This window comes from Mytilus californianus, unplaced genomic scaffold, assembly GCF_021869535.1.
Source record: "Mytilus californianus isolate M0D057914Y unplaced genomic scaffold, xbMytCali1.0.p SCAF_1, whole genome shotgun sequence".
Lineage (NCBI taxonomy): Eukaryota > Metazoa > Mollusca > Bivalvia > Mytilida > Mytilidae > Mytilus > Mytilus californianus.
Window position 1 is genome coordinate 53,941,002 of NW_026262581.1, and position 63,310 is coordinate 54,004,311.

At 32.3% G+C, this 63,310-nt stretch overlaps 1 protein-coding gene across 1 annotated transcript; it reads left to right on the top strand.

The window, feature by feature from the left end:
- Positions 1-20,974: 20,974 nt before the first annotated feature.
- LOC127721486 (major facilitator superfamily domain-containing protein 4A-like) lies at positions 20,975-60,352 on the top strand. The gene is made up of 11 exons (XM_052228243.1): positions 20,975-21,855; positions 41,937-42,135; positions 45,273-45,458; positions 48,837-48,960; positions 51,907-51,992; positions 53,012-53,104; positions 53,818-53,898; positions 55,316-55,463; positions 56,621-56,691; positions 57,233-57,350; positions 57,948-60,352. The coding sequence occupies exons 1-11, from the start codon at positions 21,524-21,526 to the stop codon at positions 58,103-58,105; spliced, it is 1,596 nt and encodes a 531-aa protein (XP_052084203.1). The 5' UTR covers positions 20,975-21,523; the 3' UTR covers positions 58,106-60,352.
- Positions 60,353-63,310: the final 2,958 nt, after the last annotated feature.

The following is a 63,310-nucleotide window of genomic DNA, read 5'->3' on the forward strand; positions in this document are numbered from 1 at the left end:
ACACAGGAGGTGATAATCGTGTAAAAGTAGTAAATACACAGGAGGTAATAATCGTGTAAAAGTAATAAATACACAGGAGGTAATAATCGTGTAAAAGTAGTAAATACACAGGAGGTAATAATCGTGTAAAAGTAATAAATACACAGGAGGTAATAATCGTGTAAAAGTAATAAATACACACGAGGTAATAAAAAAGTCAATAAAGGAAAACAATTAAAGCTAAATAAAACAGTCAACAGATAACTATAAGAAAATCAACAAGACTACAAACAAAAAACTATAAGATATTCAAAAACACTACAAACAGATTATTATAAGATATCTAAAACACAGGAGGTAATAGGAAAGTCAGTGAAGGACAAAAATAAAGCTAAAAAACAAGTCAACAGATAACTATAAGAAAATCAACAAGACTACAAACAAAAAACTAAAAGATAATCAACAACACTACAAACAGATTACTATAAGACAGTCAACAAAACTATAAATTGAAAACTATAAAATTGAACAACATGAACTTTAACAGAATCTGGGGTGAACTCCGCTGACCTAAAAGGGTAACTCTCGCACTTCATCAAACATCATCCGTCGTGTTGTTTTTAGAACCTCTTGTTACTACACAAAAGTATCAAGTTGATGTTAACGATGTTCCCTGCTCTTGTTTTTGACTTTTTGTCAGATATTTGGAATCCTCTGGTTGTTGAGTCTGCCGCATTTATGTCGCGAAAGTCGGACACCCTATAGGTTCGACACCCAAAAGTTCGACATTCCATTAGTATGACATCGAAACATTTAAGCAAAAAAAAATATATTTAATTTTTATATTAGAAAACCAAATAAAAGATTCGTTCAATATTAAGAAAAGGACGCTGGTCCGTCGTGGGAACAGGTGCTGCAAGCTAGTTCAATGTATTAGTACTAAAGTAGCAGAATTTTATCACCACTAACTAAAAGCACAAAATACTTTGTTAAGTCTTAAGACGGTCACGGTTTTTTTGGTATAAATCTAGCGATAAAAAGTAATAAAAGTGCTGAATTCAACTAAAACTTCTAATTTGATTAATTTTTTTAAAAGGGGAGCTAAAATGTAACAGTATAATGCTTTTTTTTGTTTTTTTGTTTTTTTGTTTAAAGTTTTCGATTTTTAAATTCAAGTTCGGTGTAAATGGAAATCAACATGCTTCGATAAAATAAGTTTTTGTTTGTTATAATGAAATCTTTTTAGTTTTGAGAGTCTCGGAGAGTATATTGCTGTCTGGACATTTCGTTTACGACAAGAGACTGTTCTTCAAATTCCGAATTCTCTTCACCTCAAGGGTGACTGGATATAGAAATATGTTAACTTTTGCTTTTTTTTCTAGATAAAGTAAACCCCTTGCACAAGTGGAGCGTCCTTTGGTTATGCTGGATGTTTAAATACGTAGCCACGTTCGGTCTGAATAAGGACATTAAAACTAATGGCCCGTGTAGATAGTGGCACGCTCTCTGCACTTTAAGAAACCTTGCAACAACTCTTTGATATGTAGATGGTACTCACACTTGTTTACCTATATTTGTTCCTCCTAACAGAAGTTCCTTGGGAAACTTTGTTATAAACAATGCTATAATATTTTATTCCCTTCGGAACAAATATTATATATACCCTTCATTCCGTGAGGAAAACAAAATCCGTAATATTTTTTCCAGTGAAAATAATATTCCATATTTAGAACACATATTATAAAGGAACTTCTATTCCATGACAGTCTTTTGCCAGGCAAAATGTCTATGCCTATCCAATATACCCTCAATTTCCCGTGGTAGTCCAAATTTTCCGCCCTCCATCCAGGTCGAGTCTTTATTACAGGACAGACATTTTGCGTTAATTATTAATTTGTTTTCGCCATAAACATGCATGAACTATTTGGCACTGGACGTAAAGAAAACAGCAATCAATCAGTCAAATTCACTTTTTATCGTAGTGTTTTTTTTATGAAAGAGCTAGGTCACATTTTGTATTTGTAAAGCAAAATATTGCAAGGTTGTCGATTGCCTTATATTTATAGAATAATGGTATTTCTAAGTTACATACATGTACCAGTTGAGAAGTGCTGTCTTTTCCATTTCTTTGTATGAAGTAGATTTTCAATTACAGCTTATGTCGGACTATTGGGATGTCGGATCAATGGGTTGTCAGATTATTGGGGTGTCGGACTAATAGGGTGTAGGACCAATGGGTGTCGGAATAGAGGGGCGACCCCGTTTAAAGTCATTTTTGAAAATCTTTGTTATTTTATCATAGTTTTTGAAATTTATTTTTTAGAAAGTGTTGTCCCTTTGATTTTCAATTAAATGATTTATGATATATTTAGTTTTTTCATATACCAGAAAAGCACTATTTCAGTACGCCTGACAACTGTTTCTAGAATAACTGTCACCACGCAGGTACACTTGAGACAGAAAGATAGAAAGCCAAATAAGGGAAATATTTAAGAGCATTTCAAAATAAAAAAGGATCTGAACAGAGAGCCAAACTAGTCTAATATCAGTTTCACCTTAGGTAGTACAATGGTCATATTTTAACTGAAATTTTACCATCTACCTATTGAAGCATTAGAAGAAATGTCTTCAGAGTTGATGGTACAGTCCATGTGCAGCAACACTACTTTAGTGGTAATAATATAATTCATCTTCCAACTTTGAGCACTTAGTATTCTACTTCTTAAATTATTGATGGAGTGCACTATTTACGGGCAGCTCAAATAACATTAACGGTACTAAATGTATTGCACTAGATGCGCATTTCGACAATTAATGTGTCTTCAGTGATGCTCGAGTGCTCAAGGCCAAAATATTTAAAAGTCAAAACCCTAATACAAACGCTGAAGAGCTGATAAAACCAAAAAGGACTAAAAGTGAAGCCAACCCAAGACTAGGAATAAGAGATATGCACGAGGTAGATACATTCCTTAGTATAGAATTATGACTTTTATTGAGATAGCTTAAATGTAAATGCTTTAGCTATGATTATATTAAAAAGTAAATATTTTTTAAGACAATTTCAATTTCCAAGGCCACAATGCCAAGGAAGAATATTTTTTTTACAAAATCCTACCGAAAAAAAATTAAGCTAATGGTTTCTTTGGCCTTTGTTGGACGTATTTGTTCATTGCATTTTAAATTAAAGCATATGATTTCCTGCAGATTTGTAAATAATACGGAATTCGTCTTATTCATTAATATCACAGTTTGCATGATTAAGGGGTGTATATTGATGGCCTAAGACTGACAAGTTGAAATAAAGTAACTGCACTTCATTTGCAGATCGAACTCCTGTACCACTACTTCATATTTCTATGAAGATTAAAATTAAATACTATATAAAAAGAAGATGTGGTATGATTGCCAATGAGACAACTCTCCACAATAGACCAAATGACACAGAAATTTACAACTATAGGTCACCGTACGGCCTTCAACAATGAGCATAGCCCATTCCGCATAGTCAGCTATAAAAGGCCCCGAAATGACAAATGTAAAACAATTCAAACGAGAAAACTAACGGCCTAATTTATGTACAAAATAATGAACGAAAAACAAATGAAACACAGCAACAAACGACAATCACTGAATTACAGGTTCCCGACTTGGGACAGGCACATACAGAATGTGGCGGAGTTAAACTAGTTTTGTTGGCGCCAAACCCTCCCCCTAACCTGGGACAGTGGTGTAACGGTACAACATCAGAACAAACTATGCAAAACAGTAAACGAAAAACATATATGAGAAACAGTAGAAAAAGACCACTAAATTACAGGCTCCTGACTTGGGACAGGCACATATAGAATGTGGCGGGGTTAAACTAGTTTGAAGGCGCCAAACCTCCCCTAACCTGGGACAGTGGTGGAACAGTACAACATAAGAACAAACTATAAAAATCAGTTGAAAAGGCTTAACTCATCAGATGGATAGAAATAGAAATATATCCAACAAAAACACAAAGTGGACGTGGACGGGTACTTGTACATCCCAACAACAAAAAGACACTTAGCACAGATCTGAGAGTACTCGCAGTTACTGACAGCTAGTTCAAAGCCAATAACAACTAATAAAAAAATCATGCATCTAAGACTAAATTATCAATCAGTACACATCCAACATCCCATGGATTTAGACGTCATAAACAGTCAGAGAAAAACATGACCTTGTGCAATGCCAAATACAGGTATCGACAGATTGTAGAGCCATGAATGTGCATATGTATATAACAATGATATTTAGTTGGATTTTAATTTACTGATTACAAAATCAATATTAATACCAATAAATCAATATTCAAAGATCTAATTACAGTGTTGAATTGGTAACCTTTTCGAATAAGTTTATTTAAAGGATCGATAAGTTTACCGCAATCGTTTCTAAATTTCCGGGCTCGGAAAACAACATCTCCGTAAAAATGAGGATGTGCTATCCCGTTTGAAATAAGTTTTCTACGGTTACAACCAAACTTCAAAACCAAATCTTTATATCTATGGAAGAATTTAGTAAAGGTTTTAAGTAATTTGTGGTAATGAAATCCCTGACTTAATAATTTACCAGTAATACATAGATTAGGTTCATTAAAATCCAAAACGTCACAACAGACACGGGAATAGCCAACGAGTTGTGATATATAAACACCATAAGATGGCGCCAAAGGAATATCACCATCCAAAAAAGGAAAATTAACAATAGGGAACGAAAAATCGTCTCTTTTGTCGTAAATTTTAGTGTAGAGTTTCCCGTGAAAAACTGAAATATCTAAATCTAGGAAAGGACAGTTATTACCGTTTATATTTGGTTTATTTAAAGTAAGTTCCTTTGGGTAAATTTCGGCAGTATAATTAGAAAATTCTTGATTATTTAACGAAAAAATATCATCAAGATAACGGTAAGTGTTGAATTTATCAATTAAGTGCAATTTAGACGGGTCTTTACTGAGTTTGGTCATAAACTGTGATTCATAACAGTACAAGAAGTCTGCTATTAAAGGGTCGCAATTGGTGCCCATAGGAATACATACAACCTGTCGATAAACTTTATTGCCGAAACGTACATAAATATTATCAAGGAGAAAATTAACAGCTTCAAGCATCTCATCACACCTCCAGTAAGTATATCTAGTATATTTACCTTTCTCATTAGAGAAGAAGGCTTTAAATGAGTTGCAGCAAATATATTTGCATTCAGATTTACCAAACGACCATTTAATTAAATAGGAACACTTTTGTTTGATAAGATTGTGTGGAAGTGTAGTGTAAAGAGTTGAAAAGTCAAAACTATCAACAGAATCAAAAGGACCACGAAAAGCACGTAATTTATCTAAAACATCCAAAGAATTTTTTACACTCCAACTAGTTAAAAGTACTGAAAGATTAGTTGTAGAACACTTATTAGAGGCCGAGATGAAACGATATTTCACTGGATTTTTGTGTAGTTTAGGTAACCAATACATAGTAGGGATCTTCAAATGTTTAGAAGAGGCCTTAAGTTGTGATGTGGTTATGCTATGTTTGTTAACTATATGACTCTCTGTGGAGCGCACGGACTTGAATGTAGATGAATTTAAAATTTCATTCTTAAAAACGTCTGTGTAGTATTTACGGCATACCACTACCACAGTGTTGGCTGCTTTGTCGACCGGTACAAGCACAAACCACTTTGAAAGTACTTGAAGTTTGTTTCTTATTCTAGAAATAGGCGTATTATGTACTCTTTTATTTATTTCTGAATTATTTTCAAAATGTGATATTCGAATATCCACAACATTCATGTATTTATTTAAATAAGAATCAAGAGATTTTTTATCAGATTTTTTTCCCTTTTACACCAATTTTTACAATACGATGAAAGAGCATCTTTTGTGACCTGACGACACTGTTTCTAATCTATGTTAGATGGAGGACGATATTTTGGTCCTTTTTCAAAAAGTTTTTAACCTCTCGGTCTTGAACGATATTGAGGTCACCCGTAATAACATGGCCATAGGGATCATATCTAAAATTCGACGATTCACAGTTTCAAGTTAGAGGAGTATTATTTTCTACATTGACGTCTGATGTTACTGACGTATAATTAAAAATTAAACTTTTGCTTGGTTTTTTGTATGTATACGAAATAATAGGTGGTTCTTTGTTATCAAAATAGAGAGGTATAAAGTTTTGAATAGTAGAGTCATTAAATATACTCGATAAGTTGATGAAATCAATACCTCTGTTAATATATTTAATTTTTAGAAAGTGCCGTTTATGATCTTCATGTTTATCGATACGCGGGAACAGCCTATGGTGGCAAAAAGCTGTAATTATACGCGAATATTCATAGATTGGGCTAAAGAACGAGATTGTGTCACACTCCTTGAAAATATCATGTAATTTACTAATTGGTATTTGACCCAGTTTACATAATAATTGATGCCTACCATTGTTTTTAAATATAGATAGGAGATCATCAAGTGTATAATTTATATTCGTTGATTACGATTAATGGTAATTTTCAAACTTTATTTTTGCTTTTGTTTTAAAAATTTTATTTGTTTTTTTTCGCTGAATACTTGTTTTGTTTAAAAAAAACCTAGTCATGTAAATAGCTATAACCTTTGTTAAATAACTAAAAAAAATATTTTTCCTTCAATGAATGTGTCATTCGTACTATATACTTCTGTCTAAAGCATGTCAGATGAAATGGAGTAAAACAGTAATTTCTGTCAGTGAAACTGATGCTTCATATGTTTGCAAAACATCAGTGAACAGGCTGTTATGGCCTCGTGCTAAAGTTCTGAATAAGTGAACAGATGTTACTGTTGTTTAAATATAGATAATTAATTCATTAATGACAAGTTCAGTTTAACATTTCATGGTTTGTAATACAATAGTATCATAGGGTACGTTAATTGTCTGTATTTTTTTTTTTAAATAAATTTTTTAGATGGTGAAATAACACTTTCGTGTTTCCGAAACTTTTTAAACAAGGGATGTATAAGTACGTAAACACGTTAGGTGCTATATAAACAAAAGGGGTCATAAAGGAACAGCCGAATTCTCCTAAAGTCAATTTTGTCTGAGGGAGTTGGAGCATTAGTTTATGTTTATAGGTTAGTGTGTACAGTACTACAGAATGCATACATGAGATTATTAAGAAAGCTTATCTTAAAAAGTACCTAAAGTAAAGCTAAATATGTACAAGTGATCCGACCTTTGCACGAGGGAGATATATTCTTTAAATAATAAATTTCAAAATAGCTGAGATATAAAGGGAATATTGGGACTTTCTGCTTACTCTATAAAGAGATACATATTTAAAAGAAGAATGTGTCTGAGGACACGAATGCCCCCGCTCAAGCTTTGCAATTTTACAAGTTAAAAGGGGGCATAACTCTAGAACCGTAAATGATTCACTGCCCAAATTCGAAATATGTCTGTGTGTTGTGGTTCTTAGCATTGTGTATGAATTTTAAAAGAATTGGGAAGAGGAAAACATAAGTTTGAGTGCAGAAACAAAAGAATTTGCAATTTTCCAAGTTATAAAGGGGTATAACTAGAACGGTAAGTGACTCACTGCCTAAATTCGAAATCGAAGCGAGTTTTGATTCTTAACATTGTGTATGAGTTTCATAAATACTGGATAAGGAAAACTAAAGTTAGAGCGCGGAAACGAAACAAATTTCAATTTTCCATGTTATAAAGGGGCTTGACTCTAGAACGGTACATTGTTGTAAGTGACCCACTGCCCAAATTCAAACTCTGTCTGCGAGATTTGGTTCTTAGCATTGTGTATGAATTTCATAAAATTTGAATGAGTAAAACTTATATTAGAGTGCGAAAATGAAAATGGAGCGGGCGGATGGATTGACGGAAGGACGGACGGTCAAGGATAACACTTAATGTCCCTATTGCCTACGGCGGGGGCATACAAATAAAGAGATATGGAATGATTGCCAATGAGATAAGAATCAATAAAAGTCCAATATAAAGTAGATTTAAGCAACTATAGGTCACTATACGACCTTCAACAATTAGCAAAATCCATACCGTAAAGTTTACAATAACAGGCCTTAACATGTCAACAATGTGAAACAATTCAAACGAAAAATCCAACGGCCTGATTGATGTACAAAACAATAAACGAAAACCAATTTTGAAAGACAGCAACCAACGACAACCATGGAATTACTGAAAGCAAAAGAACAAACTGTAAAAAGCAACTGATATAATTTTTATTATTCATTGTTGGGGAACCTTATCGTATTTGGCACAACTTTTTGTAAGTTTTCCTTCAATTTACTTCAATTTTGTAATATTTTATTTGGCTTTGTAACTCGTTATATTTGATTCGGCTTTGAAACTCGTAATATTTGATTTGGCTTTGTAACTCGTAATATTTGATTCGGCTTTGTAACTCGTAATATTTGATTTGACTTTGTAACTCGTAATATTTGATTCGGCTTTGTAACTCGTAATATTTGATTTGACTTTGTAACTCGTAATATTTGATTCGGCTTTGCAACAACTGTTTTGATTCGAATACCACTCATGAGTCCTATATAGACGAAATGCAAATCTAGCGTATAAAATTATAAGCCTAGGGATAGTTTCAATAAGCTGTCTTTGGATGGTCTTACGACATATCTTAGTCCCAAGTGGGTTTCACAAAGTGGTTCTAACTTTTAGTCATAAATTAGGACTACACGAGAGGTGTCTTATGATGGTCTTAGGATCCAAAAGAATCTGAAGCTCTGATTTTGTGAAATTGGGACTCCTTGTCCTGCTGATAACTAAATCTTTGTAGGTTGACGGATTATTAAAATAATTTATCAACAATGAACATTCGATGTATTTCTAGCAAGAATGCACGATTTTATCCTTTATCCTTATTATAACCGATACAGTGACTAATTGAATTCAACTCACTTGTACAAAAAAAAATTGTCTTCGTTTTATTCTTTTTTTTTTTCTACACTTTGTATTTGAATTTTCATACGTTTATTGGTGTATTATAATTAATAGGTTATTTAAATTACACTTATTTTTTTTATATAAATTTTGCAAATTATCTTATTATGGAATATTAATAAATACGTTTAGTAATTTATGAGAAACACATAATACATTTACATGAATTTTTCCATAAATCCATGTTAATATTTAAAAATTTAAAGAACTTGCGACAAGTTTATGATATCTTTGCTCATATCATCCTAAGACAGCTTCGAGGCGAGGTCTGAGATATGTCCTAAGATAGTCATAAGACATGTCCTAAGATATATCTTAAGACATGGCTTAGGATTGCTTCATGAAACCGGCCCTACTACCTTAACAAAGATATATACGTGGCGATCGTATTTGTTTACAAATTAACCATCGTAGGATATATCCTAAAGTTCGGACCATCCTAAGGCCATCTTAAGACACCTAAATAGGTATCCTAAAATTAGGACGATTCTTAAGACTTTTCCTAAGTTACAACATGTTTGATAAACCCACTTAGGACAACGTGATCTTAGGACATGTCCTCGTCCTAAGAGCGCTTCGATAAACAGGCCCCAGAACAAAATGTAACTTTGAGATTTGAGTGTACTTAATACTTTCAATAAAAATCTTTAAAAATTGGTATCAATATCAATATCATGAATAGAAAGTTAGGTACACCTTTTATATTAAAGCGTGTTTGGGTCCGTTGCTTTGTCCGTGAAAGGTATAATACAGAAACAAAGAATATATCTCGCTTCAAGTTTCATTATTTTTATATTTCAAAGCTAAATGTTTATATATTAACATTTAAAAATTCATATTACTAGAAAAACAAAACATACAGGTCAAGTGAAATAACTTTGTAATGAGTCTTCTACATAAGAAAATGCCTGTACCAAGTCAGGAATATGACAGTTGTTGTCCATTCGTTTGATGTGTTTGAGCTTTTGAGTTTGCCATTTGATAACGGACTTTCCTTTTTGAATTTTCCTCGGAATTCGGTATTTTTGTTATTTTACTTTTTTCATAACAGTGTAGGCTTGTTTGAATACAAAACATTGTGCAAAATTGATAAACGTCTTACTCATAAACGAATTTGATGTTAATCATCTTATTCATGAAAATCCCTCCTTCCCTTTAAGTTCTGCCGAAAACACTTGACGATCTTTAAATGCATAAGTTTAAAAAAAAAATTGTAATGTTTTCAGTTACTTTTAGTCTTCAAATTCTTTGAAGTTTGTAATCTGGATTAACTTTTATTTACTATGTGAAGAAGAAAAAATATTTGAAACATATTTGTGGCTGCAGGTAAAGCAACGCTCGTTTGGAACACTTGTTTGGGTGTAAGCTAAGCACACAGAGGAAAAAAAAGGGGGGATAATTTCTTTCTGCCCTATCGCGAAATATTGTCAGAATTTTTAAGTATTTCACTGAACTTTCCAAAACTCGCCCCGACAACCAATAAGACTAGATCATTATAAGTATTATAAAGACACAACATATACCAAATGATGGTAACTAATTAGAAAAAAAACATTTGTCTTTCCCAATTCAACTTTCATCGGTTCATCTTGATTTCAACAGCTCCATCCCCTTCCCATTACACACACATCAGTTACGTCAAATACGTCTTGGGAATATTCCATTTTTACTCCACGTTCTATGAATACCATCTGATTTGTTGAGTTATACAGCAAACTTTGCGGATATATCGGATAGGTCGGAGGAACATTCCATTTATTATGCTGTTAGTTCATTGGCTGCTCTATACATATAGAAGCACCACAGGAATACTTTCATTTTATTTGTCGTGCTAATCAAGCGGACCTTGCTCAGCGTCAGTGTATTCGTCTGGAATATTTTATTTTAAGTCTCCATGGATTACTATCATGCATTCCTCCTTGCTTGAAGTTCACGTAATAAATATGTGAAATTTGTATGATATAAAATATAAATTAAGCGTCGCAATGTGAAAAAAACAGTATCTTAAACATGATTTAATTTGACATAGATGAACTCAAACACGCGTTAAGTTAAAAGTTAAGAAAGTTGAGCAAATCTTTTACATAAGCCGTGTTCTAGTTTACACTTCCATATATATATATATATATATATATATATATATATATATATATATATATATATATATATATATATATATATATATAAACGAGGAAATGTGGTATGATTGCCAATGAGACAACTATCCACCAAAGTAAAAATGAAGTGAATGTAAGCAATTACAGGCAAGTGTACGGCCTTCAGCAATGAGAAAAACCCATACCGTATAGTCGGATGTAAAAGGCCCCGAAATGAAAAATTTGAAACAATTCAATTGAGAAAACTAACGGCCTAATTTATAACAAAACAATTATGACAGACATGAACCAACGAAAAACACTGAACTACAGGCTCCTGACTTGGGACAGGCACATAAAGAATGTTGCGGGGTTAAACATGTTTGTGAGCGCTCAACCCTCCCCTAACCTGTATGTGTATATATCATGTCACCGAAAATTTGACTGTTAGTAATTTTATGAATACGTCGGAGGAACATCAGAAATTTAATTATATGTCAAATACTGGGAATATTCCATTTTTACTCCATGTCCTATGCACAACACCTGAACAGGCGGATACCTAGTTGAAATTAAACAAAAAAATGGAACTCTTTATTAGAGAAGGTTAAAAAGGCCAAGTTGGTATTTTTGAATTGTTTACATTGTTTTTTAGGCTTTAAAAGTTTAATAATTACATTACATGTATATTTCATTATAATACGTTATTTTGATTGGCTAACAGCAATCTCGCGTCATTCTGTAATTATCCTTCATTTCAAAATGAAATGTAACATTCATGATAACACGAGCTACCACAATAAAGTGCACAGGTAAATAAAAGAAAAACATGATAGAAATCGATTTTTCATGATCCTGGCAAAAAAAATGTAATTAAAAGTATTGAATGCTTCTCTTAGTAATTTTATAGGGTTGTAAAAGCGTTGACCGTGCGCACATTTTTAGAATGAAGCGCCGAAATACAAAATGTACTTCGGTCAACGCTTTTACAACCCGATAAATTTACAAAAGGAAGCATTCAATTCTTAAATGAAGGTGCAAAATATAGGATTTTATGCATCTTATAAACGTGCTTTTACTTAAATTACATACAAATTATCACAAAACAGTCAATTGTGGTAGGTGCAAATACATGTGGATCTTTTTTGTGGATAAGCATAATAAATTTCCCCGAAAAAAAATCCACAGAAAGATAAAAGATTTATCTTTTTAAAGCACTGATTTGCACCTCTGCCCCCGGCGACAGTTTTTTGGGAACTAATCCTAGAAATGGGGAATCATTTCATCGAAAAGACGAAGTCGAGAACACCTTTTTATAATCAGGCGTGTTTGTGTTGACTATTTTGTCTATTTTTATTTATTTAGGCTACAGGTTGATATTATAACATTAAAATTTTACAGTACTAAAAATGAAATACATGGGTCAAGTGTAGAGTGTGTTTGAATAACATTTTTTTTTACTAAAAGTGCTTGACGACAGACTTTACCAGTGGATCTTAAAAATGCATAAATTTTTATGATGTTATTTCATTGGCTGATTTAAACGTGTAGAAGATTCTGAGGAATGTTCCATTTCTTTTGTCGTGCTCATCAAGCGGGCCTTAACTTAAAAGTTAAGAAAGTCGAGCACACCTTTTACATAAAGCGTGTTTGAGTTAATGAAAATATGGAACAAGAAAAGAAATGTCAATTCATGAGCTGTTTTTACATATTTAAACGGTATATTTAGGATTATTCTTAGAAAAACGAAATATGTGAGTATATAGAATACCATAACTTGGGTGTTTCACGTTTAAACTCTCCCTCTTTTTCACTTTTAACCTAATAAACGCATTTAGTTCAATTACGGATAATGTACCCTTTTGTAGTTTCAATGCTGAACATATGGAAATTTTATATAAAAAACCCACAGCTTTTCCCCTTGCACTCATATATTTGAAACTTCGGTGTTTAATAGATAGAGGATTATTGCAAGCAGTGTTAGCAATGATTTCCCTAAAACAAGTATATAAATAAAGATATTGGTTAAAACAAGATTAAAAATGGACTTATTAAAGCACACCTTCCAGGGTGCGCTCGACTTTAGAGACTCATCACTAGGTTTTTTGGAGTGTAAAGTTTTTTAAGGACTTTTTGTAGAGAATAAACACTAGCACATAATTGACATACAAAAAGGTAATCTGTGTTTACAATTTTATAACGAAAATCTCTGTTTTAAACTCTGTTGGTTTCTTGCAAAAATCTTGGCTTTATCTGCCACCAAATCTCCATTTTCTATTAAATGCAATGAAATATTTAATAGCATTCTTTGAACAACGTTTCCCTTTAGTATATGTACAAAATGGCATGTCACTTTAATTCTGTATTTCTACTGTTTTGATATTGTAGCACTTTGAAAATTTCAAAATACACAAGCCTACAGAAGGGGACATAAAACATTAAAATAATCTTTCTTCATCAGTTTCTGCTATATTATTCTAAACCATTTCTCGTTCGCGAATATTTGTACAAAGTTCTTTAATCTTTTAAGATATAAACTGTGGATAATAGTATACATAATTCAAATTTCCTTTCTCAAATAAAAAATAAACGCCACGATATAAGCCAATAGTGCTAAAAAAGTCGTAAAACATCAAAAATCAATTAATCAATGTTTAATCATTTGTACGTTATATGCACGAATAGAATAGAATAGAATAGAAAATTTTATTTTAAGTCGGGGTTTCATGAACATTACAAACATAAGCTCTGTAGAGCTTTTTGCTGACATTAATAACAATAACAACACATACAATATTAAGACATATAGGACATATAAAACAAACACATTAGACATACAAAGTAAGACAGCTATATTGTATAGCAAAAATGTTCATATGCTACATATAAAAGCAAAGCACAAACAAGTAAAACACTAAACTAGATTATAAGCACGTGCAAAGCAGACGAAACAAATAAAGCAAAAGCAGTTCTAAAAGTTGCATGGAAAACATAAAAAATCAAAAGCTTTATGATGTACAGGAGCCACATCTGCATGAGTTGCCATTCCAGTTGTTGATCATACTTTTAAACTGGTTCAGGTTCGACTGCGCACGGATCGCGTCAGGCAGCTCATTCCAGAGTGTAAATCCAGCATACCTTAATGAATGAAGTCCAAATTGTGTTGTCCTCACCTGTGGTACTTCAACAGTATGTTGCTTTCTAAGAGTAAGGTATATTTTTAAAAATTAATAATATCATGGAGATAAACTGGTGACTCTTTGTATAATATTTTTAAAATTTCTATTGCCATCATTCGTAGACGTCTTATTTTTAAAGAAGGTAAACCAGATTTTAACAAAAGAGTTTCATAGTCACTACTAACATCTTCATAGATGAACCTCAAGGCACGTTCTTGTAATTTTTTAATTTTTTTAGTGTTACCCTCCCCACAAAAATGCCAAACAACAGGACAATAGTTGAAATTAGACAAAATATATGAGTGATAAATAGTTTACATTTCCAAGTTAGATAGATGTTTTCCAATTCTTTTTAGTACATTTAACTGCCTTGATGCTTTTTTATAAATTTCAGAAATATGTGTTTTAAACTTAAGTTGATATTCTATTGTCACTTCCAGGAACTTTACCTCAGTGTCACATAAAATTTCATTCCCATTCAAATTGAATTTAATATCCCCACTTTTAGATTTATTGCCAATGGCAATGGTCTGAAATTTATCCGGATTAGCTTTCATTTTGTTAGTAGCAAACCAATCAATTAAAACTGCACTTTCCTTTTCCAAAGATTTAACTAATCCGTTTAGATCTGGTCCTGAGTGTGACAATGTATTATCATCTGCATAGTTGTACAATCCATTTTCTTTTACAAAATTGAAACTGTCGTTAAGAAAAATATTGAAAAGCACAGGACCCAAGATTGAGCCCTGCGGTACACCTTTGTAAATATCTTGCCAGGTACTAAGGTATGGACCAACTTTTACACATTGTTTTCTGTTCGACAGATAGTTGTCAATAAGATTTACGAAGATACTTAATGTAAAAAAGATAAGTATTTAAAAAAAATCAGATTAAAAGTCTAACCACAACAGCCATTCATTTGTTCTTAGTAGTACCATTCACTCAAATAAAAATGAAATACTCGTGAACAAGACAATTTCCATTCATATTTAAGTATAATGTTGCTTATAATTGTAAATAGAACATCTGAAATGCTGCTGCCACGGTCAACTCATTTACCTTGTTCAGACATTTTTAACATAGACATGACGAACGACTTAATTACTTAATTGTCATAGTTCGTATACAACATTGATATTAAATTTACACTGCAAAGATAAGCAATGTAATTAAAAATCCCGATTATGATAATCCATTTTAGAAGATTTATATAATTCAAACGGACCATACAGGAATTTTTTAAACTGCGCTTTTATTGTAAAAAAGTACAACGAAAAATACGTAACTACTTAAAAACTACACCTTTTGAGTGACGCGTCTTATTTTTACAGTACTTTATCCCCCATGTAAGGACGACAAGGGAAGGCAAAATCGTGTATATTAGGAATACATGTAATACTCATTTCATACTTCATATACGTTCCGGCATAAACGGATACGTGCTCGATGCACGAGTTCTGCAACAGCTCTATTTAAACGAATCGCCAATAGAAATATATTTTTTTCTTTTAAGAGCTAATGAAGTTCAACAGTTACCTTGGACGGATATAGATTGTATGATTATTTTTCAGATGTGAAATAAGTTTAAAAGCTTGATATTAACTTCATAAAAAATGTTTTAGTTTGTGTAATATATATCATTGTGTTTAACGGTTTTTTTAACGACTGTTTGTGCACGTGCAAATAATAAATAATTTCTATTTGCGTCATTTACATATAAAATTTTGGTGAATTCGATTGCTCATTTATAGATACCACCTTGAAGTGTACACAATTACGTTATTGTACTTGTTTTAGCATAAAAACATTATTTCTAGCCAAATGCGTGCATTAATATTCGTGAATATATATTACAACTCTAAAGTGCGATGGTCACGCTAAAGTGCAATGGTCTACGCTAAAGTGCGATGGTGCAAAACTCTCAAGTGCGATGGTTGTTTGTTTTTTTAAGTGAGATCATATGACACGCTAAAGTGCAATGGTGTAGCGGGAATGGGGTTCAGGCAATGGTTTTTGTTTGTTCCTGTGTTCCTTTTAGTTTTTCGTTTTGTTTATAAATCAAGCCGTTATCTTTCTCTTTTCAGTTGTTTTACACTGGTTATAGTGTGGCCCTATATAGCTTGCTATACGGCGTGTGACAAAAATCCATGTTAAAGGTCGTGTGGTTATTTATACGTACATCAACGACATTTCGTCTTGGGTGGATAGTTGTCTCATTGACAATAATACCACATCTTCTTATTTTTATTTAAAGTACGATAGTTGTCAAAATAGTGTAAGGAGTACATTGCAGTAGCTAGTATGTACTTTATGTACCTGTCTCAAGCGAGGAATTTGTAATTCAGTGGTAGTCGTTTGTTGGTGTATTTCATATTTCGTTTTTCGTTTATTGTTTTTTTTTTGCATATAAATATGCGACTCATTTCACAGAAAAACTTACGAGAAACATTCTCGTAAGTCATGAACAATTCAGTATAACTTACGATCAATTTTTATCGTAAGATTTTTTGTGAAAAGAGCCCCAGGCCGTTATTCTTGTTTGTATTGTTTTACAATGGTCGTTTTTAGGCCCTGTGGTAAACACTAATTAACCAAAATCAATTTAACCTCTTCCGGCACCGACCAAAAATGTTTGGGATTGTCATCATTTGTTTCTCTCTTCATTTTTTCTTGTTTAATAGAAACCCTTCTATATTCATCTGGTTAACGTTGCTAACGTCCATTCTTTCGCGAACAAACGATCTTTAGCGTATTGTGGCATCGGACTTTAGCGTGTTCCATTAAATAGCACAGACCATCGCACTTTAGCGTGACCATCGCGTTGTAGCATCCCAATGAAGTATGTTAATAATAAAATATTTTGGAAATGGTAATAAGTGACGTCCAACCAATATTTCCCACAGAACGCAACGAAAAGTTAGCGTGGGGTGCAAATACAACTTCAAATAATCGACGTCATCAGTGACATAAGGTCTTTTTAATCGATTTTTAAGCTTTGCTATACAATAAAAGGGTTCTTGCCTGAATATTGGTGAATATTATCCCTGGTATAATATATATTGCACTTGCAAGCTCATGCAATTTTAAAATCTAGCCGGGACGTTCCCGATGACGTTGCATCAGAAGGAAGAAAAACCCCTAGATCCTTGCATTTTTTTTTATTAACATTAGAATTCGATGTAATAATGAGAATAACTTATCCAAGAATTTAAATACATGTGTCTTGACCGAACAGCAGTGATAATTCACTCATGCAATGCGTGTATTCTTGATTTAAAGTCATATGATACTTCAAATTAAAAAAAAATAAGTTAAATATGTGTTTATACTCGAAGGGCTAAGTTTTATTCTAAAACAAGTGGACTTTATTGTAAAATAATAATCCTTTATCTTATCAAAATCTTAAGAAATGTACTGCTTTTGAATTATTGTCATCCCGTACTCTAATTCGCCGATAGCTTTTCCGAATGCAGTGAACTTAATCACGTGACCTCTCGTTAAACCTTTGGCTACCGCACAGCGCAAGTGCGAGGGGAAACCGTGATGAAAGAAAGGGTAAACAAACGTCACTGGAAGGTAGATAATGTTGATTGCTTCTGAAAGAAAAAAATTAATACACAAAATCATTTTACAACTGCTACGATAAAGTTTAATTAACAAATAAAAATAGCAAATATATCTATATATATAGAAATAAATATAAAATCGCTCTATCAACTCACTTATTTTCACGTGCTCCATGATTCTTACTTGATTGTTTATTAAGTTCATAATCGGTAAACTTCGGAAACAAAACCCAAAAATTAATTAGTAGCTAATTTGTAAACTTTTTTTGCAAAAACCACTGAATGAAAGATTTTTTGTCGATTATAATACGTTATGGATTTGTAATAAAGGTAATAAAAACGTGCATAAAGGACATCGTTTTAGTATACATGTATATGCATGCATTAGTTCATAATTTCCTTATCACTATAATAAAAAGAAACTCGTTTCATATGACTTTTATGTGTTGTTCGGTCACTCTTTGGATATTTTTATATATTGAATTCTAACCGCCTCAGAGGTCTCGTGGTAGCGTGTTCGTCTCGAGTGTGGGAGCAGTGGCGGATCCAGAGGGGGGCGTAGAGGGCGTACGCCCCCCTTTGCTTGCACTTTTTTTTTGTTTGTAAAATGATTAATCAGACTAGACTTCGCGAACTTTTCCATTTCCCGTGTATTTTTATGCGACAATTCTTTACTTATAAAGATATTTTTCGCTCGTATTTACTGTAATATATTATTGATTATGTCAAAGTCATGTGATTCGCTACGGTGGAGTTGACCAGTACGTCGAAAAAACGTCACTCAGTCATTTTGAAATTCAAATTACAGTAACACATTGCTTAGGCTGATGATGACATGCATGACGCCTTCAAAGCGACAAAGTATTGAGCAATTCCACCCAACTGAAAGTAATACTCTATTACACTCTCATGAAAATTAGTTCCACAGCAATATCATTTACCTACGAAAACATGTTTAACCCCACACGCCCCAGCCCATTAATAACATTTTTTCTGAATAGTGATCCCCAGTCAGTAAGCTCTAGATATAGATTTAAAGTCTAAGGTACGGACCATTTGATTTGAGGGGGCAGTCTGAGATATTTTAGAGAAAACATTCTGACCCTGAATTTTGCCTTAAACAAAAATTCTGGCCGTATCTGGATTGAAAACAATAATCTTGTCCACTTTTTTGCTATTAGAAAAAAATATTTTCAACAAAATTATTTAGCATTAAATGAACATGATGAATAAAAAATGGGCGTAATTATTTTTTGGGGGGTTGCATGTGAATCCCATATCTGACCGGAATGTCTGTTTTGCCGAACTGATATACTGAATACTTTTTTCAAGGCCCGACTGCAACCTGCCTGCTGGGTGTCACTGTGGCCTATATGTCTCCATGTGTCGACCGTCATTCACAACTTCATTGTCATTTCCGACTCATTCGTAGCCTTTGGTTGATTTGGAACCCCTCACTTCCCTTGTTGGTTGAAACATTTCAACCAAACATTTGGATAAAAATTGCTTGTTTGTCTTTCTTCGTGTCGGTCGTATTGTAAATTTCATTGAATAGCCGTATATCTTGTTTACAGCAAGAAATCTGTGAGGTTATGCTAACTAACCATACAACAAACGAGAATTTTCCATGTCCATTCTTTACTGACAAATCCCACATCAAATATATTAATTAGTACATAGCTTTGGATCCATCCAATCATTTTATAATATACAATTAATGAAGAGAATACGGCACCAAAAATGTCCAACCCCTACACTTTAACTATAAAATGCATTTTACACTTATTTTATGTTTTTTAGCCAATAAAAGGTCCAAAAAAAATTTCGACTCGCTCCGCTCGGCGACCCTAAATACTACGCCCCCTTTCCAAAATCCTGGATCCGCCCCTGGGGAGGTCGTGGGTTCGAACCCCGGCCGGGTCAAACCAGACTTTAAAGTTGGTATTTGCTGCTTCTCCGCTAAGCACGCGGAATTAAGGAGTTAGAGCAAAGACTGGTCGGCTCGGAGTCAGAATAATATGTCCGAGTAAGGTGACGTCTTCCTGTGGACTGTAACCATGTGAACTAGCACGTTAAAAATTCGGCTCAGCATGTCGGTCTACTACAAAGCAGGGTTAATATTCATATTACATTAACATGTTCTCGTCCTGAAAATGCATATTAGTTTGCCGCTGGACATTAAGCAGCCATCTATCATCATTATATTGAATTCTATAAATTGGTTATCCCATTAGTATATAGTCCATTAATTATTTTATTATAATTTAATAAATGATTTTTCTACAACGTCCAACAGCACAGCAACAATAATGCTTCCTTTTATTAAGGAAGTTGTGAAGATTCCAAGTAGAATTTTTTCACCGTTCTCTGCAGTGTCAAAAAGGTTCCTTTCAGTCGAAGAGAGGGTCCATTTAGACTGTGTTCGATTTAAACACTTGACCAAATACTGTTCAATGGCAGATCATTTGAAGGGAATGCAACTTTATTTGTATCAGAGACTTATAATACAATTGTATTATATGTCTCTGTTTGTATTTACTGTCGAATGAAAAAATGAAGCTGTTTTCTTTAAACTGAATATTTCAAGGAGTCGTCTTTTCTGCCAACCAGAGTTGATTCATTTCAGCATATTTTTTTCTGTTATCACGTATAAGGAAAAGGACCAGACACAGTTATCGCAACTTGAATAGTCCCCACCTAAATATAAATTTGTTATAATGTGTAAGTAAATAAAGCCATGCAACAGCATCATTTAACATTTTTTTTATAAAAGTTTTTACGATTTAAGCATATTGTGATTGACACAGTAGACATTGCCGACAGTGTATGTTTGTTTGTTATATTTTCCCAGAAAAGTTTATAAAATGTTTGATGAGGTAATCATGATAAACAAAAATTTAGAGAAAAATGGCTTTAGTAAATAGCTTGTAGTTTTATAATAGACTGGACTTTTTCAACCGTAATATTTAAAAAGCAACTTTTATTTAACTACTTATCATAACAAATATATGACAGTTCATTGCATTGTATATTCTAAATATTTTAAATAAAGATCACTTTTAAAATCAAATATCCAAATGTGTATTCATCCTAGTGGTTACGATACTCATAGATTTAAAATTCTAGTTTACGCTCTATTTCAAACAAACAGTTACATGTAGTGAAATAAATACTATACATTTGTTTATGTACATAGATTTTACACAAGAACACGGATTTTAAATGAATAAAATACGAATCAATTCGTACGGAAACGGATATTCATGAGGATTTATAATTAATTCTTACAGTTGTCGTTTTGTTTTCAGCTTGTATTATTCCGTCTATGCCTTCTTACCTGCCTGATTTATATTGGTAAAGCTAACGTTTCAATTCGTTCCATCGATCGACAGTGGGTTTGTGTTATAAACAGCTATCTGTCTAATCCGTTGTCACATTGAGCGTAACACATGTTTCAGTGGAGAAGATCGTTGAGCGGAAAGAAGTGGATAATTTTTATGTACAAAAGTTTTTAAAACAAGGGTACATCCTACTGTGTGATGGTAGGGGTTGAGAAAACTCATTTTAGCATGGAAATCCTCAATACAGTCAAGAATGTAGGAAAGCATTACTGACACGTTGGATAAAAATTGTTCAAAATATTAAACTGTGCCTGTCAAGAACCGTTTGCCTAAAACATTTCAAATAAATTATCGCATGCTATATTAATCAAAATGGAAGAAACAAATGAAAACAAAGACCCCATATCTGAAAAGACAGAAGAGGAAAGTGAAAATAAACAACTGGAGTATCCAGTTCACCCATCAGATGTGTTACCAGAGGAAAGAGTCAATTTTTGGAAACTTTTTAAGGAGAACTGGTTGTCAATTCTTACAGACTGCCTGACTTTTGGAAGCTTTGGTATGGGTGTTGCTTTCCTAGGACCAACATTGTTTGATTTAGGATGTCAAACAAGCTCCGACCTAAAAGATATGAACTGGGTAATATTTGCTCAACTCATAATGACCTTGGTAGGATCAATTTCGGCAGGATGTTTGGCAAAGAGGTAGGAACATATATTTAATTTGCATGTTTTAGACAATATCAGTGGTACTTTATGCCACGTTGCAACAGGTTTAAAACCTGAAAAAAAAATCCACTTAAAGCCACATTCGTTTTACCACTTAAAGTATATGTCTGCGTCTTCGACAGCATTACCAAACTTAAAGTTAGCAAAATTATGCTGATATGATTTATGGATGCATTATAATAATAATATCAATAAGTCAGAATTTTGTAGTTGTATTGCAGTTATAATTAAACTATGAACGGAGCTACTTTAAATTTATACTGCTGCATCCTCTGTTATTAGAGGATATATGAACAAAAGAATATGTACAGTGAACGTAAATAAAACAGTACTTTACGACAATTAAATATATCGAATTTTGACAGAGCAAAGACGCTACGTAAAATGATGTCTTTTATAACATCACTATAATATAAAAATAAAGATGTTCCGTGCATGATTTTGGGATACAAGCATTACACAAATATCATTTTGTCGGGAAATAGATTTCTCTGGATTTTGGATTTATTCAAATTTATAGAATGTATGATTAAAAATGAATGTTAAACTGTATGACAATTCAAAATCTTTTACCAAAAAATAACTTGTTGAGAAATATTTTGGTTACTGGTCCCAATTATATCTTAATCCATAGTCTAGAATAAGGCAAAAGGGTTACATCCTCCTGTCTTTTCCCCTTCTGAATTCGTATTTACCATTTAGCTTGCAAATACGAGGTTTGAATTTCTACATTTGTTATACAATGGTATAAACCTAGAAATGATTGCATGTAAAGTTAATTTGTGCTTTTCATCGTATCTCTCATTACAGTGAACTCTTATAGATATAGTACTATTGATTGTTGTGAACCATAGCATCCATTGTACAGTAGTGCCTCGTGTAAATATATGAATTAAGAGTCAAATTAAAAATGCATGACATGACTTATGTAAAGTGCTAGAGGATAATAAGATGAAACAATTTATTCTATGATTTGGAAAATGTACAATGTATTGAAAAGTGCTACAAGTCATTATGAGACGTAGCTTAGTCTATGATTTACTAATGTACTATGTATGAAAAGTGCTACAGGTATAATGGAAACGTCTTATTCAATGACTAAGATTTTGGCGAATATCTTCAGACAATGTGTATGTACCCTGTGATAAAAAGATAGTTTTGAAATACAATTGTCTTATCTTTATTGAAAATACTGATACTTCCTTTAAATTGGTATAACAAAATTTATAATTGCAGTTACAATTACATGTATTAAGCAATTTGCCGCACCGATCAAATCATTTAGTATAATAAATGAATTAACACTTTTTACAGAGGATGACCTTGAGGTCACTCCGATGTATTGCTATCGCCTAAATTTCCATTATGCAAATTAGTTTTGGGATTTCAACCGATCTATAAAAATTATAGATCCGCGGTCATTACAAGGGAAAAAGGTGCATTTTTATACCTGCGATTCCGTTCTCCGTTCGTACGATGTTTCATCAAAAAATGGAATCATTTCAGTTGTTGATTTAGTACTGAAAATTTAACTGAATTATCTCCTTATTAAATACGGTTTTATATGTTTAATAGGTGTTTAAGAAAGAGGTCAGGTGCTCATGTTCATTCATAAAATTATCGTTCATTCATGAATTTATCGTAAAATCAAAATCACTACACAGGTCACACAGGTTGTATACGTAGTGTCAAAAGATTACCTGTATAGTATCTAAAAATAGACAAACTTAACTGACTCCCCTTACTGTAGTGTGTGATAACATTTTGTGAGGGAATTCGATGTTTGCTATACCACTGTTCATTTCAACGCACTTTATGACGATACCACTTTATCAATATGAATGAAATTTTTTGCAGTGTTTTAAGAAATAATTTTACTTTAAAATCGCGTATCATTTGTGAACCACTAAATGTTTTACAAGGACGAATTTTCTGCATAAAGTCAATAATTGTGTGAACTTTTGAAGCCCAAACTTTTTATAGCCTTAAATACGCTAATGAAAGATCCGAAAACTATACCCATACAGAACGACATGTTTTTGAAATTGTAGCAAAACTTTTGGTTGACAAATTTTAATTCGTTATTGCATAAATATTAACTTGAAATATCTGTCATTTTCTCCCTACCCAGTTTACCTCTATTACTCATTATGATGTGGACTTGACATTGTTATTGAATCTTATGCAATTTGATTGGATTAAGTTATTATTAGATTACCTTCAAACTGTTCATGCTTTTTCGTACGAGTATATTGATTAAATCAGAGCGTGCATGAATGTGTACAGAAAATTAAATGACCTGCAAACTGGACACTGGACCAGTCCATATTACGTTTTATCAATGAATAGATTTTTTTTTTTATTTCCCAAATTACAGGGCCCATAAAGGGCATAAAATCAGATACAATTGATTTACATAATTGGTAACAACAACAATAATAGCGGCATATAAATAGATATTTAGTATATAAGCATTGGTCAGAATCAGATGAACGAAACTTAAGGTATGAAAGGTAACAATTGCCACTTTTTATCTTTTCACATAATTTTCCACATACACATTAGATAAATTATTTTTGATAGCCTATTGCGGAGAAAAAAGAGAAAGTTTACTGTATTAACGTTCTATTCCATTAAATACGCCATTTTTCGAAGATAAATGCAGAAAAACATTTATGAACGGCTACGCCAGGTAAAATTGTTGTTTATCCTAAAAAAAATACAATTTTCAGTTTCATTAGAATATTATAATAATAATAAATCCCAAATTTATGTAGTCATTAGATAAAGTCCTTATATGTCCGATCTGCCTATTTTTGGACATCAAAAGACAATACGATCGTTTTAAGGTCAATTTCGTCTACCTCACGCAATCTTGTTAGGCACTATAATGAAATGGACCTGAAATTTATTTCACATGTTTCCTGAAAATTGATAAATATCAAAGCAACATAGAGCTGTTTGTTCTAGTTCGTATAATGACAATTTAATGTCATGTTTGTTTGTGATGACCCCCCCCCCCCCCCCCCCCCCCTTTTCGGGATTGCATGAGAATTATAGTTATCTCGTATCGCATGAGGATGACACATGTCAACTGAGCAATTATGTTTGGGACTTAGTTTTAAGGAATGATGTCAAAGTAACATTATGAAAATATTTTTAGTAAGCTGAAATATATATTTATTTTTTACATGTTTATGTCTTGTAAGATATTTTATTTCTGTCCCGTTTTTCAACATTTGCGTCTGGAAAGTTGAAATGTTTTAACTGAATGGTTAATTTAAATTAATTATGAAAATGGTTAAAATTAAATCAATAAAGGAAATTATTGCCCAGTTACAAACACTACCAGGGGATAATCCATAATGATGTTTTTTTCAGTTATATGTTTCAGCACATGTATAATTAACCCCAACTTTAGCCTGGTAAACTTGTTGTCTCCTTGTAAAATATAAAACATATTTAAAATGATTTCCTGCTAAAGTCTTATATTGATATAAAGTTAAAACCGTCTTGCTTCTCACTAGTCAACACTCCTGTCCTGTCAGGTTTAATTCTTATATATATGGATGAAAAATAAAAGTCCACAAAACATTAACATGGCAGCAATTGCTTTTACAGCCTTTAAGACTTTGATTTTTTTTTACAGAAGAGTGTCCACCATGCACTTGCATTACACTATAATAATAGTAGAATAGTATGATATACATATAGATGAAAATTATATATACATGCAACCGTAATATTAATATAATATATAACAACAAACCAGTGTATTCTCTGGAACTATTATTATATTAGTATAATAGTCTAAGGTATACTGATTTGTATCACTACAATATAATAGTTATTACGGTGAGGTTGAATTTCCTGTCATTTATTCATCATCCAAGCACGAACTTGTATAAGAAAAAAAAAATCTCTGTAAATTAACCTCAGTTTCAGGTATAGAGATGTGATCTGTTTCTGTGACATGTGCTTTTGACCATCCACAAGAACCTGCGGTCATCCGATGTTCAGTACTTCAGTACTTTGATTTTTCATATTATAGACGAATCGACGTGAATAACAATACCTATACGTGTAGGTTAATTGTAGCTTTGTTTTATAATTGCGAGACACTACATATAATCCTGAGTTACTTTACATTTGAAACGGATATGCATTTGTTTGGGTTGTAGTACCTGGATGCAGACAAATATTATGTAATTATATGTAATGTATAATATAATGTATTATATACTCGAAATAAACAGATATCCTATAAACAGTGTATCAGTCGAATAATTTTTTAATTGTTGCATAGAAATAACAGAGATACGTACTTCTAGAATTTATTTCATTCAAATCTTTGAGTATATTTTATGTTTAAAGTTGACATGAAGAAATTCTTTCCAAACCAAGTGACGATGTATACTCACTAGTTAACTTACAAAGCTTGTACATGTATGTTCATATATAATTTTTTTACCTTTACCTTGAAAGATCATTAAGGCAAATTTTTTCTTGATTTAAAAGAACGATAGCGAGCATATTTTTGTCACATATGCATTATATACAAGACAATAGCAGGTACATATTCAGTAGTTTCTATCCAGATTCTGTCCACAAAGAAAGACATTTCTATGACAGAGTGACATCCATAATTTTCATTATAAAACAGAAAATTAGAACACACTGTCAATGTTGAAGACTGTATGTTGCCCTTTAGATGTCTTTTATTGTTTGTGTCGTTGGGTTGCTTTCTCATTGCCTAGACCAAACCCCTTCTCCTTTCAATGTCCCATGTTGCACATGCATAACACGTTGAATATACCAATGTCTAAATAAGAAATTAAACACGAGTACGTTATATACTTGCTTTAAAATTGTTGTTGTAAGAAATATTTGTCACTGGACATTTAGCAAATAACAATTATACTTGAATAAACAGTTTATCGAGCATTTTTTATTTATACAGAGGTTTTTGAGAACCTGTTGTCTTCTTGTATTACTTTATCTTAGGCAAAAAATCCCTTTATTTATTAACAATTCTTGTACAGCTTTATTTACCAGTTAAGCCTAACCAAAAAAATAAGGAAAAGAAAGTAAAGCATAGCACTTCGCTGCATTCCAACTCACTTCTGGATAAGCCTTCATCTGGAACACTTAGAGCCAAAGGAATTTTTGGCAAATCCCTAAAGGGACGTAAAATGATACCCAAAAAAATGCAAGATCAGTTGTTTTGCAAGAGGGAATTATAACCCAATTTTTCTGTTATTTATAAAATTCATCAGCCAATTTTTTTTTTTTAAATCGTGGCCAAAATCAAAACGTTGACTGTTATGGCGTACGATATATTATCTAAAGTAGCTTATAACCACTAACCGACGAGGTTGTTCGCAATACTTGCCGTCAATATTATTTTGTGATACATGCCAATAAGTGTCATGGTCAATATTTTTAAATATAGTTTAAAAATGTAAGAGTTGGTAATCATCCAAACTTTTAAACAGTAATTTTTTAAATTCAAAACAAAAAACAGACATGAGGTGAGGAACAGCAATAAAAGCGCTGTTCCTTTGCTTTTTGTGTGTAATTTTGCGTAATGGAGGGATAACCAATATCCTTTGTTTTCTATTATTTTGGTATATAAATTAAGACATAAGTATACCTCTATTACATAAAAAAAGATTAAGAAAGAAAAACAAGTTTAGTTCTTGTAATAGAGATTGTCAGACAACTTGCATTCAGTTGAAATTTCACAAACAAAAAAGTGTTTCGACGAACGTATTTCAGCTGTGTCCAACATACATTATAAACTAAATCAGCTGCATTGTCGTATGCCTGTCTCACAATGTCATCACATCACATGTATTCATTTTAATTGACGTACTCGTTATGAGCAGACTAGAATGGCTAAATCAGGGCAAATGTGAACAATAATGTCTCAATAAACAGAAAAATTGTAAGTAATTTGCCATCAATATTAAATTACTGTACGATAATGGAATAAATTGTAATTAAATTTCCAAATGCTGGACATCCGTTATTAACTATTATTTTCATCCTACATGTATAGAGTAATAATAAGCTAATGTTCATACTACATTTCAATATATAGTTACAATAAAGACAAATTCCCTAGATCCATGTTCATGTTATGCTTAATTCATTACGTAAATTAAAAGTAAAACATACCTCATTGGTAAGGATTAGAAATATTTACATTAATTCTCTAGTTTATTTGTCAACATTTTCATCTACTGTATCACAAGCCCGTCAAAACTGAGGTTGTGAGTTCGAATCTCGCACGTGGTAGGTTGCGTTCAATTCCAATCTTTGATTGACAAGAATTGCCAGCTTTCCTACCGAAAGTTGGTGGCTTGGTGGCTCTCTTCGGGCAATTCGGCTTCCTCTACCAATAAAAATTTGCCGACACGAAATAGCCTGATGAAAGTGACGTTAAACACCAATCAATCAATCAATCTGTCAAAAGTAAGGCAAAGTCATAATGGACTGAGGAATAAAAACTCTTCAAGCGTTAGCATTAAAGATAAATATGTCTGAGGACACGAATGCCCCCGCACAAGATTGCTAATAATAAGTGAAAATACTTTTGGGACGAACGGAGACGGAAGGACGGTCAAAGTAACATTTACTAGTAATACCCCCTTCGCCTAGCGGCGCGGGCATGAAATTAAACAAATACAATATTCCCTATAAATTGATTCTCATGTTCAATTAATTTAAAAACGATCGGCAAAGCTGTGAGAGGAAATTATGTTGGAAAGGCTACATTGTAAATGTAAATTGCAGTTGTGAAAAGCAGTTTAATTAACCATTGAAGATGGATGTCGAAACCGGAGGACAAGTCATTATCAATTTGAATTAACCTCATTCACCAGTAAATCGTCTTATAAATTATCAGCAGAAGATTAATTTTTGTTAAAATTATATCGGATGAAATTTATAGGATAAACGCAACAAAGCTACTTCTAGTTTAATTAAATAAACCCTCTACTGGGTATTGTAAGACTTGGTTGTCTCTTTTGAGCAATCTTTCTGTCGATATTCATTTCAAAAATTGTAAACAAACTATAATTAGAACGAAACAGGAAATAATGGCAATTTCTACATTTTAAAAACAATGTTTTTCACACTGTTGATATGAGATGGAATAATTACAAAGGATTATAAAATTGTCAATATTTTTCTTTTCCGGTTATCTAATGAAACATGGTGAAATGACTTGAATTATTTATTGGCGCCATCACTCATTTTTCAAGAGGAATAATTCCCAATTCGTCAGCCATCTTTATTTATAAATATTTAACAACTTTGCAAAGATGATCTGATCTTAATTGAATGAATTGAATGAATGAATGAATGGTCTGAATTCTCATAAACCATATACATAGTTATAGAGAAGATAATATTACAATGATAACAAATATTGAATTAATATGATACCCGACAAATCATTATCCACCAGACTTATTTACAGGCGCAGTGTTTGTTGTATCTATGACATAAAAAGTTAAAATTAAAAAGCATGGCGATATGTCTGTATTTCTTTAAATTCCTATCATGTGAAATACGATTGGTTCCCAGTACTAATATTTATTTCACTATTTTAGGAAAGGAAAAACATGTTGAAGCTAATAATTTATAATTCATGACATGAAATGATGTATTGACGTAACTGTTTTGTCGTTTTGCAAGTTAATACTTAGTGTAAGTAGAATGCATTTAGTGACGTTGGTAAATAATTCACTTTATGTTGCGTGAAATAATTTTAGCATGGTAATGTTTCCGATAAGCGATAAAAGTTAATGAGGACAATAACAATCGCTTCATTGATTTAAAACTATAGGCAATGATCAAACGACCCAATGAAATATTCATATGTATAGGGAACGAGGGGTGTTTCAATTATCTTTAAAAAAAGAAACTTTTAACGGGTAAGGTTGAACTAGATAGGAGGGCAGTGTGTAGGGTTTTATGTATAGTGATGGCGTGACCATATTAATGCAATCTGGATATGAACTTTTCTATCTTCTAAACATGCACGCCGACGCGGATTTTAAAGTGCTTGCAAACAAGTTAATGGTCCACCAGCCATAACACATTCACTCTGTCTTCGATCCGACCGGTTTTTGATCTAACATCTAACTGCCGCGTGTTTAACGGAGAAGCAGAGAATTCCATTTTTGTTTGACCTTATCCTCCACTACCCGCACACAAGGCGGGCATGAGACTGATGTAGTTTTACGGATTGGTTATTACTCATGGTAATCACAAACAAAAATCTACAGAACAATGGTCTTTCCAATAATAACTCATGGCACTTACTGGAAACAATATAGGCGTCATGTCGACACAAGGACAAGAAGTATTCTTTTGCACTGAGTCAATGACTGTATATATATAAATCTTAATAAGTGCATCTCTTATGTGTAAATGCATGAATTCGGACAAAACGATGACATTTATCCGTGTACACGACCGGAATATTCAAGTTATCGGAAAGATAAGTTCCCATAATTTCATGTTACTTCTGCTAATGTTTCGCTATCATTTGGTAAAAGCTGTCGTTTTTGCAAATATCGTACAGAGGTATTATAAACAACTATACGTATTGTCTATAAGTTCAATTTAACTATGCTACTATATACTTAATATTTCAAATAATGAAAATACACCTCATTGATACAAATTAAACATACGATTTGACTCTGGCCGATGGAGAAGCTTACAATGTTGATGTAACGTGTATCACTCTGTTGACAGTTTGGTGACAGTTCGTGCTATTCTGCTTGTTTTCGCTACTAACTTTTCGTTTAATATCTGGATTTATAACATTTCAGTATGACTTCGTATTCTATACCTTCATATATGTATGTTTTGCATTTAACTTCATCTAAATATATTAACGTTGTTACCAGTTCCTACTCATTATTTGTTTAGGTAATACTTGAATAGCCTCTAAGTTAATAATGATGATGATGCTGGATAGCTGCTTAACGTCCAGCGGCAAATTGATATGCATATTCAGGACGAGAACATATTAATGAAATATGAATGTTAACTCTGATTTGTACTAGAACGACACGCTGTGCCGGATTTTTAACGTGCTAGTTCACAAGGTAATAGATCACAGGAAGACATGTCACCTTACCAGGACACATTATTCTGACTCCGAGTCGACCAGTCTTTGCTCTCACTACTTAACGCCGCGTGGTTAGCGGAGAAGCTGCAAATATCAATTGTAAAGTCTTTTTGTGGTTCAGTGGCGGATTCAAGGGGGAGAAGGTGCGAAGAGGGCGTACACCCTCCTTTGATTGGAAAATATATAATGTTTTAAGCATAAATCGTCAAAATATTTTTATTTCACTTTTATAAAATTACGCCCCCCTTTCAAAAATCATGAATCTCTCCCGGTGGTGGAAAGTCAAACTATGGGAGACGAGGAACAAGAAAAACGTTTATTACTATGTAATAACGTTTATTACTAGTAAACTATGGAAGACGAGGAACAAGGAAAACGTTTATTACTATGTAATTCAAACAATCTGAATTTCGACCCGTTTGAAATTGTCTGATTCAAGGGAAAATATACAGGATCAACCATGTTAAGTTTGGACCGATGTTAAGTTTTATTAAAAATTTCTTAAATGCACGAATATATGTTCCAGTGTCTTATATCGACCTACAACTAACCTAAAGCTTAACAAACTAAATAATTAATACCTTCTTTGAACTAGTAAGAATATCCGACGGAAACGTACTTATGCACATATTGTGCAAATACTATTAAATGGGGATTGAAAACACGCTTACTGTTATATACAATCGAACATAAAACCATACTTATAATCATTGAAAAAAATATATAAACAGATATACATCCCCAGTTATATAGAATAAATGGATTTTCCTATTCTACATCAATTCAAATTTTAGTTTATACGAATATGACTGTGACCTTACGCAGGCCATCTTTTCTAAAAAAAAAGTTGAAATTAGCTTCTCAAAGCCTTATTCTACGGTACACAACTCTTTATAGTATGAACCGCCTACGGTAGTAGAAACCATAAAGTTTTTCGGTCTGTGCATCTGTCCGTCCTGTTGTCAACGTATATTTGTTCCGCCTAACAGATGTTCCCCTAACCTTTGGTATAAACAATACAATACTATAGTTTGCAGTTGGAACAACTATTCTATACCCTTTATTCCGTTAGGAACACACACTGTTATATTTGTTTCAGTGGAAATAATATTACAGAATATTTCTTCCACTTGGGACTTATATTATGAAGGAACTTCTATTTCATGACAATAGAAATATGATGGTGGGATCATCGGGGCATGGTGTACAGTAGACACAGTCATATTCTTGTTATCGATATAACATTTTGTCCACTATCCCCTTTATTTGAACAAACTTATTGTCGTCGTCCTAAATATTTAAGACACTTTCTGTTGTGATTTAATAATTAACTGGATTGATTGAGTGTTGCTTGCTTAAAGTCCAACGACAAATATCGCGAGCATAATCAGAACAAAAACCAAAAACCAAACAAACAAAGAGACCATGCAAGTAATGAATAGGTAAGGCCATTAAATTTCGCCTTGCAATGTGTCACATACCAGACTGATATCCAGGTGAAATTAAACAAAATGGAACTCTTAATTAGAGAAGGTAAAAATGGCCAAATTGGTATAATTGAATTGTTTACATCTGTTTCTATGGGCTTTTTAAGTTTTATGTATGTGCTTAATTTAGGGTTTTTCATCTTGATATATATGTTTATACTTAATTTATTGTATGGAGCTTCGAGATAATTTTAAACTTTTAAATTAAAGACAAATTTTCACTAAACAGACGATTATGTTAGGTGCAAACATATGTGGATTTTTTTGTGAATAAGCGTAAATTCCACCTAAACCGATGATGAGGTTACTTGCCATCTCATTGTAATATTTGTAGCTGGTTCTGAATGACCGCTCCTTGATGACCTCTGCATTGTGGTGATGTAAAGTTCCTCACTGCTGTGCACTGGTCATAAGAAGAACTACTACAAAATTAGAAGTAATTTAAATTAAAATTTGACCCTAGCTTAGTGATGTCATGGATATGCATGGAATTGTTGTCGCTGTACTCCAAGCAAACAACTATCAATTAAACTTGATGTCTTTGTTTCCATTAAAGAAAGACCTATTATTCAAAAGTTTTCTAAATTTCTACATTCTCTAACAAATAATACTAACATTATTAGTCTAAGGCGACAGTAGTTGTTTACTGATGTTCAAATCTCGTAAATCGATTAGGAAGAGACAAATCATGGTAACAAACAGAAGCTGAGGAAATTGCTGCAAAAGTTGTGAAACCAGGTGCGTCGAAAGGATAAGCTCATCCTGCAATGCATGCATCAGCTGCATTTCACGCTCAATAAAGTGTCAAAATCGGGGACAAGACACAATTGGTAAAATTACAGATCAGACAACTGGTGTATAAAGAATCAAGACCGCGAAAACATGTTGCTGGTGAGTTGAGACATCGACACATCGTATCGGTCAACCAATTCGTGGTCACCGTTAAACTTAAGTAGTGTCGATTTCAGTCGTTCTTCCTCGTAAATCTGTTGGAGCAGTTTTTACCTGCGTCGCCAAGGGTTAAAGCAGATATAGTAAATCCTCAACTCCGTCCGTCCGAAAGACCTTTGGTAGAAAACTTTCTTCAAACTTTTCTGGTCTTCTATGAAGGGAAATGATTTCATATTTGGTCTGCACCTTCATAATATTGAGATTTGGCGGGTAAGCAATTTTTACATATGCCGTACAGCTACTTCCTGTTTGTCGATAGTTTGAAACTTTACAACACTCATTGAACAAGGAAAATGTTCATTAAAGTTTTCTTGGCTTCAGTTTTCGTGTTACCGTAATCAATTGCATGCAGCAAAGCAGGCCCCGACCCGATATTGATCTCGTTGTGTAAGGAGCACACCCATGTTAATGACGTCCGTATAGTGTGAACATGCACGAGCGTAACGTATTAAATTATTAACCGAGATATAATCACGCCATACGATGGAACAGATGGTAACTATGTTACTTTTGAGAAATGTAAAGTTGAAATCTTCATATTTGTCATAGATTTTAGTTTTAAGTTGTCCATCTGTGTCAATATCGAGGTGAAGATCAAGATATGAAGCAGACCTTCCACTATTGGTATAGTATCCGTAATTTAAAGTTCATCTGGGATATATGAGATGTAAGCACTCATTAAAATCTGGGTTATTGAGTGAAAGGAAATCATCAATATATCTGAAAATAAAACTAAAGAACTTTATATTGCATTTTCCTTTTGACTTTAAGAATGTTCTGTTGTATGAATTCTGCTTCGGTGCACGATAAGCCCTTTGAAAACTTGTAATATTTATGTGGAATATAAGTTGAACAACTGCACATAAATATGACATTTCAGTTGACATGCGCTTCCGTAAATGCATGGAAAGTCTAACATGGAAAAGGAATTTTTAAGTATACATGTGGGTACTTGCGAACTGATAACCAAAAACAGTAGCTTCAAAAAGACAAACCAACAGTGGGCTGAGAATTGATATATGTAAGATTTCTGCTCCATGTGATATTATAAAACAATAAGTCTTCCACTATGTTGTTAAAAATGATTGTTGAACTATAATTAAAGATTTCCAATACAACAGGTGTCAACATCGGCTTAAAATGAAATATAAATTGAAGTCTAATGGAGTTAATGTAATCATATATTTTTTTTTACTTTTTTACAGATGGTTCATCAATTATTTATATTAATATTATTGCTACATCAGTTTTTTAATGTAAAAACAAAACTGTAGAATAATAAAAAACTAATTTAAAAGGATTATGAAATAATGAAAGCATGTGTTTTACAAGTAAAACCGCATGTAATCTATAATTGAAATGATGCGACATCAGGTACACATACATGTAAAATAACAATCCAGTGCTTTATTTACATGCTATCGAATATTTTTCAAGGTAATGATAACTTACGTGTAATAGGTTTACCTGGGGGATACCTTCCCTTCCAGAGCACCCAAGTTCGTCCACAGTTTTACGTGGGGTTCGTATTTCTCAAACATTAGTTTTCTGTGTATTGTTTTGTGGCCTGTAATTTGTCTTTTCAGCAAGTGTCCTGCAAGTCTGGTTTTATTCGACTATCAGAATTTCTATCTTCTCATTGGTGTTTTCTTCCTCTTCTAACAGTTCTCATTTTCTACACAAGGAAATGCCTGTACCATGTCAGGAATATGACAGTTGTTTTCCATTCGTTTAATATGTTTGAACTTTTGATTTTGCCATTTGAAGGGGATTCCGTTTTGAGTTTTCCTTGAAGTTCGGTATTTTTGTTAATTTACTTTTTCTCAAACGTAAGACATTATAACTTAAGTATCCGGCAAATGCATTACTGAAGAGTACAATTGAGTATAGAGTAACTGTGTGGGTTGATGAAAATAGTAAACCAATTATATTTGACATTAGTGGCCGATTATGCACAGCATACATGTATCTCATCAAATATAAAACGATTATTGTTCGGATACCTTTTTCCCCTGAAAACAAAAATGAATCGATAGCAAAGTACGATGTATAAGCTCATTAAGTGTGAATTTTTGGTATATTATTAAATATAGTCATTTGCAATAACAATGAATCAATTTGGGGTGGAACATTGGATAAAAAATCCATGAAACATTCTTGCAAAAAATACTTCAAAACCGTTTTATTCAATTAGATATAAAATAAAATCTTTACAATAAAACTTTCAAATGCATCAAGAAAGTTTATTTATTAAGTCCTTTGTATTGTATGATGTCACAATACACTTGTACAATGTAGTTTCAGTATCTCGATAAAACAAAATGGAGTCGTAAACAATTAGACAGCAGACATACTAATTTCTCTGATATCAATAATTGAAATCAAGAACCAATATAGCATTTAATGTGTTTTTACTGCAAGCTTCGTTCATTTTGTAACATTATTATATAATTCTAGAAATTTGATTTGATGAAGATTTATTTCTCCAATAATACGTCAACAAGCTTTAAGAACTCTCTCTACTAATCATGACTTCCGATCGTCACAGTGTTTTAGCTAATCAAGTTTCCTTTATACGATGGTTTCAAATCAAATTTCTTGTTGCTTTCTCTTATTGCTGAAATGAACATCAATAACAGAAACGATTTAATAGAATTAGTACTAAGAATTGTTTTTTCCTGAATCGTATATCAGTATATAAATCATTCCATGGCGATCTGATTCTACGGTTTGTGTTTCGTAAACAACTATTGGTGATATCAGCATAAAGATTGGATATTTAAGTAAAAGAATAGTCTATGCAACAAAATTTATTTCAACAAAAATCTGATATAAATAACTAAAAGTATTTTTAAAGGAAATAGGAATTCTTTTAAAATTTAATGTTTTTTCGGAAACTTTTATATCTTAGGTTGTGATTTGTGTTCAACACATCTGACTTACTTGATTTATAGATATAAATGAACATACATTTTGTAAGTGTCATAATGGCGATCACATTGTAGCAGAGAAAGCAGAAACACTATCTTTGTTACATACAGTTGTAGATTGATCCCATTTTTTTTCTTTTCGTTTCGCTAAATAGAAAAGTGAGAATCGAAATTTCTTGAGAACCAATTATTTCACATGTTGTTATGCCGGGTACTTTTATAGGTTACTATATATATACAGTATGGGTTTTTCCCATTGTTGAAGGTAGCACGGTGATCTATAGTTGTTTCAATCCTCATCATTTGCTGTCGGTGAATAGTTATCTCATTGGCAAACATTTCAAATCTCATTATTTTCAATGACATAGCAGAAGCAGAAAATATCTACGACTTCTCACACTTGGAAATCACACGGAATGCATTCTTTGAGTTCAACGTATAATATATTGGAACAGAACAAATAAACAGTGTCAATATAAATAAAGAACGCCAATCTGGATTGTTTTTAATTACCTTTTTCTTCACACCAATGTTGTAAATAGTGGAGAAGAAACTCTTAACTCTTTCGGAGCACCTTAGGTAACTGTTTTCTGTGGTGTTCCTGTTGCTCAATCTTAAGTGTTTTGTTTAGTGTTTATTGACTTTTTATGTTTTCGTCTTGCCTTTTGGTCATGGTGCAGTTTATGTATTTCCACTTTTGGTGTTCAATGGCAATCTTTGTATCTTCTTACATTTTTGTGTTTTGAGTGCGAGACGCACAAACGGTAAACTAAGTGATTTCCATATCGTGATACTGTCGTATTGCAAAAGACAGCAAAGCGTAGAATCGACCTAATAAAATACGACATTTCAGTTTCTTTCGTCCTTGATAATAGCACCAACCACTGTGGATACCAGATTTCCCCTCGAAAGTTTCCCATTGAATGGACTTTCTCTCAGCAATTTATTCGATATTTTAAAACATTATTATTTTGAAACAACCGTTACCATATAAATTGAATGCATTTAAGCCATCTGTGAGTAATTGATTTCTTTGCACTGACATTTGTTTTAATCAGCTTATATTTTACTTGCAAAGATGCACGATAAAATAATTTATAAAGATTAAAAAAAAATTTGTCACAGTTGCAATGAAAAGGACTTCGAAATTATTAATCATTTTAATTTTCCCTACAATTTCACACAATATACACTGTTTTTCAACCCGTCATTGTAATTTGATCGTGCACTGACAATTTAACAAAATGAAAGATTGTTGCAAAGTAAATAATATTATTCATTTGATTAAGAAAAACGCATCAGTTGGGATTAGAATTCTTTAATAATATAACAACGAATCGGACGTTCACCCAATAATACCACAGAGAATAAATTAATTCTTACGTGTACTTATGCATTCTTTACAATGTCGATATGCATACATCATATTTAATTATTACAGTGACTAATACACACGTTTGCACTATACAGGCGGAAACCCAGTTGAAATAGAACAAAAGAATCGAAGCTCTTTGTTAGAGAAGGCGATAAATGCTTACTGTAATGTTTACTGTAGTAACTCAAATTTTAAAAGTTAATAGAAACAAATAAAATGACAGATTTTGGCTAAATTACGGAATATTTTATCATAAAAACACAATTTGCATAAGTTTTCAATTTATCTATTACATAATTAAGCAGAACAATTAGTATCAGGTCGACGACATGGGTGTCTATTAAGTTGGATCTTAAAAATGCATAACCTCCGATTTTTCAAAAAAAATTACCACGGACAGAGAACATATCAATCTATTTGTTCCTTAATTTTCGTTTCTGCCCTTCCATTATGTGACTCAAGAAAAAATTCCAAAAATGGGTAACAATTGCGTCGAAAAGAGAAAATCGAGCGCACCTTTTTATGTTAGGGCGTGTTTGAGTTGAATACTTTGTCTTGAAAACGTAAAAAGCAAAAGTATTTGATACATCATCTCGCTTCAGATTCTATCATTTTTATATATCAAGGCTACAGGTTGACTTTATAACATCAAAAATTCACAGTACTAAAAAAATGAAATATATAGGTCAAGTGAAATACCTTTCTAATGAATCACAAAAACAGAGTAGGTGTGTTCGAATAGCAAATTTTTACTAAAAGTACTTGACGACAGACTTTTAAGTTGGATCTTAAAAATGCGTATCTTCCAAAAAACTTCATTTTTTGTGTGTGATATCTAGGGTTTATAGTCTTCAACCACTGAAATTTTTTAGTCTGCCCTTCCACGAAATATTAAATTAAATTTTTTTTTAAATGTTTATGAATTTTCGAAAATTCCACCTGACAACCGATCAGACAATAGTTTTAAGTTGACTGAATGCAGACAAGTACATTAACTGATGCTCATTAGCTAGTAGATACATTTGTCTTTTAAAATACAACTGGCATATAAGGATCGTAATGGTGCTATGCGGATAAACTTATCGGTTTCCAAGAGCTAAATTGGCAGCGCGTCATCCCTACAATGGCTTCCATTTTTACGATTGTAAAAATGAACTGGCGTAATGGGGAGATAATTTTGACGAAGTAGAATCCTGACTGTATAGAAAGATGTTAAACTTCAAGCAGTTGATCGGCCTGAACATGCATGAAATATTTGCCAATGGACTCAAAGATAACAACAACGAATTGATCAAGCGGCGGATCCCACGACTTCGTTCAGACTGAGAATCAATCAAGCGGCGGATCCCTCGAATTCGTTCAGACTGAGAAGATATTGCTAAATTAAATATGATCGATACACTTTTGACATATGACATCTAAGAGTTCCGTGGACTTTCCTGTGTATTATGAAGATAAACAACGAATAAGTAAAATATATTGTATTTGGCAAGCCATTGATTTAACATTAGCAGAGGGAGTTACAAAAATACAACGTTATATAAATAATTACAAGTCTATCTAGCAGTTTGCTTGATTAAATCAAAGTACTGAAGTACTGAACATCGGATGACCACAAGTTCTTGAGGATGGTCAAAAGCACTTGTCTCAGAAAAAAACAACATATCTCTTTACCTGAAACTCAGGTTAATGTACAGAGATATATTTTTTTCTAGACAAGTGCGTGCGAGTATGATGAATAAATGACAGGAAATTCAACTTCACCGTAATAACTATTATATTGTAGTGATACAAATCAGTATACACTGATTTGTTGTTATATATTATATTAAAATAACAGTTACATATATATATGATTTGCATCCGTTTGTATATCATTCTATTCTACTGTTCTAATAATAGTGCAATGCAAGTGCATGGTGGACACTTTTCTGTAAAAATTCGATTTTTCTAAGATTGGTAGGCATTCATATTTTCCCGCAAAAACAATTACAGAGTTACCGGTCCTGTCGCAAAACGTTCTTTGAGATATTCTTCCGCATGCTTTAACACAATTTTTCGGTACGTGTGCATTGATATTATCAATGATTTTTTACTTATATATATATATCTAACTACAAAACATTTTCACATTATTAATTTATGTTGTAAACAAAAATATTTTTATCAGTATTCATTGAAGAGATGTATTTATATCAAATGACAAGGAATGTTATTTTGCACTCGTTTATGAGCGCATATTTATCATGTTTATAGATCGGTTACAAACCCAAAACTAATTTACATAATGGAAATCTAGGCGATAGCAATACATCGGAATGACCTCAAGGTCATCGCGATGTAAAAATGCAATATTGAAATTAGTCCATAAAAAGATATATACAATGTATACATAATCAGACGATCGTGCAAGTAATGATACGGAACAAAATTTAAAACATTGCCCAAATTAATTTTTAAAACGCAACAAAGAAATTAGACATTTGAACATGATGCATTTTCAATAAAAACAATGCACGTCTGGAATATCTCCGTTGTTAATTTAAATGATGAACTGAAGTTATATTCCGATATGTAATGTCGCTCAATGTCTCATTACCAAGACATATTCACGGAAATCCTGTTGCAGGTGTTGACATGTAAAATTAATTTTTGTATTGAAAACTAAATTTCCTACATCATTTACAATCCATTATAGTTCATATCATCCAGTACTGTATCTATCGAACCAAATTTAACAACTTGTTTTTTTTTTCTAAATAAAGGATTTCATAATTATTTGCATATTCTGTAACTCGCAGCGAGTTTTGTAAACTTTGATTAATCCGGTAATTTCATTTTCGTTTTGAGTTTACATTTATTCTTTTACTTCAGTGCATTGTTCTTCCTTTATGTCAGTTGGTATGGTTATACCACAAGCATAGTCACGATTACAAGCATCCTATTTGTATATTTGTACCATACGAATTTAGTGCATGGAATTATTGTGATATATAGACTGTACCAAAAGGTTTTCAATTTATAACAATGTCCTCTTAATTTGTACAAATGTAACTATCATGTTTATTTCATTGAAGAAAGAAAGAGTCTTTGGACAAAAAAGGGCGTTACTCTATTTAATGGCTATTACAAAAATGTACTTGTATCATGATAATACATGATGTTATTTTTTTTATTTTAAATTTAAGAATGATAATGAAAAAGTTAAACGAAAGGAAAAGATAATTTGATATCTGATAGGATTCTAAACTTTCAAATCGGACAAAGTAGAGTCCGGTGTTCTATAATTGCTTACTACCACTTGACTCTTGAAGATAGATCATACCACACTTCCTCAATTTTGTATCAACCATGTATAAACGTTTATGCTATTAAGTTTGCATTTGTTTATCCTATGATCTTGTGTACAGATTTGTTCAGAAAATATGTCCGATCGTTTTGACAAACTAATGCATTTTCACTCTAAAACACTTGGTTCTGGGTAAATAAATGAAACAAAAACAAAAACAAAAAAACTACCCACATGTCGATGAGTGATCGGTAGGAACATTCTGTTGTTAAAATTCTATATTTCAAATTTGACATTTCTAATTTCAAAGTTGGCATTAACAAGTTCTGAGTTGGTACTTTTAAGTTCCATGTTGATATTTCTCAGATCCAAATCGACATTTCTTCAGTTCAAAATCCGTGTCAACTTGGAACCGAGAAATGTAAAGTTATAAGTGAGAAATGTCAAGTTGGAAGTAAAAAATGGAAAAATGGAAATGGGAATCTTTAAAAATAGAACGTCTCTACCAGTCTGTCGTAACATGCACACAAATTCCAACAAGTCTCTTTATTTATTTCCAACAGCTTTTCTTGTGTCATTATCCCTCCTTTACCGCATCTACTCTCATATTTGACCCGTAAATTGTAAGTGTTTTGACAGAATTGTGTTGTTTTATTTTCTGTCCTTTAAGAAGTTCAATTAATCATCTTAAAAAATGAAAACAACACGTTATAAATTTCATGTGTCCGAAGCATTTACATTTTTCCTGTTTGTTTCTATCATTATTTATGCGCGGCTTTTTACTTTCTCCGACCCTAGAAATTTACATGTTCTATTTCACAGAATGGTAAGTTTGCCTTAAAAACTTGTTTATTTATTGATGCTTTCTTTTCAGAGCCGTCCCTGTGTATGTATTGTTACTAATTGGCATGGTTGGATTGCCGTTATTTATGTACCTTGTTCCATCTTGTACGGTCTTTGCCTGGTTATTGGTCGACTTGCTACTGATGGGATGGTGTATGGGCTGCATTGATTGTGTGGCGAATTTGAGGATGATCATGAGATTTGGAACCAACGTTACGCCATTCTTGCAGGTAAAGTTCACTGTTCAATTCTGTATTTTTTTCAAATCTGGCTGCGGTATGGACTTTTTAGATAAAAATATTTCTAATAATGAATTAAAGACCATTTTATTTATGAAATCAGACATATGTATTCAAGCCAACCAAACGATTAAAGAATGGAAAATATATACCGAGTAATTTCATATTTTGGGGTTTAAATGTGGAATTTGCGAATCATATGCTTCAAATCGAAGAGCCCTCGAAAATTAGATAGAAGTTGTACACATATCTTAAGAAGTCTGCAAAATCTAATATTTAGTCAACTCCCACGAAAATCTGTCTGTTTTATTTTAATACAAGTAGGCGTTTCATTTCTATTGGCACTTAGTTTATTTTATTCAAGAATATTTTCCACTTTTCACAACAGTCATAACACAAAACATTTGTCTAACATAAAGCGATCTTATACTTTCCTCAAATTTGTTTTATACATTCGGTTACAGACATGGCAGTATCCAATCATATATTAAAAAAAATCTAAAACCTTAAACTATTTTATCAAATGACACTTGGTGGATTACTTATGAAATAATCCAGTGTTTATCTTTTTTAAATTTCCAAAAATTGACACACAAAAAATATTTTACACATCTTATTTAAGAAGAAAGATAGCACTTCTCACTAAAATCACCACGAATACGTTTTTACCACGATGCTTTACATACAATTGTAAAATGTGTAACTGTTTGGATCTTTGTTTTTCCTCTTTGGTCATACTCTTTTCATAACAATTTTAAACGGTCTCCTTTCTATTTCTTAAATTACAAAGTTAGAAAAAGTTTACGTTCCTGGGCTGTGCAATAAACGTATGGGTATATGTTAGGGATATCAATATAGAATTAAGGAGACCTGGTATGATTGCCAAGGAAAAAACTATCCATCATAATTCCAAATGATGTGACGTACATGTAAGCAACTATAGGTCACAGAACGGCCTTCAACAATGAGCATAACCTATACCGTATAGTCAGAAAAAAAGGTCCCAGCAAATGTGATTTAAAACGAATAAAGATTTTTTTTTAAAATGAAAAATAAATATGACAGACTCGCGCAACCAACGACAACCACAGAATTGCAGGCTTCTGTATGACTTAGGACAGGCACATATGGAGCATGTAGCGGAATTAAACGTGTGTGAACGCTTCACCTTCTCCTGACCTAAGACAATGGTGTAACAGAACAATATAAGAACATACTGTAAATATCAGTTGGTCATGGGTTAACTCAACAGATTGGCACAAAACAACTAACATAATAACAAAATACATACAGTATTGATCTGATTAAGACAAGTTGATATTAAGATGGAATTTTTCATTGTCATGCCCTTTGCGCATGTATATTTGATAATCATGGGATGATATATATTAGAACTGATCGACTTTGAAAAGCATTGATTTGACAGCGAATGGATAGATGTTATGACTTTAAGTGGAATTCTATGCTGGGCAAATCGCCTTTGTGTCAATTCTGTAGACTACTTATATCCCAGGACGATTCTCGAGTTTAGGCCAATTATCACTTCAATTTCCTTTCGCTATTCTCAGCAAAAGATAGCAATAATATAAGTAGATATAACAAACGTTAACACAACGTTAAGAAGATACCATTCTGATGATGTATTTCCCTTGATACCTCACTTAACTTCCATTTCATCTGCGATGATAAACATACAGACTGGCAATAAAAAAGTCTAAAGCTTTATCAATTCGAAATAATACAATGTGGTAGTCTTCAAATGATACAGACACAGTCACGTGTACATCTCCCTAAAAACTCTCATAACCACTGTTTGCATCTACAACTTTTGATAATGGGGTTTCTATTTTCTTTAATTGCATACAAGCACAAACAATATTACTGCAGTCAATAACTTGTTGCACGGAAACAAATTCTTGCTTATATTTCAGAAGAATAGGAGATAGTTCACAAGCTTAACTTATAACTCTTAAAAACAGATAAATACATTTCCATCATTAATGTTGTGAAAAACTTCATAAATTAAAAGGTGATTTAAAGTTCTACGTTTTAAAATTGTTCTATTTACAAAACTTTTTTAATTGAAAGCGACCATTACTACGCCGTCTTGGCGGTTTCAACTGTATGAACAATTGTACACACGTAGAAGGTTTCGATCCAGACACTTGGTTTAACCTATAACTTTCTTATGGAAAAAGTCGGTACAGTTTTATAAAAAAAAAAAGGTTAATCGTAAAATCAATTGATAATGAGGTAAACGATTACCTTTAATTTAAATTTCGAAGAATCATTGTATCCGATGAAATTTCATTAATCTAGTTCACGAGACATATTACCCTCAGTTTTTGATGGGGTTCGTGTTGCTCAGCTTTTAGTTTTCTATTTTGTGTTTTGTGTACTGTTGTTTGTCTGTCGATCTTTTTCTTTTTAAGCCATGCTGTTTTCATGCAGTTTTTTCGACTTCTGAGTTTGATTGTCTCTGGTATCTTTTGCCTCTCTTTCACATATCAGACAAACATTCTCCTTGATTGACCTATACACTAAAACTTGTACACAAAACTGTGTTTTATGGGTAAGCATTATACATCTTTGAGCCCTATCTCGAGTAAAAAATGAAATAAACCTCAAGCTAATGTTTTAAACTGGTAATTCTATGCCACAGTGTATGAAGAATCACCAGTCCTGCTCCCCTTCACACACAAAAAATACCTTAAAACACAGGGGAAACAATATATACTAAAACACAAAATACAAACAAACAAAAAAAAACCCACGGATTAGCTAGGTAAAAAAATTTAACAAAAATACCGAACTTCAAGGTAAATTCAAAAAGGGGAAATCCATAAAAACTGACAAAATCATTGCACAAACGCTATCAATCAACGGAACGAATGAAAAACAACTGTCATATTCCTGACTTCGTACAGGCATTTTTTGAAGAAAATAAAAAGTGTGTTAAACCTGGTTTTATAGCTAGATAAACCTCCCACTTGTATGATATTTGTTTATAGTTCTGTTATATAAGCAAAATTGGGTGAGCAAATTTGGGTAAAATAGTAAGTGTAAGGACCATATTTGACGATAATGGGTACATTTAAATACAACTATTTGCTATTTCTATTTTTCAGGCCATGCACTTTTTCTACGGTCTTGGTGCTTTTATAAGCCCGATGATAGCTGCACCATTCCTAGTCAACATTGATTGCACTCCATTAGTTGATGGCGTGACATCATCGTCAAATAGTTTAAGAATAACTAGAGCACAACACCTGAGTAAATCCAGGACGGCCTTTGTTATTCTAGGAAGTATACAGGTAAATTTCTCCCACATGATATTTAAGTTGAAATTGATTCCCTCTGGAGTAAGTAAATAAAGGCCATCAATGGTTGTTAATGTATGGCCAATATATATCATATATACGAAGTGGTAAATAATTTTCAACAATTCTCTTATGGTTTTATGTACATAATTCATGGCATTGATTATCTCCTTCAGTTTAGCGTAAATAAGTCATAATAAAATGAAAATACATTTCATCACGCGTTTTGTAACATTATCACGGCCTTTGGGAAAAGTACACGTTCTTCTGGAAAATAAAAAGCGTGTTACAAAACAGTAAATTGGGTTGCCTGTGTCATGAATCAAGATTAACTAACTACACTTGATGTTTCCATTAATCTTGCAATAATTTTCTATAAGATTAAACGCTTATTATCCATGAGAAGTAGACGGTGCATTAAAAAGTCTTCATACGTAAATCAGCTGTCTATCGAAAAAAGAAAAATAAATATCGATATAACTTGTGCTTAAGTTTAATTAAATGAACTATGCATAGACTAAGACAAGCTCAATAGTAAAAACCCCAGTAAAAACAACCAAACATTGTCTCAGAACAGAAAATTTGTGTCTACGAGGCATAGACATTGATAGAAACACGAGGCTCGATTTTTTTTACATGAAGCGGATGACGTGAGAATTCATTCGGTCCTGCATAAATAAAATTCTAAGGAAACATATGTTCCAACGTCACAGACAAGGCTTTAAATAAACTCGACGTAGATACTAGGATTAAAATTGTGTACTCCAAACGCAAGTTACGTCTACAAAAGACTCATCATCGACTCTTGATAGACGATTGCTGCTTACAATGAAGATATTAAACCAAATTGTGAAGTTGAAATCATCCCTTCGAAAATTTTACGTACGCCATCACGAGTTGGTTGACCGTTATGGAATATCTGTTTCACAGATGACGACGAATATGTTCCAATTGTCGTAATCACAACCCGTCATCTTTTCCATGAAAGTGACCTATCGAATTAGACTTATTACCGGATTTGTACTTGAGCAACACGACGGGTGCCACATATGTAGCAGGATCTGTCACTTCCAGTTTTAGTGGGGTTCATGTTGTCTAGTCTTTATTTTTCTATGTTGTGTTTTGTATACTGCTTATCTTTTGATCGTTTTTTGTGTTTTTATACCCCCGCTTTAAAAAAGTGCGGTATACTGTTTTACCTCTGTCTGTCCATCCATCCGTCAGTCCGTCCCATGAACATTTTTCGTCGCATTTTTTTCAGGAACTACAATACAAGGATACTTGAAATTTGGTTTCAGGGTTTATATAAGTCGGCTATACCGTGTGATGCGTTTTCAGATTGATCAATCAAAAACTTCCTGTTTACCGAACACTTGCATCATTTTACATAACACATCCAAGTTGAAAATTTTCGTCACATTTTTCTCAGGAACTACATTACAAGGATTTCTGAAATTTGGTTTCAGTGTTTATATAAGTCAGTTATACCGTATGATGCGTTTTCAGATTCATCACTCAACAACTTCCTGTTTACCGTCAAATATTTGGGCTGGGGGTATCATCAGTGAGCAGTAGCTCGCAGTTTCACTTGTTTCATTTTGTTTTCGACTCTTAAAAAGGAACCTAATTGTATGTACATTTAATAAACAACATGCAATTAACACTTTCCAATGGCTATTTTAAAGGAGGGGAATCAGGGAGTTGGAAATATTTTTTTTCAAATAGATATAAGAAGATGTGGTATGAGTGCCAAGGAGACAACTCTCCATCCAAGTCAAAATTTATAAAAGTAAACCATTATAGGTCAAAGTACGGTCTTCAACACAGAGCCTTGGCTCACACCGAACAGCAAGCTATAAAGGGCCCCAAAAATTACTAGTGTAAAACCATTCAAACGGAAAACCAACGGTCTAATCTATATAAAATACGAGAAACGAGAAACACTTATGAACCACATCAACAAACGACAACTACTGAACATCAGATTCCTGACTTAGGACAGGTGCAAACAATTGCAGCTGGTTTAAACGTTTTAATGATACCAAACCTTCACCCTTATCTGAAACAATAGTGTAACATCACAACATAGAAAGACACACTATAAAATATCAATTGAAATGGCTTAACTCAATGCATGTAAAAATTGAAGAAAATTATAAAGGAACCAAAAGGAACCAAAAAGAACCACCCTTTTGAAAAGTTTTGGATCACTACCTGTTTAGAATAGAAAGAGAGCTTGATAATGGGAAAAGAAAAATGAATAAGACGTTATGATGGCACTCGTGTAAACGTTGCAGCAGCTTTTGTAAAGAAATAATGTACAGAGTTTTTGATATTTGTACTTCACTTTTATCCATGCAGTTGTTGTATTATAAAAATAAGATGAGATATTATTTCCAATGAGACAACTCTTTACCAGAGCCCAAATGACGTAGAAGTTATCAACTATAGGTTACCTTACGGTCTTCAACAATGAGCAAATCCCGTACCGCATAGCAAGCTATCATAAACCGTGTTATTTTTTTGCAGTGGGTTTTATGTACCTTATACAAGACCATTATTTCTCATTAGCCGTTCAATATCACTATGATAGTTATTTTTAGTTTTGAAATGCGTTGTGCCATACAATTTGCAATTCCCAGAAGATCTTGTTATTCATTTCAGTAAATTGAAATGGAGAGAATTGTTTATAGAATTTATTACAAATTCTGTTTTTATCAGAATATGATGGAATTGAAGAAACACTATGATATAAATTAAATGATAGCGTCTCCAGCGAATAATAACAACATGAATTTGTGAATTTAAAATTCTTTTTCGATAGTTTTCACTATATTTGCATTTGAACAGTGACTATACTTATGTATCACTTAAAATAGGTTTGGCCAGTAGACTAGATGTATTTATTTCACAAGTAAATTCATTTTCTAAGCGTACTTCAGCTTTTATTACAATTTGCTGTGTGACAGTATATAATTTGACTTGGTTTGAGGTCAACGGCTGTTTTGTTTGACATGAAGATTGAACTGTTCTAGTTCAGCCGAAGGGTTAAACAGCAGTTGACCAACAATTCAGTCTATAACTATTTTGTTATACCGCCAACCTATCAATTGTTTTTCATGCCTAAAATATGTTTTTTTAGAACTCTTTATAGAGACTTGAATCATACAAATCTTTTTTCAACATGTTTTCGATAAGGACTGATAACATGTGACGTGTATATAAATATTCTTAAATATTGTATTATGCTTTCAGAATATTGTGAACCTTTAAATGAGGTTTTTGGTATTTCTTAAATCAGTTCATGAATCATAAAAAATTGTAGATAACGTTTAGTTTTTTATTAATTAATTATTCAGACTTTTCTTTCAGCTTTTGATCACATTTATTGTCGTTACCGTGGTAACACTAGAAAAAATGAATATAATCAAGACAGGTGCTTATGTATCACAATCAACCAGCCAACACTCCCTTAAAGCTGCAGCCTTAGAAAAAGGTATACATCATTAAAATTCATTTTCAAACAAACCTTTTCTTAGCTAAAGGCCATCAAGGCTTCTTTTGCTATGCTGCTAGGACTGATTTCAACGGTCATTAATTTACAAGTTTTTATTTTCACTTAAGCATGAAGGCAACACATATCAACAAACCCTCTTTCTGTGTCTTTGAAGCGTACAATTATTTAAAGACCAAAGTTTCTTTTTCCAAATCACTCTTAATTGACCTGCTACCACTTTATCTGGTGTCCAAGTATGTATAAACATACGCTTAAAGTTTTAGTGTTTTGCCATTCAAAATAGTTCGTATCAACTACGTACAAGGTTGAAACACACATCTATCCCCGCAAAGGGTGAGACGTTAAAATCGTCTCCAAAATTCATGTTTTAATCCATTAAAGACACTCGTATACGTTCATGCATATATAACTTCATGGTCATTTGACATGAATAAATGTAGGTTTCAGAAAGATATAAATAAGGTACTGGTTTTAATTGTTTCGCTGTAACTAAGCAACGATTACAGTCTAATTACTGCGTTTAAACACACTAAATAATTCTGGAAGATTTTTTGTTATTTCATATAAAAAGTCTAAATTCCCCATAAATCAAATGCCGTGGTGTTAAATGATATGGTGAATATAGTTGCTTACATGAATAACTAGACAGAGGAAAGCTAAAAACGGAATGCAGAAATTACTAGAAAAAGCTTTCATTTGAGTACAATTGTAATGAAAACACTTCTAATTGACCTGAATATTATAACAACAAAAAATGATTTCTTGGTTAAAAATTTCAGTAAAATAACTTACAATAAAATGAAAAAATACGTTTTTTTTTTTAACACGTTGAAGAAGTTTTTGATCAAAATGACTAACAAACGAAGGACACTATATGCACCCTCCTCCTTATTAAATCTTAATATTGCATTTAGCTAAGAAAAAGGCTTGTTCGAAGATGATTCTTAATACAGATAAACAACGTGATAAAATCATACTACTCATCATAAAGTTTATGTACAACGATATGTAATTGTATTGATGAAAAGGTAACAGATGGTTTCGTATCCTTGATGTTTTCTTACAACTTTATTTAAAAGGTATTCAAGGTATAAGTTATGAAAGGCATGTTTTGATTCAATAAATAAATCATATTTATGATCAAGATAGTGATTTGAACGGAAATAAATTATAGATGTGTACCATCTTTTAGGAAATATCAAATCGATCATGTTTAATAAGAAGGTCACCAATACTCAAAAGTTTTCGACCAACTTTTATTTTGAAATCCTGTCATAGCTTGTTTATGAAGTTCATTTATATATTAGCATGTTTGTTATTGTGTCGCCTTGACACGGACGCTACAATGACACGTGTGGATCAATTATATCGTGTTGTGTTGACATCCACATACATGTACATGAAATAATATAATATATATTATTATATTAATAAATGATAGCTGTGACTTTTCCCAGAATTATTATACATGTGGCATGTGCGGGGGTTATCATTCATTTTAAATTAAACAAAGCAGTGAGGTTGAAAAGATCAGTAAATGTTGACCACGTTGTATATATTCTCTGCCGTTGTGACTTCATATTGTTTGTGCATTAATTATTGGCTGGACACTGATGCTATTTGCTGTGAATATTTGTAAAATGTATATATATTCTATGAGCTGTATTAATTGCTTACGAATAAAGTTATTATTATTATTATTATTATTATTACAAATACCATCACTCATTGTCCAACAACACAGGAGTAACTTTTAGAGTTAACGTATTGGAAAAGTCTTGTTTCTTTTCGCTTTTATAAAACAAAGGTCATAATTATGCAATGTGAATAAATGTAGGTGTGAGCTATACGCCAATAAAACAGCAATCTAACAATACAAACACACCAAATGTCAACATACGGTTCTACAAGTGCCTTTGCAATATGCCTCTTAATTGCCTCAAGTCTAGAAATGGTGTTTGAATTGAAACATAGACTAACCAAAACCTGTAATCAATAGCAAATTATCATAATTGACCTTTTAAATAAGTACGAAAGAGTCACGGAATACAAACATCCTTAGTTGATTATATGCATGCAGCCTATCGTAAATGGATTGTTTTTTTACATGTTGTAATCAGTTTTCACTGAAGAACAGACCAGCAGGGAAAACGATGTTCCCAACAATACATTTATATAGAATTAATTAATAAGAGTAAATGTGGACTATTGGTCTCTGTTGTGTAATCAGACTGTTTAGTATTTAATATTTGATATCTTGTGGGACAGATTTCGCTTATTGTTACAAATTATTATGTAATTTACAGTTTTACTGAAAATCGAAATCTCCATGTGCTGAACATAACAACTTGTATAAATATGTTTGGCCGAGCGTAATCAATTATTTCGGATATTAGTCTATTTTTGTAAATAAAGTTATTTCATTAAATAAAAAAAAAGACAATTGAGTACATTGTGTAAGATAATGCCAACCGCGATTAGATTTTCCAAAAGAATGCGTTTTTAGTGAAATATCAATTTAGCAACAGCTCCGCATTACAGTTTTTGAAAGATCATTCATTTTGATTCTGGTTTGTTCTGTTTCCTTAATTGCATCATATTAAAACAATTATGTTCATTTCCTGGCTATTTGATTTTTTTCTTCTTTCAATCACAAGAGGAGAGAGAAAGAAGAATTAGTAATCTAGACAATAAAAAGATCAAATACAACAGACAATACAATAAAGTACAAAAATCTTTAGATCAGCAGAAAATTTATTTTATGAAATATCTTTAATAATATACAGCAACTTCTTCAAAACAAGTCTTAGACCTTTTTGCTTTGACACGGTTTTTTCCAATTTTTCCTTTTATATAGTTATTATAGATGTAGACGGCTAATTTAAAAAAAATCTTAATTAGTGATCATTTATATGTACATTTTAGATGAAAGAGGAGGCGTTAGTATGAAGCATATAATAATTGTAACCATTATGGCGTCAATATCATTGTTTATCTACGATGGGATCCAGGTAAATTTCTTCAGCATTGATAAACTTTAATTAAAAATCATGTAATACAAATGAATGTTTGGGTTAAACAAACTTAATGAGCCGAAACTAGCTTGAGAGTCAAGTTATTTGCCTTCATAATACATTATTATATTTGATACATTTATATAGCTCAACAAACAGTTATAACAAATTGTGCATATCACTATTCATTAGTTTTAGCTTTGTATTGTAGTAAGCCTCTTTGTCGAAAAGTGGAGTGAAGCAAAAAACTATTCCTTTGGTATTTTGTGTCTTCTTGCATAGCATTTTCATCGCGATTTCTCACTGGAATTGTTTTTCGAATAAACATAGATTGTATATACAGCAATCATCAATGCGACCGACATTAAACAACAACCGTCCACGATTTATGCAAACAAAGACCATACGGTTGTCAACGGTGCACTAACACTATATAAGGTGCACTCACCTAAGACAACTAAATTTTTATTTAGTCTTGTTTTGCATCACGTAGGCAAATAGTAAATTCCACGAATCTTCATATGGAAGAGAGAGAGAGTAAACGAAATAAATTCACAACCTTGTTTTGTATTTTAAAGGCAACAGAAGTTTACTCATCAATCAAATAGGAAAATACTAATCAAGGGAAAAATAAACAAGACACAAGAATTCGCATGAACTATAGATAGACTGAGACTTGGTGCGGCAATAGGGCAAGCGTCTCCTGCTATAAATGCACCAACCGCTATGCGAATCCACTCCAGGTCAAAATGTCACAATCGGGAATGGGACGCAATCGGTAAATTAACAGATCAGACGGCTATGTAAAATAGATTGTATTTTCCAATGATCAATCGTTACATCCAACATTTAAAAAAACATTTTTAGAAACAAATATTTGACAGGTAACCTCCACTCAAAAATAATTTGAGAAAGGCGATGTAACAATACAAAAGTTTACTGTACAGTATTCACAATTATATTTTCTTAACTAATGGTGTTTTCTTTGGGTCTGTATCATTTGTTTTAAATTGTAGTCATCATTTGGAGATTATATCTATTCTTATGCTGAAAAAAGTATAGCAAATTTGCGAAAAGAAGAAGGAGCATTTATGAACGCATGCTTCTGGGTATGTAATTTATTTATGGAATAAATATAAGTTTTAAGCAAACTAAAATTCTATACTAAATATGATAATATAACATAAAAGGTCCCAGTAAGAGCAAGTATGTTACATATATTCTGAAATTCGAATGAATGTTAATCGTAATGCAGGCAATCTTTCAACAATATTAATGTCAAATACACATGTACATGATGTATGTTGATGTGATGTCAATATTAATGTCAAACACACATGTAAATGATATATGTTGATGTGATGTCAATATTAATGTCAACCACACATGTACATGATATATGTTGATGTGATGTCAATATTAATGTCAAACACACATGTACATGATATATGTTGATGTGATATCAATATTAATGTCAAACACACATGTATATGATATATGTTGATGTGATATCAATATTAACCAGCTTTGTTCTGGAGTTGTACGACTTTTTCAAGTACTTAAAGAGCTAGACCACGAGGTTACTTTCTGGACTCAAAAATCTGACTTCTTAACGACATTTTTAAATGCAGCGTATTTTTTAAAAACACAAAATATCCGAACAGGGATCGAACCGCAAACATGAACTTTAGCGAGTACGCTGTTATGAGTCCACAAAAGCGGAAACTATGAAAATTTTTTTTGAAAAAAAAATAGATGAATATGCATAAATAATGAACAACTTGAAAAATTATTTGCCTGAAATACTTTATTCATTTTACAGGGGTGTTTCGCCTTTGGTCGTTTAGTAGCCATTCCACTTGCCACGAGACTAACGTCTTTGTTTATGTTGTCTATAAATCTGGTATGTATATAACTGGAAAAGGAAAACAACATTGTTATAAAATAGTAGTATAAATGCCTCATACGTTTTCATTGTTCTAATATTTGCATGATGAAAACAGAAAAGATATACCCTGTTCATCGAGTTATATATTCTGAACACACTTCAAAGAATAGATTTGTTCAATAATTCAGGACTTTCAGCATGTATATTCAATATCTATTATATAAGTTACATGATGACTTTGGTGCAGTGAACAAATCGAGAATAACTACTCTAATTATACTGATAAAATGTACACATTCAAACAACAAAAGATGACTCAATATGAAAAAATAAATATAAAAGTATTATATTGATTTCCGTTTGTCTCTAGTATAGAACATACCATGCAGATGACGGTACAAATATAAAAAATCCAGAGAGATATATATAAACATATATTACATCTTTGTCACAAGTTAGTGAGAGGGTTGAGGCTCACAAACATGTTTAACCCCGTAAATATAAAAATAAGAAGATGTGGTATAATTTCCAATGAGACAACTATCCACCAAAGTTCAAATGAAGTGGATGTAAGCAATTATAGGCTACCGTACGGCCTTCAACAATGAAAAAACCCATACCGTATGGTCAGCTATAAAAGGCTCCGACATGAAAAATATGAAACAATTCAATTGAGAAAACTAACGGCCTTATTTATAACAAAACAATCTACGAAAAACAAATATGACAGAAATGAACCAACGACAACCACTGAACTACAGGCTCCTGACAGTCTTATAAAGAATGTGGCGGGGTTAAACATTTTTATGAGCGCTTAAGTTCTTTATGTACCTATCCGAAGTCAGGATTATGTAATCCAATGGTTGTGGTCTGTCATTACTGTTTAAGCACTAATCAGGCTGTTTGGGTTCCTCTTTCGAATCGTTTCACATTTTGTCATGCTTAATCCTCTTAAAGCTTAATACCATGTAGTATTGGTTTTGCTCATTGTTGAAGGATGTGCGATGTTCTGCATGTGTTAACATCCTCCTCCATTGGTCTCTGGTAGATGCAATTTGTAGTTGTCTCATTGTCAATAATACCACACCTCCTTATGCTTATTTGAGCAAAAATCATAAGAAACGCAAGAACACCAAATTGAGTGAATTCAGATGGGACAACAGGGTAAACATGCTTAATCCTTTAATAGATTGGAAGGCAATAAATAAATCAAGATGATTTATGATCTTTGAATTAAAGCAAAAAGGTCTTTTAAATTCAAAAAGATTTGGTACGGTGAAAAAGCAACCACACATGTCTCATTGGACTCAAAAAGAACAAATTGTTAATACTTATATAATACAATAAGAAGATGTGGTATGAGTGCCAATGAGACAACTATCCATCCAAGTAAATAATGTATGACTTATGTATGTATTTTCTTACATTTTAGGGAGGAGTTCTAGGTGCATCAATTCTAATGTTAATATTTCACACTGATAAGACAGTTATATATATAGGAGTTTGCAGTTTAGGATTATTTTTAAGTAGTATGACACCTACAGCTATATCATTGGCAGAACAGTTTATAAATATTAATCGTAAGTACGAGATTTAAATAAATACGTACTACAGATGCTTGGATAGTAAAGTATAACGAATGAAAGTGTAAGTTTACAAAGCAAATCTCTATAAGTACTATACTGAACAACAATCGAATCATTTTAATCATTTAAGATAACTTTAAACTTAAAAGGTTTTTTATCTTATTTGTTTATTTAAAACATTATATAAGATTGGTGTACTGTATAAGAAGAAATACTCGAATGATCAAATTGGAAAAAAAATCTAGGAATATTAGTTTTGTATCCAGTCTGTCAATAATTAAGTTACTTGAAATTCTCAATAAATTGTGCAAATAACACGATAAACAAATACATGTAATAAACACCAACCTTACCAGGGTATTATATGCAGATTCTTTTCTTGAATATTTTACCACACAATTTGTTTTCTTTGCTTGAATATGCAGTAAAGTTTCAGTTTTAATGAGCCAACCAAAAGTTCCTTACTTCCGGAATATCTTTTTCATACCCCGAAAAGTGTGCCAGTGTCTATTATTTTTATTTCATGGACGTTTTAGTACACATTGATATATATACTTTAAGCTAAAAAGATTGACTGTTGTATAGTTGTAATACGGTCACCTAGACGTCTCCAATCTGGTAGTAAAACCTTTGCTACAGACTCGCCCGCCAGTATGACTGTACAGGAAGTTTGAATACGCAGCCACGTCCGGTCCGAATTAAGACGTTCAATCCAATGCAGGGGCGGATCCAGCCATTTATAAAAGGGGGGGGTGGTTCTTAACCCAGGATAAAGGGGGTGGTTCCAACTATATGTCCCCATTCAAATGCATTGATCGTCAAAAAAAGGGGGGTTCTTGGGGTTGTCTCTTGTAGGTAGAGTGCAACGCTCTTTGAACTAAAATAACCCTTGCACAACTCTGTAGGAGTCCTGTTGTGAGACAGATTTCTGTTTCTATCCAATTTATCCTTTTTAACATGCAGAACCTAACTATTGCATTTATTGTTAACTTGTTAACTGAATATACACGGAACATTTGCCACTGGGTGTTAAGCAAACACCAATCAGTCAATCTATATCTTCAAAACGATTTATTGGTTCTTTGCATGAAACGTTATTACAAATCAAATCAAAAACATCAATTCACAATCAAGAGTATAATTTCTTTTAGCATCCATCACGTCGTGTCTGGTAGTTTGTGCTGCCTTGGGGGAAACACTATGTCCAATCGTTGTTGGAAACGTAAGTACATTAACTTTTGTTTTTCTTTAAATGGTAAAGATACCAGTATACGTGAGTTTGCATTATTGGATATCTTTATCCTGATTCTTGTAATGACTTGCCTATCTCCTACGATATAGCCAATACTTTGAATGTATATATAGTCATTCAATTCCAAGTTATACCTTCTTGCAGAGAAAATAATAAAAGATGATACATTTCGAGTTTGCATATGCATGTCTTTATACATGTATGCTTAGAACTGTGTATGTTGTATTTTATGTCATTCTAAAGTTGGTAGGAAAATTGATATTTTTCATCGCAAATATTATTCGTTTATATTTTCTTTTGTAACGATTTGAACTGTATTATATGGATAATCAACCTTGAATCCTCAAAAATAAGTGCTTAAATAGTGATTCACCATCCATGCTTTTGATAAATGAGTGTCAGGAAATGGGACTAAAATGCTTAATCCGAATAATTAGTCCAATTGTTTATTTAAAAAGGTCTTATCGTTACAATAACTAAAATCTAAATTGTATATTTATTTTATTTCCAGTTGTTTGCGTTGATAGGGCCACCTACTTTTTTGACATTTTGTTTGTCTGCTACAATACTAGCTGTTATCTTTTATGTGCTGTTAGTTCTTATAGGAAAGAGGACTATTAAATACAAAGGTAAGCATATTTCAAAAATTCTAAGAATCAAAGTTTGAAAGATGAATTTGTTGTTGATTATCGATATTTGGTAGTTATTTTTAGTTCTTTCATAAAGAAGGGTGTTACTATAGTTGAAAAGATCTACTTACTCTTCCAAAGCACACGAGATCACCGTTGGTTTTTGGTGCGGTTGCTTGGTCTTACGTCAAGAGGAAGTAAAAGTCGTAACAAGGTTTCCGTAACAATCATTCGAAACAACTATTACCGGTACAAAAATACATGTACGTTGGCGATGACGTATCATTAACACGCACAATCGTACTAATGGTTTTACTACCACAAGGCATAGATGAAATTAGCCATATTTGGCACAATTTTTGGAAATATTTGGTTTTCAGTGCTCTTCAGAATCGTATTTGATGTTGCCTTCCAATTGTGTTCATTCGAGCGCCGTTGATGATGAGTCCATAATGTAGACAAAACGCGCCTCTGGTGTACCAAATTATACTACTGGCATCTGTGATGAGTTTTTAAATATAATTCGTTCTTTGGTAATTTTACAAATACTTTAATTCTTTAAAAAAAATAATTAAACATCTTTCCTGACTTTTGCAGAAAAACCAAGAGCATCGTTTATCTTTTTGTACGAAAGGAAAAAAGCTGGTGAAAGTTCTCTGATCATGCCGTCATCTCTAAAGTATTACTCCAAGATGCAGGAAGAACCAGAAGAAAATTTACAGCTTGGCCCAATCAAACCAATGTCTACTGAGTAGATTTATGAGTTTTGACTGCTTATAAGTTTAATATGTTATACATAATGTAAATGCTTAATCCTTCATAATTACCCACCATTTTCAGATGATAAAAAGTTTGATGCAAACAACACACTATTTTTGGAACAGTTTGTTAAGATTGGCTTTATTTAAATTTTTTTCAAATTTAAAAAGTAGTTATTTTTAGTTGTAAATTTTGATAGCATTTCAAATTAAACAACAATGATATCAAAGAAGAATTTAATTTGTTATGGTGTAAGGGAGGCAACTTTAGTCTCCTGTTGTAATAAAAACTATATCAGGCGATCAAAAGTTGATAATGAATATCAACCTAACCTCAGTTTGTAACATTAAATGTATAGTATCAATACAATTGATACAGAGGTGGAAAAAAATAACTACTTACAAGCTAATTTCCCAAAGTTGTTGTCTATAAAATTGTAATATTGTCTTGCGTTGAACAACATCCCGATCGATGTCACAAGTCTCTCCGATAAACTTTGCTCAAGAATTCGACACAGTTACTTAACAAAGGGTAGTAATTTAAATGTGTGGTTGTTAACGTGTCTGTGATATTTCTTTCTGTCTACGATTTGTTTGTCAATTACTAGTTTGTATTTTTGGTACTTAAAAAACAAAACTGTACATGTATATATCAGGCTAACTCATATATTGAATTCGACGATCATTTAATATCCGGGGGTTGGGGCTGGGGGAATTTCAATTGAATATACGGACCTTGTAAGAACTCAAAATAAAAAAGCTTGCACAAGACGAATGAAAGTGAATATTCAGCACAACAAAATGCAGGATTAACTTGTGAAATAAACGTCTTTGTAGTGTGAATTAAAAAAGCCTGCCTAGGAACAGCTGAAAATCAATATTTCCATTATCATATCCCTCCCCGATAATCATATGGTCGTCTCCTAAATGTTGGCCATTGAAACGTAGGTCCGTGTATATAAGTGATCTTAACAATGTTTTATTATGGTATTCCTGTCCCGTTCAAAGGCTTAATCGTGAATTGAACTGAATAGATCAGTTGTTTTTTTTTAAATCGCTCCAGTATATGAATTTATAAAATGTATGTACTACTTACCGTTACTTCCCCAGTATTTATAAAATGTGTTTATATATGTATGGTTTTATACTGAATAGCCTTTCTTTAACAAAAAAGTGATTGTGATTTTTCTGTTATGCTTAAGTACAAGATTTTGAATACTTCAAACCTTTTTACTTTAGAAATTATGTTATTGAGATCGACTTGAAGAGCCAAACTGTTTATACAAGTATAACTTGTTAAATGTTTCAAGGCGAAAAGAAAAGTTTAATAACGATTGATAAAATACCATAACTTCTGTATGACTTTGTATTCAAGAACATTCAATTTGATGTATTAATTATTATGAATTTAGTATTGTTAAATAAATGTTTCTGAATAAAACATATATGTGTCATGATGAAAACAATCTAATGGACGCCTACTTTCCTGAAATAACAAAGCCCAAAATCGGCACTTTACTGAATTTTCTCCAAATTTAATTTTATGCGTCATGTAAAGAATGTACCAGTAAGATAAAGGAATATTTCCATATTACTGTCAAATCCAATGAAAAAATCCCAATACTTTTCATAATAATTCTAAATATGACACTTTTCCTCTATTATGGCACTTTCTGATATATTGTTTCATCTTAACAATTATAATACATCTTTGAATTGTCATTCATTTTCACAGTCAAGGTATCTTCTGTTACTGGTATATAAAATTAAAACCCGAAAAGGAATCTCATTACTGACATTTTAATTAAAATCAGAAAAGAGTATCTTTATTACTGGTATTTTATATTATGATCGAAAAAGGTATCTTTGTTACTGGTATTGTAAGTAAAATTTAAAATTCCAGTTTTATGAAAAAGGATATGCTTGACTGATTCTTAGTTATATATCTAAAAAATTCTCAGACGAACATTGCTTGATAATTCCTTTTATGATTTGGCACAATTGTCTACTGAAAGAATTTTATTAGTTAGTAAGATTTATTTTCATTATTGTAAATAATGCTAATTTAAATGAAGAAGTTTATGTAGAACTATAGTAATCTACTAATATCGGATACTTATATACTGTTTATCTGTATCAAAAATTCTATTTCGTGATGTTAATTTATTCTTTATCATATGTTAATATGTATTGTTATTGTTGTCTATTTCTGTTAAGAATTCATTAAAATGTCTTACATTATAAGCGTTGTATATTTCTTGTGTATTGATACAGGTTTGATTTTTTCATGGCATGTGTATCTGGCATAAATTTAATTAAGCAAATTACCACAAGAAGTTCTTTCATTTTCTTGAATTTAACATTGTAAGACAAACACGTAAAACAGCGGCTCTCCGATACCTTTGATGTCGGACATTTTGGCTTTAACTGTTAGATGTTTATCATGCAAAATTACATGCTTTTTGCATGAAAAATTCTCCAAAACAAGTGTATAATAGACACCCAATAATAAGTTTTTTTTTAAAGCACTGGTTTGAGACAGACAATTTTCAATACCAATAAATTCACCGATTTTTCTCGGACAGACATTCATGACAGTCAATATAGTTTTAAAAGTTACCATCTAATATAGATCTAATTGTAATGACATTCGAGGACGATTTGATGGGGAAGGTAGATATCAATGTAGTCCCAATACATTTTTGAGATATAATTTGATTTTATCAGCAGTGATTTAATATAACGCTTTCAATTTAATGTTAGGTTTATAATACTATACTCCAAAAGAACAGGATACAATCTGAAAGTACGACTATATTTCTGATTTGAAAGTTAAAAATTCATTCTAAAATCGATAGAAATTATTTGTTATAATGCCAGAATATTTATATAGAATATTTGTTTTTTTTCTTGGTATTTTTAAATTTCTCATCAATACATACCTATACTGATCCATGGGCATTGCATTTGTTTCCGGAATAACCCATTTCAAAATCGCTCAAAACTAAAAGCTTAAAAAGCCAACAGTATAAAATGTTTGAGAGAGTGGAAACTTAAAGGGGCTACAAACAACAGACAAACCTGCAAGAGGTCGACTTCGGTTTCGTGAGATGCAACTTAAGTTTTAGCACTAAAACATTATTTATTTATATTACCAAACATATTATATATGTATCAATAGAATCATACCAGTGACAACGCATTAGCTGCCATCGCACGACACATTATTCTTGAATAAACTTAGATTGTGACCTAAAAAGTATATCTGCATTTGAAGTCTGTCTGATCAGTACTTAGTACATGTCGCATTCTTTTAGTTTTCTATTTATATATTCCGTGTATTAATGAACCAGACTCAATTTTGTCTAAACTAACAAAAAATTATATGGTCGCATGTGGTGTTATAACACATAATAGCTTTTCAATATAACTGTGCAAAATTGTTTGAACATCCACTATAATTTCTTGTCTGCTTGTAATTATATAAAACCTATACATTTACAAAGATTCAGATTAGTATAAGTAGTTCGTCTTCCTTTCATCAGGTGCTTTGAACTAAATCCTTATACATCTATGCCTTGACAGAAATTAAACTGTGAAGAGCTATTCAAAATTCTTTGATGCAAAAGCTGACACAAGGATTAGAATAGATAAAATAAAATAAAAAAAAAGCAGGGGCTTTGTTTATCTCCATCAGGATGTAACTTACAAATTAGACAGTCGATGAAACTCTTTCCTGTTTTGAAACGACAAAACTAATACATGTAAAGGAAAACCAGACTAAAATACTGATGAATTTGCATAAACATAAAAAGGAACGTAAGCAATTAATACTTTACTCCAAAAGCACAGAAGGAAATCAGAAAAAAAATTATTCTGATTTGAAAAGGAATAGTTCATTATAAAATCGACAAACATTTACCATACAGCAGAGCATACCGAAAAGGTAAAAATAAATTAAAAAGAAAATTATATACAAATCGAGTACAAAACTTGATGCTTCAAAGGGACCTGTGTCTGTTTTATGATATCACTTAATATACTGTCGACTTAATTAGAGTTCTTGTCAGATTTTTAATTCTGATAACGAAAGAAAATATCTTCTGACAAATGTATCTTTGGATGCCTTTTTTCCACATCTTAACATTTCGCCATGTAGATTCAAATAAGCTATATATTGGAAAATCAGAACCAAAGATTACCTCCGGTGACCACGTTTATCTTTCGATCAGAACGAAATGAGAATGTCTCATTAAGGATACTTCAGATTTTTTCTACACAGTGGTTTGAAAGAAGAAGATTGAAATGGTATTTTCAAAGTTTTAAATAGGAACCCTGTAACACCAATGACGTTTCCCCCAAATCAAAATTAAAGAAGGAACTGCTATAGAGAGTCATCCAATCATCAGACTCCTGAAGATGTAAAGGATGTATCCTTTATTTCAAAAGTTTTTGTTATGTTTTTCATCTAATCAGAACAAAATAAGAAATTTTATTTAGTATGCCTTCAAAACGATTCTTGTCAATGCAAGTTTCGTTTAAATGGGAATGATAGTTTCAGAGATGATGAAAATGTCAATTGTCTTACGACAAACGCACGTGCGCCGATATATCACTCATTGGCCAATTGAGCTAAAAAGGGGCCAATAAAAGAGAGGTGAAAATGCCAAAGGGATATTCAAACTCATAAGTCGAAAACAAATTGACATTGCCATGGAAAAAACCCCGAAAAACGACCAAAAGACAAATAACAGTATACAAAACACAACATAAAAAAACTAAAGACTGGGCAACTTGAAACACACTAAAACCCAGGGGTAATATCAGCTGTTCCGGAATGGTAAGCAGACCCTGTTCCACACGTGGCAACCCCAATGATGATTGTAGCTAAGTTTGGTTATATTCAATAACAGTAGTTTCAGAGGAGAAGATTTTTGTAAAAGTTATTGGACGACGACAGACGCCAAATGATAGGAAAAGCTCACATTGGCCCTTTGGGCCTGGTGAGCTTATAAGAAAAAAAATAGAAATAGAACTTAGGCATTCAAAAATCATAAAACTCAAGTATTGAAGACCATAATTATATTGATCTCTTCATGTCTTTTGGCTGTGTCGTTGGATTGCTGTCACGTAACTGTCTTATTGATGTATATCCAACACCTTTTATTTCTATCAAGTGTTCCAATGTTATGTGTTGTCTTT

What these genes read in the sequence shown, in the direction of transcription:
- LOC127721486 (XM_052228243.1), top strand. Translation starts at nt 21,524, where the DNA reads ATGGAAGAAACAAATGAAAACAAAGACCCCATATCTGAAAAGACAGAA. An exon ending in GCAGGATGTTTGGCAAAGAG is followed by an intron (nt 21,856 to 41,936) that starts GTAGGAACATAT and finishes CTTTCTTTTCAG; the next exon opens with AGCCGTCCCTGTGTATGTAT. An exon ending in TTATCTACGATGGGATCCAG is followed by an intron (nt 51,993 to 53,011) that starts GTAAATTTCTTC and finishes TTTAAATTGTAG; the next exon opens with TCATCATTTGGAGATTATAT.